Source organism: Trifolium pratense, linkage group LG1, assembly GCF_020283565.1.
Source record: "Trifolium pratense cultivar HEN17-A07 linkage group LG1, ARS_RC_1.1, whole genome shotgun sequence".
Classification (NCBI taxonomy): domain Eukaryota; kingdom Viridiplantae; phylum Streptophyta; class Magnoliopsida; order Fabales; family Fabaceae; genus Trifolium; species Trifolium pratense.
Window position 1 is genome coordinate 42,715,567 of NC_060059.1, and position 60,948 is coordinate 42,776,514.

General features: G+C 31.9%; 6 protein-coding genes across 11 annotated transcripts; 4 read left to right on the forward strand and 2 right to left on the reverse strand.

Annotated features, from left to right (window-relative positions):
* The first annotated feature begins 24,871 nt into the window (after positions 1 to 24,871).
* On the forward strand, positions 24,872 to 30,721 carry LOC123918455 (filament-like plant protein 4). Of its 2 annotated transcripts, none has more exons than XM_045970523.1 (6): positions 24,872 to 25,171; positions 26,234 to 26,357; positions 26,787 to 27,006; positions 27,096 to 29,532; positions 29,796 to 29,838; positions 29,967 to 30,721. In XM_045970523.1, the coding sequence occupies exons 2-6, from the start codon at positions 26,250 to 26,252 to the stop codon at positions 30,405 to 30,407; spliced, it is 3,249 nt and encodes a 1,082-aa protein (XP_045826479.1). In that variant the 5' UTR covers positions 24,872 to 25,171; positions 26,234 to 26,249; the 3' UTR covers positions 30,408 to 30,721. The 2 variants fall into 2 exon arrangements, with proteins under 2 accessions (XP_045826479.1, XP_045826474.1); XM_045970518.1 differs by lacking the exon at positions 24,872 to 25,171 and adding an exon at positions 25,765 to 26,068.
* Positions 30,722 to 35,385: 4,664 nt separating this feature from the next.
* On the forward strand, positions 35,386 to 43,551 carry LOC123918431 (5'-3' exoribonuclease 3). Of its 4 annotated transcripts, none has more exons than XM_045970502.1 (23): positions 35,386 to 35,819; positions 35,933 to 36,035; positions 36,140 to 36,216; positions 36,533 to 36,724; positions 36,820 to 36,939; positions 37,067 to 37,129; positions 37,348 to 37,491; positions 37,582 to 37,746; positions 37,942 to 38,019; positions 38,127 to 38,213; positions 38,811 to 39,089; positions 39,207 to 39,302; positions 39,401 to 39,496; positions 39,582 to 39,652; positions 40,303 to 40,431; positions 40,520 to 40,596; positions 40,701 to 40,741; positions 40,831 to 40,905; positions 41,056 to 41,213; positions 41,864 to 41,980; positions 42,101 to 42,176; positions 42,367 to 42,542; positions 42,667 to 43,551. In XM_045970502.1, the coding sequence occupies exons 1-23, from the start codon at positions 35,616 to 35,618 to the stop codon at positions 43,346 to 43,348; spliced, it is 3,306 nt and encodes a 1,101-aa protein (XP_045826458.1). In that variant the 5' UTR covers positions 35,386 to 35,615; the 3' UTR covers positions 43,349 to 43,551. The 4 variants fall into 4 exon arrangements, with proteins under 4 accessions (XP_045826458.1, XP_045826466.1, XP_045826443.1 ...); XM_045970510.1 differs by having other exon boundaries at positions 41,876 to 41,980; XM_045970487.1 differs by having other exon boundaries at positions 35,389 to 35,819; positions 39,189 to 39,302.
* Positions 43,552 to 46,010: 2,459 nt separating this feature from the next.
* On the forward strand, positions 46,011 to 48,803 carry LOC123902425 (cytokinin riboside 5'-monophosphate phosphoribohydrolase LOG1-like). Of its 2 annotated transcripts, XM_045952167.1 has the most exons (7): positions 46,011 to 46,201; positions 47,142 to 47,242; positions 47,328 to 47,364; positions 47,550 to 47,649; positions 47,755 to 47,825; positions 47,941 to 48,084; positions 48,672 to 48,803. In XM_045952167.1, exons 1-7 carry the CDS (start codon positions 46,061 to 46,063, stop codon positions 48,744 to 48,746), a joined length of 669 nt encoding a protein of 222 aa, XP_045808123.1. In that variant the 5' UTR covers positions 46,011 to 46,060; the 3' UTR covers positions 48,747 to 48,803. The 2 variants fall into 2 exon arrangements, with proteins under 2 accessions (XP_045808123.1, XP_045808117.1); XM_045952161.1 differs by having other exon boundaries at positions 47,550 to 47,825.
* Positions 48,406 to 52,875, reverse strand: LOC123902418 (transcription factor bHLH140). The gene is made up of 6 exons (XM_045952149.1): positions 52,713 to 52,875; positions 52,497 to 52,606; positions 51,193 to 52,157; positions 50,074 to 50,734; positions 49,817 to 49,987; positions 48,406 to 49,154 (listed from the first exon to the last, which is right to left on the reverse strand). Exons 1-6 carry the CDS (start codon positions 52,729 to 52,731, stop codon positions 48,834 to 48,836), a joined length of 2,247 nt encoding a protein of 748 aa, XP_045808105.1. The 5' UTR covers positions 52,732 to 52,875; the 3' UTR covers positions 48,406 to 48,833.
* A 1,126-nt stretch (positions 52,876 to 54,001) lies between these two features.
* Positions 54,002 to 56,858, forward strand: LOC123902439 (L10-interacting MYB domain-containing protein-like). Its single transcript, XM_045952176.1, has 3 exons — positions 54,002 to 54,120; positions 55,589 to 55,918; positions 56,084 to 56,858. Exons 2-3 carry the CDS (start codon positions 55,589 to 55,591, stop codon positions 56,660 to 56,662), a joined length of 909 nt encoding a protein of 302 aa, XP_045808132.1. The 5' UTR covers positions 54,002 to 54,120; the 3' UTR covers positions 56,663 to 56,858.
* Positions 56,859 to 57,895: 1,037 nt separating this feature from the next.
* LOC123902451 (protein SPA, chloroplastic) lies at positions 57,896 to 60,300 on the reverse strand. Its single transcript, XM_045952182.1, has 5 exons — positions 60,023 to 60,300; positions 59,810 to 59,893; positions 59,617 to 59,668; positions 58,468 to 58,624; positions 57,896 to 58,227 (listed from the first exon to the last, which is right to left on the reverse strand). Exons 1-5 carry the CDS (start codon positions 60,182 to 60,184, stop codon positions 58,206 to 58,208), a joined length of 477 nt encoding a protein of 158 aa, XP_045808138.1. The 5' UTR covers positions 60,185 to 60,300; the 3' UTR covers positions 57,896 to 58,205.
* Positions 60,301 to 60,948: the final 648 nt, after the last annotated feature.

Below are 60,948 nucleotides of genomic sequence, written 5' to 3' on the forward strand. Positions count from 1 at the left end.
GATTCCGATGATTCTACCTCGCTTTTCCATTATATCAAAGCACGTTTCCTAACAATTCATCACTCAACATACCCCCAATTTATGTGTATTTCTTGCATAATGTCTATGAGCACTACTCGACTAGTTTGATCACACAATCCCTGTGGATCGATATTTTTATTACTACGTGGTAATTCGTTCACTTGCGAAAATTATCCATCAAGAGGCAAAGAGAACACATAGATGGCAAACTACACCCTCTTGTCTTGAGCAAATCATCGGTTGGAATTTTCTCCAACATCAGTCTCCAAACAAGTAAGGACCTTGATGGTGGCACATCCTTACACCAAATTATCTTAGCCCAATTCTTGAATTGAAATTTGTGCCTTTTAAAATCTTCCCATAGCTGGATACTTTTACCATTACCAATTTGCCAGCTTGAATTTTCCATAATGACCATGTACTCTAATTTTATGCTACTCCATAAAGAAGAGGATATATGATGTGTTATAGTCTTTCCATTCCTCAAAACTCTATCACATAAGATTTTAGCCCAGCTAGCTTCACTGTGAATTAACTCCCAGCATAATCTCAAGTTTGATGCCTCATTAAGACTAATTAAAGATCTTAATCCTAAACCACCTTCTGCATAAGGAGAGCAGCATTTTTTCCAAGAAACAATCACCAGCTTCTTTTTGCTAATATCACCACTCCAAATGAAATTTCTTGACCAAGTTTCTATGAGCTTAAGGATAGAATTTGGCCAAGAATAAACAGATATGTTGTACACTAACATGCTTTGAATAACTGATTTTACCAATTGAGTTCTACCAGCTATTGAGAGGAGAGAAGCTTTCCATGCTGAGAGTTTGTCTTTGGCCTTCCTTTAAAAATTGGTACCCCCAGGTAATTAAAAGGGAGAGTGTAATATCCCAATATTTTAATATGTCTTATTTTAATATGTCTTATTTATTTATTTTGTAATTGGTACCCCCAGGTAATTAAAAGGGAGAGTGTAATATCCCAATAATAACGCATGGCATTCTTGATTATTTTATTTTTGTAAAACTCAATTTTCACCTATAGGAAGCACAAGTGTTCCTCAGATTAGACGTGTCCCAGTGTCGGACACACGTAGATATCAGACACTGACATTCATAATTACATTGAATTTTGTCATTATCTAAAACAAATTATCAATGTCGACATATAGTGTCCATATCATGTCTGTGCTTCATAATTTTTCAGTCAAATACATACACTATAGTATACACACATCATTTCAACAAATTAAAGCACTCACCGATACAATAAACAATAAGGATAGAATTCTAATAAAATTCATGAAACCCCAAATTTATTCTAACATCAAATAAAGCCTAAATTCGTCAACATTTCAAAATCATGAAACCCCCAACATTTGATGTGTTGATTAGGGTTATTGGGAAATCTAACAACAACAAACCAACACCGTGGAGTGTAGTTTCAAAAATTGAAGGAGATTAGAAACACAACTTACGGTGGCAAGACAAGAGGGTGAGGTAGTGTGTCATGTGTTGCCAAGAGGAGAAGAAGAGAGAGTCACACACAAAAGAGAAATATTCAACATAAATAAGGTTGTTACGGTACTTTTCAGCATACAAGAAATATTCAACATTTCTATAATTACGTTGAACATTTAGTAATTTTTAATAAAAAAATTGAATGTGTTAACAAAAATAAATAAAAAATGGGAAGGAGAGTTAGAGTATGCAGTAGCATGTGACCACCTTGAAAATGTGCACACTAACAGTGTCATAATGTCCATATATATGATTTTGTAGCTGCATAGTGCAGACCCTGACTCTGTGGGTGTGAATTCAATCCTCTCAATGTACCTATATTATATGTAGTCAAAAACACTCACAAGCTAACAATTAACATTGATGATGATGAGAAACACACTTTCTATGCCACATAATTTTTTATATTATTTCAAACTTCTCAATTCTTTAAACAACTCATTTACATTTTCTAAATATCCATACAACCTACCAAAAATCTAAAATGATTCCAACAAACTCATAATATACCTCACATTTATACTTGACTTTAATAATTTAATATATGAATATGTGTAGTAATTGAAACTAACAGAAGGGTGTGTCTTTGTAGAAGCATGTTTATGCAATAGAAAACGATTTATAAAGTGAAATATTGGTTAACATCTGATACAATATTCTTGGTATATTTGAAGAAACGCTTGCTCACAACCGATGTGTATGTTTTAAGGTTAAAAAAACCACCCTGACACATGGACTAGTACCATCGGTGTCATGTGAGACGAATCTTTTTATCATGCACAAATTTATTTCTGTGATTGGATTAATAAGTCTCGCTATTAAATTATTATGTCACATTACATCTCATTTGATTTAATGGTGAAACTTATTGAATCAATGGTTAAAACAAGTTTGTTTATGGTGAGGACTTGCGTCTCACTTGTGTACCATATAGACATAGACTTGACCACAATATCACCCAAACTCGCAGGCACCAGCCCGCCCGTCCCGATTTTGACTGGGAAAAATCAAATTGACTGAGTTTGGGTTCGAATTTGAATTTTCCCCGATTTTAAAAGACGGGGGTGGGACGGGTAATGTGGACATTGATACTCACCTCGAACCCATCCCTGAACCCGCTCCGCTTATGTCTAATTACATTTTATCTCTTTCAAATTATAATCCCTTAAACAAATTCTTATATTATATTCATATGTTTGTGTTTATTTTTAAGTTGAGTATTAAATAACATTGTTTTTTCTATTTATATTCTATTATAAAAAAATCTTATTGTCGAAACGAAATAGTTTTCAACTTTTACCTCTTTTTTAATAAAAAATTACCAAAACTCAACGAAATTCATATGGAAGCGAGACGGAATGAGGATACTCGAACCCCGTTGAATATGAGTTTGAGGTTATACTTTTCACACCCGTTGAAAATTGGGACGGGTTTGAGGAAACCCGAACATTATGAATTATAAAACAAAATGAATATTTTTTCTCTAATAATTTTGTTGCAAAGTGTCAAAAATGCCACAATTGGATCAAGACCACGTTTGTTTTTTACCTCTCTTATTTTTATTGTTAATTTCAACTTTTTTTAGTTGCTGATATATATAGTTAAAACAGTTGGGATAATGAAAAGATATATACATGTGTATTGATGAATTAGTGTAAGGCAAAACAGAGTAACAGACACTGTGTCCCTATGCATGCACATTACATTGGTCTTGCTGAGTTTAGGAATTGGGTTGTTGAGGTAACTGTTGGTGTCATAAATGATGAAGCCAAAACTATCAACTATATGTATGAGTCATGTGTCCCCACTATTAACCATGCTATGCCAAAACTAAAATGTGGTGGTTTTGCTATATGGGTATAACTGATGAAGATTGAAGAATCATTAATCTGCTTCATGCATCAAGTTTGGAAATATGAGTTCAGTATGCTAATCACACCCACCCTTTTCAAAATGGAAAATGTTAATGTGGATATTTAAATGACACATGTTAAGGAATTAAAAGTAAATTTTTTTTTCTCGAGTAATTTAGTGGATAGAATTTCATTTTTTTAAGGTGAATAACTAAAGTGTTTAGAATTTGTCGGATCTTTTATGTGTGTCTATTGAATAAGTAGAAACTTTATCTTGTAAAGTATATATTCAATTTTTCAAAAGTCTAAATATTTATCATTTTTTAAATCATTAACATGACCCTTTAAAAATTAACAATGTAAGATTTTACAATAAATATATTGTTAAGAGTTATCTTCCAAGTATTGTATAGATTAATCTTTCGAGTTAATTGAGATCCATTTAATAAATTTATCTTTTTCAATGAATAATTTTTCACATATGACATCAAATAGTTAAAGAACTCAAAGGGTGTATGTCTTATGAAGATTCACACATAAAAAATTCACACTAACTTATTATTTACTATTTACCTGTCTTAATATTTAGAATAAATCTCGAGACTTGAAAATCTTGACAACAAAAAATGACACTCGAGGCAAAATATATTGCATGAGGATGGCACAATATATACTACCATACCACACTCATTTTATTACTACATTCAACACTGCATTATCAAAAAATATTTCGTACAAAAAAGGCAAAGGTTGAAATTTCACACACCAAAAGATGAAAAGTGTATGGCTATACAATTATTAAAATAAAGACTTTTTAGTTGGTAATTATTGTACCCCTCCCACCAAATTCATGAACTATACATTTGAGTTCACACATAGATTGGCAGAATCACATTCTTTATAAGGTTTTATTTTAAATTTTTATAAAAATATAATAGTGGCACAAAATTTTATCAAATGTATCATCAATTCAAAGATGTAACCATCCAGATTCTACAAAATTATACAACTTAGAAGACAAGACAAGAAGAGATGAATTTTGATTCAACCCTATGTTAAATGAATCGATCAATCATATAGCCATAATGTTTACTAGTACAAAAATGTTCAACCTTAATGTTAAATGAATCAATCAACGTAGTTGGAAATTGTTCACTGATACATAGTACTTCTTTTAGTCTTAATCCACAGTTCATCGGCTCCTTAAAGAACGAGTCTTGATAATTTGAAGTTTTGCTGAAAGTTGAATAAAATTTCACCAAAGGTTATTTTATGGCCAGGATTCAAATCCTGACTTCCCAAACAATCCATGCTTAAACGAATCTCATTATCACCTATTACACATTTGTTTAACATCGCCCATTTTATGAAATAGGAGTTGGGATGCAATAAACCTCAAATGGTAGTTATTAGAGATATTATTGGAGTAATCGAAGTTTGAATTCCGGATTCCATATTTCGTCACATTTAAATGTGTGAGAGTTTAGGCTACTTGAACCAAAAAAAAAAAACACCAATCATAATATGTTGTTGTATGTGGAACAAAAATTTCCGTGCTCTCTTTCAAAAGTCAAAACCAAATAAAAGACGTTTTTGTCGGTGAAAATAAAAGACATATATATTGACTTAATAGTCTTTACTACATCAAAATAAGCATAAAAATTTAAGCCAAAAAACATTTAGAGAGATTAAAATCATAAGGGTCATGCTAACTAGTGCCCCGGGGGCACTAGTTAAGGATACAAAAAAAGCAATTTTTGCATTGGAAATGACACTTTTTATACTTTACAAACATTGACTACACAAGTTTCAATGTAATTTTACTATAATTAGTATCCTTAAGTAGTGCCCCGGAGGCACTAGTTAGCATTTTCCAAATCATAATAGTATAAATATATTATAGGGATTAAAAATATATATATTTAACTTTTATTAAATTTCAATATATAGACAAATTTCATTAATTGTTGTGACTATAACAAACTCTTATTACTAATATTGGACCATCACTATCTGTTTATCATCCGAGTCACAGATATAATGATTGTCAATACTTACTAATACGCATTTGTGTGGTTTACATGAATATATACAAATACTACATGACGTTGATGTCTTTGCAATTTATCTCGTTCCTTTGTCATGTATTGTTAATTTGCATGATTAATTACACTGTGTGAGTTATTGGTGATTTTTTCCACTTTGTATAAATATAAAAAAAAAATCTATACTAATCTATAAAAAGAATATACATGAGTTTGGGATGAATTTTTCATTATACATATTGTTATTTTCGGGATTTAAAAACAGTTAAAAATAATTTTACAGCCACCGAAGAGATTACTGGGTTGAGTCGCGGACTAGGTCGCTCTCTTTAAGACGTTTCGTGGCACTGCCCAAAATTGTGCAAGCAGACTATCAACCACGCCGTCCCCAGGATAAAACAGCCCAGTTACAACTGTATACCGATTTTCTACTGCACGGTAGAAATCGGTCAAAGAATACACCTTCATGAATGGTACTACAATACCACTCGAATTGATGCTACGGCATCAATCTATTACTCATCGGTGATTCAGTGGTACTACAATACCACTCAGATTGATGCAACAACATCAATCTATGAATCAACGGTACTACGATACCACATGTGGTACTACAACACCACATGTATTGATGATACTACAATATCAATCAATATAATGACACTGAAGTCATTCCAATATGGTACTAAGACCATTCTCAAATCAAAGGGATAATGGTACTAAGACCATTCTTAATTTGAAGGAACTAGTGATACTTTTATCACTCATAATATAAACCAAATTAACGGTATAAGATTTTTTCTTTTATTCAAAACTTCAACTTATGAAATACTCTAATATGCATAAAGTAATTTTGTTAGAATAAAAGTCTAACAACACAATAGAACAAGTTCAATATAGACATATCAAACTTAAAATCTCCAAAGGAAATTCATGTTTATAATCAAAGCATAATTTAGAATCAAATGACTTTTTTAATCATCTTTACCGAAAAATAACTTTCTAAATCATCTTTTGAAAAATAACTTTCTAATCACCTTAAATAATCCTTCTAAGAAAAAGATTCTAACATGTTTAGTATAAAAATTCTAAATCATGGTGAAATTCAAATGAACAGTTTTTATCTATAATAGTTTCATGAGATAGCATCTCAGCATAACAAGAAGATATTAACTAACCTCAAAATGATCCTCCGATGAATTGCAGTATGGCAGGTATATGAAAACTAAGGTGCTAGAGAATTCCAACTATACATGTAAGCCAAACCAAAGCTAATTGTAAAAAATCAATTCAAGTACCTTTGAGCATACCAACAATATATACGAAATGAATTTTTTCATACAAAGAGGAGGAAAGACAAAACTTCCAATACATAGTGCAAAATCTCAATTTTGTGATGATATTCTCAATAACTTGGAATGCTAACTGCATAATGAACAATGAAAATTTTTTTAACATTGAAATATGATATGCATCATATTATTTGAGATGCTTGCCGTCACTATGTTGAAGGTAGCTATGTATATGCATATATTTTCTTAGTGTAGCCATCAATTGGAGTTATTCTCCCATAAATTAGCAGTTACAAAATTAGGGAAAATAAGTCACAATTAAATAAATAAATGTGAGACTTAATTTTATTTATTTCCTCAAAATACACACTAGTATGCTACAACACACTAGTTGGTTCTAGTACCCGATATGGGACTCAATTTTATTTTCAATTCACACACCAATGTGAACTTTGTTCCAACACATATTTTATCCTTGAATTAGTTTCACAACTTCCATTAACTAATTGGTTTTTTTTTAAAAAAAAATTCAAATCATAAAAATGTGAATAAGTGGCAAATGGGTTGCCTATACTTGAAGGGTTACCAACTTAATCCTACATCTATAATACCAACAATACCCTTATTTCTTTTAGCAATAAAAATCTTTAATTAATAAATTCACCATAACATAAGACATGTATTTTTTTTTACATAAGTTAGACACAGGTAGGCGCGAAACGCGTCTGTCTGGCCTGCTAGTGATAATAATTAGAATTGATAGCAATTCTAAAGTAACATGAATAGAAATAGTAAAAATATTGACCAAAAATATGGAATTTGTCTCATTGTGACTATAGATGGGAGTTTGGGACCGATTCATATATTGTGTGGGTCACTGATCTGATTTAAAAATTGGAGACAAATGTACGATGATAAGATTGATATATTGCTCTTTAATGCACAAACAAAAGTCTCCTTGTGTGTTAGTTTGTGATCAAATAATAATATCCTTTTGTTTTGAATATGACAAGGTCACTTTGATTAGGATTTTATGTTTGGTTAATTAGTGGAATAATAAATTAATAATGCACTTCTAATCCGGTTGTTAGCTTGTTTGCTTCACCCAATCACTTATTTATATATGTGTGGTCATACAATTTCTAGCTTCATATTATTTATACTTTTTATTTATTCACTAATGAACATAATAATAGGACACGTACAAGGAAAAATCAATCATTATTTTTGAGAAAAAAAAATTATATGTTTCTTTGTTGAATAAATAAATTTTGGATTTGGAGAACAAATATATAGTAGTCCCACCAACCTCAATTGTTCTATGCATTTTAAACAAAAAGATGCAAATGTCTTAATAATAACTGAACCTTATAAGTTGATTAAGGTGGGTTTTTTCAGATTGGTGTCTTTGGCTGTTAATATATCAAAGAATAATTCTTAGACGAACACAAAAAATTGAACACATCTTATAGATAGACATAGACACACACAAAAAAAAAAAATTAAATCAAATTAAATGATTTATTTATTTTTTGAGTGTGACCAAATTTTTGTGTTCACACAAAAATTGCTGGTGCTTCTGCAATGCATCTAAGTTTTTGGATTGTTCACCGAAAAGAGATTTCGGCATTCATGTAGATAATGAATCGTTTAATTAATGTCGGGCGTGGTTCCAAAATGCTGATTTTAATTTTCAAACAATCACCAATGTTCTAACTGATTAAATACGGAATTCTAATTGCACAAGAGCGTGATCCGCGAATCTAATGAACGTAATGAGGAAGTGTGTTCTAGTTGGTATGTTTTATTGATGAGACTTGACATGGAGTACAATGAGTATGGACGTTTTTCAACTTGTGTTGTTTTTTTCCCTTGTGATTGTGTTTTGATGTTTCTTACTTCTTTCTGTGTTTTGTATCTTTGTATTGTGATAGTTGATCTTTTGGCACTTCTTGTATAGTACCAACAATCTTTTTCAATAAAATGTTTAATTATTTATTGAAAGAAATGCAAATTTGAAAAATGGTACTCATTCCATCTCAAAATAAGTGATTCTGTTTAATCATATATGTGTAGTATTCACATGATATACTTTAACTATATTTTGTTTACTAATATATAAATGTAATGTCATATAAGATGTTATTTGTTTTATTTCAATGAATATTTTCAAAATATTAGTTTTTATAATTTTTAATAATAAATAATGAAGATTTAGTCAAAAATAAATAAATAAATAAATACATAATGAAAAAAAAAATTAAAATTGTACATTAACAAGCGTAAAATAGTCAACTAAATCATTTATTTTAAAATAGAGTGTACTAAAAGAAATCATCATGAAATATGATTTTTTGTGTTAGGACTTAGGATGACGAATTTATCCAAAATCCAACTTCGAAACTTATTTTTAAAGAAAATACATTGATATATAAACGTGTAATAGATTCCCTTCTATAGCTACGACAAGTTCAGCAACGGAATTTCTTATTTCAATTGTTCGATATTAATAAATGGTTGTAATTGTTTTAATACATACATAATATGCACCATTTAATCTTAAATCAACGATCGAAATTAATTACTATGCGTAAGATTGTCATATTGCGGCAAATTTAAATCCATATAAACGAGTTAAAAAACAAAGTCAGTGTTGGAAGGTATCCAAGAAGCATGAATGTGAAGTTTGTCAAATGCTAGATTCTAGGATGCATTAGCATAATAATAAAATAAAGTAAAAAAGAATAATTATGAAGAAAAAATTATTGTTAATTTATAGTTGGTGGGGGTGTAGTGTCAGGTGACATTAGTTTTTTGCATGAGAGTCAGTAACAATGTGACACCTACATTACATACATAGACAAGAGAGGTGACAATTTTTTCATGGTTACATAGAAACAGAGAGATGACATAAACTGTCACTTCTGTTTTCATTTTGTTTATTTACTCTTTTTTTAGTTATACCAACTTTTGTTTTATTCTATTTTTCAATTGTCTCTCTGCCGACGGAGTGAAAGATAATTATGGAGGTTTCTTTCTAGAATTCAGGCCTAATTTATGGCTTTCAGGATTGTTTTTTAAAAATCAAAAGTATTACACGAGCGCAATTACAAAAGCTAATCTTTTAAAATACTAATTGAGATTTATTTAAGGGTTAATTTTTTCGAACAAATGATTCTCCATACACATCCGATCAGAGATTTTGTTTTTAACCCACCAGTTTTTAGGAGAATATTTTTGATAATACATAGTTCAATTTCAATCGTAACTCTATAGGATAAATAAATCTAATAAAAACTATTTATTTCAAACATTAATATAATTCAATTGTAAAATAAGTAACATTTGATAAAAATTGCTCATCTCAAACATTAAACACGAGTTCACTTGAACAATTTATTTTAAGAGAAGTTTATAAGTTACTTTAAGCAAAATCACTTAAACTTTTGTTCATGCTAATATTGTTTTAATAAGATTTCTTTTTTTTTTTTGAAGACGTTTTAATAAGATTTCATACTAACATTGAGTGCATTTTTCCCAAAAGATTAACGAAATTCCTGCAATACTCCGTCTACTTACTCCAAATGTGAAATCAAACATGGGTTAAATTTATATTTGGTTCTAATTTGAAAGAGTTAATTTTGACTTTTTTTTTTATCAAGTAGTTTAGTGGCTAGAATTCCATCTTTTAAAAGTGAATAAGTAGGAGTATTAGAGTTCGAACCTCGAACCTACAATAATTTACAATGTTCCTACTAATTGAGCTATGGTCAACGGGACTGACATATTTAGTTACTCTTGAGTAAATTATTTATGCCTTTTTTTAAGATAAATAAGTGGATTGTTAGTCCAGAGTTCAAATCATGACTCATATATATATATATAATATGATGTCTCTACCAACTGAATTAAACGCACGAAAACATATTACGAGAAATCTAATATATATGAAATACTATTTTCAATAGCGAAAAGTTATGACAACTCAATGTCAAATTGAGGGAAAATAAGAAAGGCACAATATGTACAACAACAAAAAAAAAAGGAAAAAAAAGAAAGACACAATTAAAAAGGTGGTAGATTAAAGTGCTAACTAGTAAAATGAAATTTTGGTCCAAAACTCCAAATCATAAAATTACAAAACTTGGAGGGCAAAAAATATAATTAAATCTTTGTGCAAAAGTACAATATATAGAAAGTGGATAAAAGTAAACTATTTAGAGTAGTAATACAACCATATTTTTCCACTAAATACATCCAAAAATATGGTTAATTAAATTGAGTAAATAATTAATTTAATTTACAGTTAAAATTATAATTAATTCAACTACATAATTAACCATAGTTTCACACTTTTGAAGTGGTTGACAAAATTAACCGTATCTATTTAATTGAGTTTTTTTTTTAACAATCTATATTTAATTGAGTTAAAATATCACATGTAATTAACGAGATGTCCAACAAGTGTGCAGATGCCTTGGCCAATCTAGGGTGTTCGCTTGATTATGGCATAGTCTTTTATGATGTTTGTCCTGTATCAATTAGTGAGATACTCGCTTATGATAATATGGGGATCTCTACCCCTAGGTTAATTACTTTGTAATTTCTTCTTTTGGGCTTTTTGCCCTCTTTGATACAAAAAAAAAATTAACGAGATGTCACAATGTTGGTTCAAAACGTGAGTTGTTAATTCAAATTGTTTATATAGAAACAAAATGTTAGATATATAAAAAAGTGACTCAGATCTACTTAATATCTCAAAATTTTGAATAAAAATATACTATTTCTTTTTCATTTGATCCATTGTTACTACGACATTCTCCAAAATTCTTCAATAATATAGAAGAATATTTCCTCCGATTCTAAAAATTAGTTTTTCACTTATATTTAAGATCGAATGAAGTAATTAGGTGTCCTTAAAATAAAATTGATCTAATTATTGGTTGTACGCGGAACCTTTCTTTACTTTTCAGTGTTTTCGGTTACCAACATACGGTATCTTTATTCTTTAGGGCACATAAATGTGGAATCCAAAGAAAAAGGCATGCCTTTCAATGTGGATTGTTTGGCTACCCTCGGAAATTCTCGTCACATCACATATTATATGGGTTTAATACTATATGGACAGGGATACCCTTGCACTGGAATCCAACACCAGCTAGCAAGTTTAGAAGATGTTTCTTAAAGTTTTATTTTTAAAAAAGAAAAAAAAAATCATTTTTTTCATAAAATTAGTCACTCTTATTAAATTAAGCGGTAGTACGTAACTATTATGGTGTTATCCTCAATGTTGACGAAAGTTACCTCGGATTATCTATTAAAACAGACTTTTGAGGAGTTATAAGAAATGACTCGCGCTACTATTTGTCAGGTTTCTCAGGTTTCATTCAGGGATTCTCAAACATATTACTCTTAGAGTTATTTGTTATCTACAGGGTCTCACTTTGGCAAAAAATATGGCTATTGATGAGTTGGTCTGCTACTTTGATTCTCTTCATTGCGCTAACCTTATATTCATAAAAAGTTCAAGTATCAAATATCATGTTTATGTTGTGTTAACTCAAGATATCAAAGAGTTGATGTCTCGAAGTAACATTACTCTTTGCCAAATAGAGAAACAATTGTGCGGATTTCTTTGCCAAATTTGGAGCTTCTTCAGATTTCGATCTCACAATTCACGCATCTTGCCCGGAAGGTTTCTTTGATATTCTATGGAGTGACGCGGCTGAAACTTTCTTCCTTAGAGAATAGTTTCCGTTTTTTTTTTTTTGTCTTTTATTTATTTATTTTGATTAGCCTTGTAACGAAAAATTAGTCACTCTTAAAAATATTATATCTGTTTGTTAAAAATTTAAAAAATAAAAAAATTTAAAATAAGCAGAAAACAACTTCAAATAAATTGTGGCAAGTGTGAGGTGATTAAGTCTCACATTGTTTAAAAAAATGGAGGTTGACATTTTATAAGCAAAATGATCCATAAACTTAGTACCTTAAGATTTTGGATTGAGAAATGATGTCCAATTTACTTGTATAGTTCTTCTGAGTTAAATGTGGATGATCATATTAGCCGCCCCTCGCGACCCAACAAAAAGGTAGAAACTATTTTGTAATTAAGAAAAAAATCAGTTTCACATGTACTATCGAAACAAACTAAAAATTATTTTGTTAAATAAATTAATTTTAAAACTAATCTCTAAATGTTTGGTAAAAAAAAACTAATCACTAAATTATGGAATATCAAAATTCTTTTTTTTTTTTTATTTCGAAACAAATGGGAAGTTAATAAAATTTCCCAAAAGCAATACTGTATCTTCAAAATCGCTTTCTCATTCATTCATGCAGCTTACTATTGCTCCAGTGGCGATTTATAATCTGTTATATATGCTTTTGCGTATGGGACCATCCAATAAAATTTTGTTTCCTCTATAGTCTTTGTCAAATAATTTTTTGGAGAAATTGTCAAATATTTTTTTTTTGGAGAAAGCGATATTGGCATTGTCGTAAAAAGAAACTTGAAACATACGTTACATATAATATGATATAAAACAAAAATAAAATATAATTTTTTTATATAAAATATAATATAATATGAAACAAAAATGAATATATAATTTTCTTCGTGAATGATACAGTGGGAAAATGAATTTTATATGTACAACCCTCAGTATCCTGTTTTCCTATATATTTGTTTGACCTATGTCCCGTTTGAATTAACTTATTTTTGAGCTTATGCAAACAGCTTATGCAATATAAATTAGGTTTTGTGTTATTTTTATAAGCTATTTTATCATAAAGTACCTTGACAAACTTAAAATAATACATAAAAATTGCATATGTTGTTTGCATAAGCTAAAAAATAAGCTAATCCAAACGGGGCCTAATATAATGTTTGTCGTTTTGGAAAATTAGAAGAATTTTTTTTTTTAACTTAGATTAAATGAATAAAAGTATGCCAACAATGCTTAGCTAGAAAAACAGAAACTACTATCAATCAACATACTCTATGTGAAAACCATAATTTAAGAAAAATTCAGTTATTATTTATCGATCTCAAGTCAAACGGTTAATGAATTTTGTTAAATGACAAATTATTCGGATTAATTTGAATTTAATTTTTGAGTGAAATAATTTTTTATCTGACATTACTACTTACTTCTTTAGCCGAATTTAATTTTTTAAGTGATACTATTTTTTATTCATCTTACTACTTACTTCTTCAACCGAACTTCAAATTATGAGAGATTTTGCTTCCTCGGAGAATAAGAGTGTTAAAAATATAATTAAAAATAAAAATGAATGATACATGACATCTAACCTAAGATGATGGCCATTTGGATGACCCTCCAATTGTATTATTTAGTCGGTAGTATCTTGCATAACCACTTATATATAAAATTATTATAGTAGAGAAAACTTTTGTGATTTGATAAAGTCTCGTTTTCATGGATTATTTGAAAAATATAATTTTTTTGGAGGAGAAGATGCATAATACATTTTTCATAGTTAGATATATATAAATGTTGTATTGACTCTTACTTAACACTAAGTTCCCTAGAAATTTTTGTTATGTAGTTTAGTGGATATAAATTTCATCTTTAAGGGAATAAATAGGATGACCGAGGTTCGAACCTCGACTTCTTACATATATAATGTATTGTTCCTATTAATTAGGTTAAGCTCACGGGACACTTATTTAATCGATATATATTGCGTATTTATTAAAGCTTGGTTTTGTAACTCAATTTTCTTTCACATGCACACTTAGTTAATCAATTATTTGAACTTGATTTTCTCAAGTATGACCTCGATCATTACATATCTATTCTTCAAAATTAGCAAGCATCTTAAAAAGTTAGTAATTGTTTTCCCTTCAATTTTGTTGTTTTTCATAATACATTTGGGATGTTTCCAATGAACTTTTTTAATGAAGTTTTTTTTTCTCTGTGTTTGCTGGGTGATCTTGGTTTATCGTAAAACTGGGCCAAGTCAAGTAGGTACAAACCTTTTCTTAATTTTTAATTTTAATTTTAAATTATATGTTGTGTTTTGTTGATTAGTTTGTCTTACCAAACAATGTTGAAGGCGCATCCTGCATTGGATTGGTATATTAAAATTTATTAAATATTGGCTTAAGATTTAGACTTTAGCTGTACATATTTTGACTATCTAAAAATGCTTAGATAGCTGAGACGAATTTTTTTTAGTGTTAATTAAGGTCTCAAGTTTAATTTTAAGTTTGAACATCCAATAATGTTAACATTTTTACGAATAGTTTGTGATTCATTTAGAAATTTTATCGCATGTTATTTATTAAAGATGTAAAAAGTCATCATCCTATTATTAATTTTTTATTTTTTTTAATATGTTTAACTAGTGTCCCGCGGGCACTGTTTAACATATCTAATATTATTTAATTGATAAACACCATATGTATAAAAGCAAATGGAACGAATTTAGATCATCTCTATTACTATCTCTAGCTATATCTCAATCGTATTTTCATTTAGTCATCTTTTATTTTTTATTTTGTTAAGTAGTTTAGTGGTTAGAAATTTCACCCATAATGTTGATAAGTGGGATGACCGGGATTCGAACTCCAATTCCTACATATATAATGCAATGTTTTACCAACTGAGTTAAGTTCAAGGGACCATATTTTTTTTTTTACTCCTTCGAGACTAGAATGTTGGTCATTTGCTACCTTGAACCTAATGTGTATATTATTTATTATGATAATCTTAAAATGATTAAGGGAAGTATATATTGTAAGATAAATTCAATTGATCCTATGTTCCTGACAACAAAAGAACAACAAGATCAATAAACCAAATGCGGAAAATAGGAACTTAAACAATTACCTCCAGCCATTGTTATAGTGTTGTGAATGCACAATCTTTGAGTCTTCTAAGCTCTTACTCTCAACTATATAGATGGTGTATATATTTCTGAATAATGGAATGAGAGCAAGCTTAGGGACCAAAGACTATTATATATGCTTGATTCTACCATCAAGAATAAACAAGCCATTACCACCCAATTAATTGTCATTAATCTTATGACTAATTAGTAATCAAAACTTTCATAACCTATGGACCATTAAAAGTGAGGTTTTATTAACAATAATTTGTAAAGTAAAACCGATAAATTATTACATTCTCCCACTTGGTCCATAGGATCTAATAATTGGCCTAAATAAGTTAACAGGCACCTTCCTTAAGAAACAAACATGTGAATCATAGTGATAGTTCCTCTAAAAGCGAGTATTATCATTTATGTATTACGACATATTTAATTACTCAAGTGTATACTTAATGTGGTAACAATAAAACTTAATGAATAAACAATATGTTTATTCTTGGTCCAAAATGAAATATATTTTCTCAAAACTAAAGTGCGCATGAATATGAGAAAATAACATAATATATAAGAGTTTTATTAATAAACTGAATGTATACAATCATAAAGTGGAACCAAACTCAAATATAACTTAATGAATAAACTTATAACATTTATGTTTATTCAAGTTCCAAACTTAAAAGATATTTCTCAAAATCAAATCTGTACGTACACTTAGAACTTAAAACATGAGAAAATATCATGCATAGAGTTTCATAAAACAAAATTGTTCTTACAACAAAAACCAAATATAGGAACCGAGTCCTATTTTTTTACACGGTCCTTAAATTTTGACGGTGGCATGCCTTTAGTCAAAGGATCGGCAATCATCAATTCAGTACTAATATGATCAATAATAATTATTTGATCCTTAATGCGCTCTCTTACGGCTAAATACTTAATGTCAATATACTTAATTCGACTTCTAATTTTGTTATTCCTAGCCATAAAATCGTGGTTGAATTGTCACAATGTATCTTTAGTGGTCTAAAATTGAGTTTACAATTTTAAACCCAAAATGAAACTCTTCATTCATACACCATGTGATGTAGTCTCAAACAAATATACAAACTAACAAAATACGAACTTAGCTTCCATTGTGGAAGTTACGGTCAAGGTCTGCTTTGCGCTTTTTCAAGAAACAACTTCACTGGCTAACATGAAAATGTAACCGGATGCTCATTTTCTTAAGTCAACGCAATCCACAACCTCTAAATTAGAGTAACCTTTGACCTCTAAAATTTCAGTTCGCATATACATAGACATGTAGTCTTTGGTTCCTTGAAGGTACCTAGTTACTTTATATGCAGCTTTCCAGTGTTCCATATCTGGATTACTCTAATATCTGTTTCACATTCCGATTGTAAATGCAATGTCAGGCCGTGTGCGAACCTGAGCATACATTAGGCTTCCACCAGCGGAAGCATATGGAATATTAAGCATTTGTTCCCTCTCAAAATTATTCTTAGGGAATTGGCTCAAATTAAACTTATCGCCCTTCACAATGGGAGCCATACTCGGTGAACAATCTTTCATCCAAAATCTTTCTAAAATTTTGTTGATATATAGGTTTCTTGTGATAGACCTATAACTCATCGAGATCTATCTCTATGGATCTTGATGTCAATGACATAAGATGCCTCACCCATATCCTTCATATCAAAATTTTTTTAAAGAGAAATTATTTCACCTCATGTAGAAAACTTTTATCATTGGTAGCAAGTAAAATGTCATCCACATATAAAATAAGAAAACAAATTTTACTCCCACTAACCTTCTGGTATATACATTGATCCATGGGGTTTTCAACAAATCCAAATGAAGAAACTATCCCATGAAATTTAAGATACCATTGACGGGATGCTTGTTTCAAACCATATATGAATTTCTTAAGCTTGCAAACCAAGTGCTCACCATCATTAGAGAAGAAACCTTCAGGTTGTTTTATATAAACCTCCTCCTCTAAATCACCACTAAGAAATGTTGTTTTCACATCCATTTGGTGCAACTCAAGGTCAAAATATGCAACCAATGCCAAGATGCACGAAGAGAATCCTTCTTAGATACAGGAGAAAAAGTCTCTATGTAATCTATTCTCTCCTTTTGAGTAAATCCCTTAGCAACGAGTCTAGCCTTGTATCTCTCAATGTTACCTAATGAATCCCTTTTGGTTTTAAATACTAATTTCCAACCAATTGCCTTCATCCCATTAGGTAACTCTACAAGATCCCAAACACCGTTGTTTTTCATGGAATTAATCTCATCTTTCATGGCATCATACCACAAATTTGACTCTTTGCAACTCATGGCTTGTGAAAGTTTTCAGGATCATTCTCAACTCCAATGTTATAGTCAGATTCTTGTAGATACACAATGTAATCACTAGAAATAGCTGATTTTCTTGTCCTAGTAGACCTTCTTAATGTTTGATCAACATTTTCTTGTGGAATATGTTGTTCAACTAATTGCTCATCATTTTCATGAATCTGATGATCAATTTGATCTGCTGGAATATCAACATTTTGGGGAATCTCAATGATTGGTGGTTGATCAACATCCATTTGAACTTCAGGGATATTGTGAACAACAACCAATCTATCACTCGAAACTGAAGGTTGGGACTCTATATGATCATGGACAGAAACTTTGTTTCTGATTTAATCACTCCCACTAATCAAGTGATCTTCAAGAAACTTTGCATTTCTGGACTCCACAATCCTAGTTGTGTGAGATGGACAATAAAATCTATAACCTTTAGACCTTTCGGCACATCCAATGAAATACCCACTAATGGTCCTCAGGTCTAGTTTCTTCTCTCGTGGTTTATAAATCCTAACCTCAGACGGACATCCCTAAACGCGCATATGTCGCAAACTCGGTTTCCAACCTTTAAGTAATTCAAAAGATGTCCTTGGGACAGCCTTGGATGGAACCCGATTGAGAATATACACACCCGTCTTTAGTGCTTCATTCCACAAGATTTAGGAAGATTAGAGTTGTTAACCATACTCCGCACTATGTCCAATAAAGTTCGGTTTCTTCTTTCTTCAACACCATTTTGGTTCGGAGAACCGGGCACGGTATATTGGGCAACAATCCCATGTTCTTGAAGAAACTTAGCATATGGACAAGGAGCTTGTCCATTTTCAGTGTATCTACCATAGTATTCAACACCCCGATCAGATCTCACAATTTTTATTTGCTTTCCACATTGGTTCTCAACTTCTACCTTAAAGGCTTTGAAGGCATCCAATGCTTCATTTTATTATAAAGCAAATAAATATTCATATATCGTGAGTAATCATCTATGAAGGTGATAAAATATTTCTTACCATGTGCATACATATCTAGACAACATATGTTTGTATGAATTATTTCTAATATGCTTGAACTTCTAATGGCACCCTTTTTGGAAACGTTGGTCTGCTTTCCCTTAATGCAGTCAACACAAGTTTCAAAGTCAGCAAAATCTAGAGTGTTAAGTACCCCATATTTTACTAGCCTTTTAATTCTCTCTATGGAGATATGTTATAATCTCCGATGCCATAACATAGAAGAATTCTAGTTAATATTACACCGCTTAATGCCAATTTGAACATGCATTGAACTATAAATGGATTCATTTTGTAAATCAATACCATAAAGACCATCAGACAATATACCATTCCCCACACGTTCCGAATTATAAAACAATTCAAATGACGTGTCTTTAAAATGAAAGGAATATCCAAAAGGTACAAGTCTAGAAACTAAAATCAAGTTTCATGAGAAACTTGGTACATAAAAGGTCCTTTCTAATTTCAAAACAAAACCATTATTCAGAATTAAAATGCAAGTTCCAATAGTCTCCACATGTAAGCCCATCCTGCTTCCTGATAGGACAGTTTGCTCACTTCCTACTGGCTTTCTTAAATCTTGCATACCTTGCAAGGAGTTTGTTATATGGATTGTTGATCCATAATCAATCCACCAGGTGTTTATATTAACGTCAGCCATATTAGATTCATAACTAACAAGAGAGAATGAATTACCTTTGAGCTCAAAACTTTATGTTTGATATTAGAATAAACAATAGATTTATAAGCTGAAAAATTCCAAAGATTCGTGTCAAAATTTTTGAGACATATATATTATCTGTAATGTATGTATTACCAATGTAAACATACCCCAAAATAAATCTTGTAACATAAAATTACCTGCGGGCTAAATTTTAATGTGATAAGATTTATTTAAACTTTACGATAGAATTTTCAAATTACATACACAACAACATACTTTACGTGCATAAAATAATTTGTTTTTCTATCCAAAATTATACTTTATGATAAAACTATCAAATTATATACCAATTCATAATTCCTGCGGGTAAGTTATGAAAATAATTTGACATTCTATCCTAATTAACCATACAAATATAATGAAAATTCCTGTAGGATAAAATTCACTATATCACGTATAATTAATCACAAAATTATGTCTAATTCTTTATGTGACCATAAGAAAACTTTAGAAAATAATTTTAATTAATTAAGGGTGCTGTGGCTAATCCAAAACCAATTAAAATTATAAAAGTCACTAGACATAATAACTGAATTATATGAGAGAATAAATTTATGTATATCATGATGATAAAATCCTCATATACAATTGCAAAACTAAAATATAATTGAACCATCATATACAATTGTACAGCTAAAACATAATAAAATCCTCATATGCAGTTGTATTACTAAAACATAATACTATCTATCTGATTTATTTATGCATAAACTCATATCAAAATAGTAAAGCATAATTATTTAATTAATCAGAAAACATAATATTCAATGTATAAAAGCGCAATACAACAATAACATATCAGAATTTGTTACCTGTTCCAGTGGTGCCGAAGCTAATCTTTTGATTGAATGGACCTGTGTTCGAGTCCCTGAATATCTATTTTGCTGTATCATTTTTTTTTTGTTTTTAGCGTATATATATTATTAACGCAGCAAAATATACAGAAGTAAAGACATGGCCTGATGGTAACTACAGTTGATAGTCATAAGGGGCATGCGGGTTCAATTCCTGTATCCTACAATCCCCTTTTATTTATTTTCTTTATTTTACTGTTCATCTTCAACCTTAAACGGGTTAGTTACGACCCAAACTAAAACCCGGTTCGTTCTATGAGTTTTAGACACAGTTTTCATCATTTTAAATCACAGAAAACACATAAAATAATAGATTACGAAATTTTAATGATGTTTTGAAATATAATGTTCTAAAACTCAAAACACAAAAACAAACCATAAAAATACCGAATATGGAAGAACTAATATGAAACAAGGCAGAGGCAGTCGAAAGGCTCTGATACCAAATGTAAGATAAATTCAATTGATCCTATGTTCCTGACAACAAAAGAACAACAAGATCAATAAACCAAATGCGGAAAATAGGAACTTAAACAATTACCTCCAGCCATTGTTATAGTGTTGTGAATGCACAATCTTTGAGTCTTCTAAGCTCTTACTCTCAACTATATAGATGGTGTATATATTTCTGAATAATGGAATGAGAGCAAGCTTAGGGACCAAAGACTATTATATATGCTTGATTCTACCATCAAGAATAAACAAGCCATTACCACCCAATTAATTGTCATTAATCTTATGACTAATTAGTAATCAAAACTTTCATAACCTATGGACCATTAAAAGTGAGGTTTTATTAACAATAATTTGTAAAGTAAAACCGATAAATTATTACATATATATATATATATATATATATATATATATATATATATATATATATATATATATATATATATATATATACCTAAAAATATTGTCTATTATTTTCCTTGACTATTAATACACACATGTACATTGCAACAAAAAAAATACACACATGTACATATCTATGATAACTGTCTCTCTGCAAGAGTTGAAAGTGAATGCTCGTGGTCCTGTTTTCCTTGTTGGACCCCCCTGCATGCCTACTGACTCAAGTGAAAGATATAAAACAAAATATCACTATCTACAGTATCTTTAGGGTATTGATAGTAAATAAATTAACAAAGAATAGGTTATAAGGGGAGAATCCATCATGTATGTTTCAGAAAAAATGTAACAAAGATTAATGATTGTTAATAATAATGAAAACTTAATGCAAATATCATAGTAAAAAAATAAAAACATTTTTCAATGAGAATCTTGAATTAGTTTTCTCATTTGAAAGGAAAATATTTAATATTTATTTAGAGTAAATAATATTTTCTCATATTTATTTACTGTGCAAAAAAACAGAAATGTTTATTTACATTGCAAAATTTATCTTTTTTATATTTTTCACTAGTGTTTTCAGAGATATTAGTTAGTATGACTCCAGAAAAATTTAAGTTTATATGCTTACCTATAATGAGAGTGTATGTAGCAAAACATGCATGTGTTTATTTAAGCAGCCGATCTCCTGAGAGATCATTAAATCTTTAACCTCAAGGTACTTGGTTCGAGACCAAAAGTACTACTTAAGCATGACCCTTAAGAATTTAATGACATAAACTCACATATTATTAACTATAGAAAAATTAAGAAATTGACACACATTTACATTTAGTATCCAATTAAGTTATATTTAGAGACAATAATACATTTCCAGTTATCCTTATATTCTAACCATTGGTGGATTTTTATGATCTTTGGGGTCCCTTTCCCTTCTAAACACAAGGTCAGGGTAAATACTTGTTTATAGTACACCCTTTCTGAAAATAGATAAACTTTTAACATGACCATTACAATTATATTATTACTTTAATTTATACACATCAAGTGATAATTAAGCACCTAAAAAAGTTATTGGTTCTGATATACGTAACACTATATTTTAATCTTGGAAGTATTACAAAAAAGGGTATGTACAAGTAGAGTAACTTAATGGATTTAATTAATTTTGTAATTTGATGTTGATATAATGTCTAGTAGTGGTAATACTTATTAGTTTGGAAAGCCGCCAACTCATAGATGTAGTTCATTTTCTATGCAAGCTAGACACCAAATACTTATGAGCTGTATTAATTTATGGATTATAAACTATAGTACAAAATATATAAATAAATTGCCAGTGGCATTGAGTAGTGACGGTGGTCCAATACAAAGTGTTTGTAATCATGCTTGTCTCAATTTGAAAACATAATTTAATCCTAAAAATTTTCTATTTTACTTGAACCTATATGTATGCAAAGTGAAAGGAAAATTATGACTTTCCTTTCTCATTATCGGATACAGCTCATACATAAATTCAGCCACAAGCTTTTACCAACTGGAGTGGACTGGACTCTCTCTTGTTCTTTCATTCCAACCTATTTCTTCCATGCATTTATACTATTTACAAGGTTCCGTAATCAACAATATTGTTTTGTTTTTATATACTTTTGACCATGACATTAATTAAGTACGTCTAATAAATAACTTAGCACAAAATTAAGAAATGGCCAGATTCCAAAATTAGATTTCTAGCTAAAATACCACGTTGAAATTTTAAGTGAGAAATATTTATATTTAGTGTTTGATACACATGAATCAGTCTCTATGAACTTAACTCAGTTAATAAGAGACATTACATATTATATGCAGAGGCTAAAATTCGAACCCTGAACATCCCAATTATCCAAAAATACACATGAAACAAAATTACGCCACCCTCATCCAATGTTACTTACCATACATCAATGATCGTGTGGCTATTGTATTGCAGCAGGTATGGCTGCAGTGATACTAGCAGCCGAGGATCCTATTTCAAATTACACCCATTAAAGCCTTAAAGGAATTTGTGAGAGTAAAAAAATGACTTAACTAACACAAAAGAAATAATAAATTTTAACTTATTTCAGTAATTGTTTGTTGCATTTACATTTAGAAGGTTCCTCACGGTCAACAAGTTGTTATGTTATGTTTTGTTTTTTTGTTTTTGTTTTTACCATGTAGTTGATCAAGTCTAATAACTTTCTTAAAAAAAAGCTTAATAAATAACTTAGCATACAAGATATATTTTCTTTTAGTAAAAAAAAAACAAAAGAAACATTGTCTTTATCCCATTTTATAAGCACATAATGTATACTAGTATTTCACATATATTAAAAATATTAGCTGTACTAAAAAAAATTTGATAGTGCCATTAATTTCCTTTTTCAGTATGTATATTTTGTTTAGAATTAGTGTATATATATATATATATATATATATATATATATATATATATATATATATATATATATATATATATATATATATATATATATATATATATATGTATTTCACTATATATAAATTAATGATGATATAGTAAAAAGCGTGATTTGCTATGGATGATTCATGGATGCTATAGTATTATTTAGGTTTTTTTGAAGGAGCTATAGTAGTATTTAGTGTATATTTGGTTCTTTGTTAAAAAATATTTTCAATAAATTAATTGTGTAAAATTTATCTTATTGAGTTTAAGTGAAAGATAAAGTGATCTATGTTTGAATGCTCGATCCATCTTTAAATAAAACTATTGTCATGTGGTTAATGAGAGCAACCAAATAAGCCAAGGCATTTACATCAAGTGATTACTGAGTTTCCCCTATAATCAATCGTTCGGAAGAATCTGAATTCGATTGGAGTCCTCATCTCCTAAAAACTATAATTTTACACACAAAAAACAAAAACAAATATGAAAATAATTTTTTTTGTGTGGGCAAAGGGGCAAAGCCCGTAAAACAAATTAGAAACCACGAGGAAAACTAATACAAGCAGAGTCGGTCCAAATGGGCAAATAAATCAAACTAGGAACAATATATATATATATATATATATATTAATTTAGCATTAAGAGATAATTCATGCTTCGCTAATCGGTCTGCACTTGATTTGCCTCTAAGGACATGGATTCAATCAACTAATCTCTCACTCATTGATGAATCTGATCCACATTTTTCATAAGGGTACGATGTGAATGAGTAAGCGGACATGCGTCTATAGCTTAATACTAGCAACCAAGAAACTCGAGTACATTTTAATCTTGTGGAAACCTCTCTCTCAAACTAGTTTGAGCCTATAATATATCTTCTACGGACGCAAAAAATTGATTATAAAAATATAAAAATCAATTTTATAGTTTCATAATCAATTTTTGCTAGTGTGAAACTAAACATAAACTTAATTCAATAATAATATTGACACGTCAAAAACATTATTATTTTTATTGAATATATAATATAATATAATATAGTGGTGTTAATAATAAAGAAAAGAAAAAAAAGTAAAGTGGGAAAAGGTGATGATATTTGGAGTTTAATAGAAGGTGTTGCTTTTTAAAGAAGCACCTAATTCCAACACACAACTATCTCACCACCACCACCACCTCACCACCACCACTGCTACCAAACTCACTCATTCTTCATCCCAAACACCGCAAAATCACTCTCCAAGATCTATAACCATAATCCACAAACTCATTCATTCTTCCACCACCAACCTCTTCCATTTTTTCATTTTTTATTTTTTATTTATTTATTTTCTCCGGTAAGTAAGTCCAATTTCACTCTCCGTTCAATGCTCTTCTCAACTTCCTCCTTCTAGATTCTTCTTCCAATCTTTTTCCACTTCTTTTCCATTTTCTTCTCACCAATTTCTTAATAATCTTCTTCAATTCAATTTCACTCCATTCAATTTTTCATTATACTACTATTATTTTCAATTTTTTCATTATTTCATCAAATTTTTCCAATTTGGATCTAAATTATAGTTTCTAACCACAAACACGCTTTATTAATCAATATTAATTACTTTTTTGAAACTTTAGTAATTATTAGTTGACACCGTTAGTTTTTTTTTCTCTCCTTCAACTGGATTTGAATTTTGAACTCTGGTCATTTAATTATATATTATAATTTTTGTTGGTTGATAGACGAAATGACAAAGTCATTGAAAACTCACATACACAAAGTGGAGTGATCGGGGTTCGAACCCCGGTCCTGACGTCAGACACTAGCAATTTCGGCATTTCTGCCAATTGAGCTAGGATTTGTGGACATTATATAATTTAATTACCAATTATTATGATTTTTTAAAGAGAAAATACTAGTATACATTTTTTTGTTTTTTGTTTGGATGATATGATATGATATGATATGATATGATATAAACAGGTTGAGGTGAAGTGGTTAGATCTTGAAGATGATATCATAATCATAATTAGTTTGAGAGTATAATTGGTTTAATGTTTACTACTGTGGAACACACTTTGAATGCATTGGTACAAATATAGTAATTAAAGGGACCCAATAATAATATATGCTCACCAAATTATATAATATGAAATTCTATAATCTGGGTCTCACTTCTTACATTTCACTGTTGTGTGTGCTTTTTCCTATTACCACCGACACTCAACATTGGAGTGGAATATTGTTAGTGCATGTAATAATCATTGCTGTTGAAAATGGCTGAATTATTTTCTGTTGTGTAATAAATATATAGCATGTGTGGGAATTTGGGTGTGTTAAGTGGTGGATAAAAGGTTCTTTTTGGTTTGACTTTTTTGAGTTTTGATTTATGTGTGTTTGGTTTGTTTTGTTTTACAAGGTGTTTGTGATTTGAGATGGATAGAAGATGGCCTTGGAAGAAAAAATCATCTGATAAGACTGTGCTTGACAAAGTTGTTGCTGAATTGGATTCTGCTGGTGGTGCCTCTAATCAGAGCAATCAGGTATATGTTCGTTTGCATTTTGTTTTTCGTCCATAGACAAAGTGGTAGACGTCATTTGAAACTCACACACACAACTGCGAGATAAAGTTTAAAGTATTTTTCATTCGTCTTAATTTTTTATATGCATGTGAAAGTTTTCAAGTTTTGAATAAATTCTGGTATTTCTGTTAACATTTTCATCTGCAAATTTCTTATTTTTCTGCTATGGCCGTTTTCTAATTGCTTGTTTTTTATTAGCACACTAGATATGGTTCTCTCATTTTCCTCCTCATTTTTACATGTCTGTGTGTAATTTGAACTTGGATAATTGGATTGAATACTTTGACTGACTAATACTCCATTAGTCTTGGTTTTATTAATTCAGCGATATGATTAAGTTTATTTGTATTTGTTTTCTGATTCTCTGCGCTGTTGATCTTGTGAAAGCAGGAGGTTTATAAGAAGCCGAACTATGTCCAAATCTCTGTAGAGTCATATTCACATCTGACGGGTTTGGAGGATCAAGTGAAGACATATGAAGAAAAGGTTCAGACACTTGAGGATGAGATCACTGAATTAAATGAAAAACTGTCGGCGGCAAACTCAGAGATAACTACCAAGGAAGCCTTGGTAAAACAACATGCTAAAGTAGCTGAAGAGGCTGTCTCTGGTATGCTGCTTTAATGTGAAATGAAGTTCCTTGATATATTAAGTGCTCCTTATTTTTTTCTGAGTTAAAGTTCTATTCAAATTCTGCAGGCTGGGAAAAGGCAGAAGCAGAAGCTTTGGCGTTGAAGAACCATCTAGAATCTGTCACTCTTTTGAAACTTAGTGCTGAGGATCAGGCATCACAGTTAGATGGTGCTCTTAAAGAGTGTATGCGACAGATAAGAAACCTGAAGGAAGAACATGAACTGAAAATACAGGATGTTGCCCTCGCAAAAACCAGGCAATTGGACAAGATTAAGGGTGATCTTGAGGCTCGGATACACAACTTTGAACAGGAACTGCTCAGGTCGGCTGCTGATAATGCAGCTCTGTCCAGGTCTTTGCAGGAGCGCTCTAACATGCTAGTCAAAATAAGTGAAGAAAAAGCTCATGCCGAGGCTGAAATTGAGCATCATAAGAGTAACATAGAATCATGTGAAAGAGAAATAAATTCACTTAAATATGAGCTTCATGTTATTTCCAAAGAGCTTGAAATTCGCAATGAAGAAAAGAACATGAGTATGAGGTCTGCAGAAGCTGCTAACAAGCAGCATATGGAGGGTGTTAAAAAAATTACTAAATTAGAGGCAGAGTGCCAAAGGTTACGTGGTCTAGTACGGAAAAAGTTACCTGGTCCTGCTGCGCTCGCACAAATGAAGCTGGAAGTTGAAAGTCTTGGCCGAGATTATGGAGAAACTCGATTAAGGAAGTCTCCTGTCAAACCTGCTAGTTCTCATTTCTCTCCATTGCCTGATTTCTCCCTGGAGAATATACAGAAATTCCAGAAAGATAATGAATTTCTTACAGAGCGCTTATTGACAATGGAAGAAGAAACAAAGATGCTGAAAGAAGCTTTGGCAAAACGTAACAGTGAATTGCAGGCTTCAAGGAGTATGTGTGCTAAAACACTTAGCAAACTTCAAATTTTGGAAGCACAAGGCCAGACAAGTAATCAGCAGAAGGGATCTCCAAAATCCCCCATCCATATGAACCATGAAAGCATTTACAGCCAAAATACAGGCTATGCACCAAGCATGATCTCCATATCTGAAGATGGTAATGACGATGCAGGAAGTTGTGCCGAGTCTTGGTCTACAGCAATAATCTCTGAGCTATCCCAAATCCCAAAAGAAAAGAATACCGATGAATCGGGCAAATCTGAAGTGACTAAGAAGTTGGAACTGATGGATGACTTTCTAGAGGTGGAGAAATTTGCTGGATTATCAAACGACTCTAATGAAGATGCCTCTGTGACAGTTACTTCAAACAATAAGACGGATGAAATCATGACCAATGATGTATCAGAAGTCAGTACCAGCAAAGATGTTCCCTCCGAGTCTGAAAATAAGAGTGATTCAAATGCATTGCCAAGTCAAGTGTCTCCTACTGCAGTATCACCCAGTCTCAGTGGGATTGATAGCTTATCAACGGAAGAGCTTCAATCAAGAATACTATCAGTTTTTGAGTCTACGACTAAGGATGCTGATATATGTAAGATCCTGAACGATATTAAACATGTTCTTGAAGAAGCACACGACACATCCATCCAAGACTCTGTAGCTGTCATTGCCCTTGATGTCACACCTACTGATAGTCCGTGTGATAAAAAGGATAATCCTGAAGATGCCGGTTCAATTTCAGAAAAAGAACTCATTTCATCCCAAGAACCTACTGAATATATGCAGATAACTTCTGATATAGAAGCTGCAATATCTCAAATTCACGACTTCGTATTGTTCCTAGGTAGAGAAGCAATGACAGTTCATGATATATCTTCTGATGGAGATGGGATCAGCCAAAAGATGGAGGAGTTCTCTGTTACTTATAATAAAGTTAAATGCCATGAAGCAAGTTTGCGACAATTTGTTCTTGATCTGTCTCATGTCTTGACTAAAACAAGTGAATTCAGATTTAATATCCTTGGTTATAAGGGTATGGAAACTGAAACTAGCAGTCCTGATTGCATAGATAAAATTGCTCTGCCTGAAAATAAGTTAGTTCAAGACAACTCGTCCGGAGAGAGATATCAAAATGGTCATTCCCATATTATTAATCCTTGTTCTAATCCCGAGGTTCCTGATGATGGAAATTTGACCTCAAGCTATGAATCAAATGTCACATCACAAAAGTTCTCCATCGAGGACTTTGAGGAATTGAAATTAGAGAAAGAGAAGGCAATTGTGGATCTGTCGAAATGTTCTGAAAATCTTGAAATGACAAAGTCTCAATTGCAAGAGACCGAGCAACTTCTAGCTGAAGTTAAATCACAATTGGCTTCTTCTCAAAGGTCAAACAGCTTGGGCGAGACTCAACTAAAATGCATGGCAGAGTCATACAGATCACTTGAAACACGTGCACAGGAGTTTGAAACTGAGCTCAACCATCTGCGGAAGAAGACAGAATCTCTTGAGAATGAACTTAAAGATGAAAAGAGATCTCATGAAGCAGCTTTGGCGAAGTGCAAGGAGTTAGAAGAACAATTGCAAAGGTTAGACTTCCATCCAATATCATATAGTTTGTAAGTACTGAAATTATGCATATTCTGCATGATACATTCCTACTTGCAGGCCTGTTCACAACAGTAGTATTCGTGTTGATTTGAGTAGGATAATGTAGCATTAATAGTATTATTGCGTGTATTTAAATTTCCTGCTAAGAGTAACTTACCATGTTGATATTTGTCAAATTTTTTTTTCGTGAAACCGATTATGCCAGTTCTATTTCTAATTCCTTTGTTACATTGTCTATTAGGAATGAGAGCTCAGCTGCTGATAATGAGCTTAAGACTAAAAAGGTAAAGCTCTAATTCCATTCAAATAGATAATCCATGCTGGATTTAATACTATTTATGATCTGTATCACACTCGAGGAATATTTTTTATAGGTAGAAAATCTAAGATTGAATTGTTTTCTATATCATAGGAGAGAGACTTGGCTTCTGCTGCTGAAAAACTAGCTGAGTGTCAGGAAACCATATATCTTCTTGGTAAGCAGCTAAAATCTATGCATCCTCAAACAGAACCGATGGGATCTTTGCATAGTGAAAGGCTTTCAAAGGTTGAAGGCTTCACAGAGCGTGAATTTCAGAGTCCAAATTTGCATGATCTGGATCAGGTGGAGATGGACGGTGCTAGTTTTGCTTTTATGCAAAGACAGGGTGCAGAGTCCCCTTTGCATTTTACCAACAGTTTATATAGTCCATCAGATAATGACTCAAACTTTCAAGCCATATCTCCTGTACAGCATCCAAGTCACAAGCCAACAAAGTCAACCTCTTCATCAGCTTCTTCAACTCCTACACCAGAGAAACATGCTCGAGGTTTTAGTAGATTCTTTTCATCAAAAGGAAAAGCCGGTCATTGAGCTTTTGAAGCATACAGGACCCGCAATAATTCATGATTTGAGGCCACATAGTAGTGACATTTGGACAGCATCAGGTTGCAAACCCCTTCATGATTTAACGAAATTGAGCTTGTGGGAGGGAGGTTTGTGTAGTTAAAGGAGCAGATATGCCATGAATGTCAGGTAATGATATTCTTGTATCTAATGGTTGTACATGGTAACTATATGTTTTATTCTTTTACTTTTCATTGTTTCCCCTGTTTTGTAAACATTGACATAGTCTCTGAAATATTACATGATATGTTGAATATATTGCTCTTCAGAATTTATGCTTACCTTCTCAACAATTGACTATTGATTTTTAAAAATGATAACCACTGTCATAAATGCCAGATTTCATCAAATAAAAATATATTACTATTAAAGGGGGTGTGGATATTATTTTTTCTTTGTTACTCCAAAATGGTCTAGCTACTAGATTAAAGGGGGTGTGAATAATATTTTTTCTTTGTTACTCCAAAATTATTTTGGGGTAAGAAATAGCATTGATAACTCTCTTCTTACTATAAATTCATAACCTCCTGCATGCTACGTGTTGATTCAGTGGCTGACTGGATGAGCGTTCAAATCAAATTATTGTTGAATCAAACAAATCGTTAGTCTAATCATAATTCATAACAACTAAATTATTTATGATTAATCATTAGTTTTGTACCAAATTAAAGTAAAATTAATCATTAGTCATTGTCATACACGTATAATGGTTTGGGAGTGTTCCTTAACACACTTTATTTGAGTACAAAATTAGAGAAAAATAATACTAATGTTATATTGAATAAATAATATGACACTTAATATAATTTTATTTGAAGTGAAAACCAACATAAACTTATATTCAGGCCCCTAAGTGTATGTTAATTTGTTTCAAGCTAGAGGTCAATTAGAATTTTTCTAATAAAAGATCACCAAACAAAAATAGATATTTTTTTCACTGATGTAAATAAAATTCCACGTATACCTATCTTCATTACACTGTGGTGGAAATTCGTAGAAATGGAACTGATGGAAAGTACTCCAGCATTGAAGAAGAGTTCAAGAAATCAATGTTTGAGAGGCAACACCATTCACTGGAGAAAATGTGAAGGACATATTGGAGATGATATAATTGGGGCACATAAATTTTTCCCCAAATACAAATAAGTAATGTAATACTTCGTGGTGTTTGCTTGTTGTAATTGTATTTTTTTAAAATTAAAACGAGTTATAATTGATTGTCACCATAAAAATACTAAATCAATGGATTAATGGTTAGACAACATTTTTTTGGTGCCTGAAGAAAACAAAAAGAGAAAGAGAGAAAAAAAAAACACAAAGCTAAGATCTAATAAACGACACTTTAGTGCTATCAGCAAGTAAAACCGGAAGCATCTCAGCAGGAGGAGCGGAGAGAACCTTCAACTTATCATGGCTGGAGAGTAAACCATCTTAGCCAGAAAAGAAAACCAACACTTTGATTACCCTCTCTTAAGGTATGTCTAAGTTGCACACTCGACAAGCTTTTAACTTTCTGCATAAAGGTGCATAAGAGTAATTGGAGCAGTGACCAATTTAATGGCATTCAAAGATTCAGAATAATAGCAAATGATATTAGAAAGGCCCTTGTCCTAAGGAAATTTTTTTTTCTACCCCAACAATTGTCAATCTACCCCAATATTAATTTTGAATGGACGAATTTACCCTCATATATAAACTAAAATCCTGAAGAAAAAAATTTGGTTACCGGAACACTTTGGAAGAAAGTGTTCTGATATGTAAATTTTTTTTTTGTTACCGGAACACTTTGGAAAAAAGTGTTCAGGTATATAAAATTTTTCTATTTTTTTTTGTTACCTGAACTCTTTGAAAAAAAGTGTGTAGGTATGTAAAATTTTTCCAAATTTATTTTGTTATCTACACACTTTGAAAAAATGTGTTCAGGGATGTAAAAATTTTCTAATTTTTTTTTGTGACCTGAACACTTTGAAAAAAAGTGTGTATGTATGTGAAAATTTTCCAAATTTATTTTATTACCTACATATTTTGGAAAAAAGTTTTGGAAAAAAGTGTTCATGTAAAATTTTTCTATATAAATAAATAATCATTTATATAAGTAAACATAAAGGTTAAATTTCTTGAGTACTTCTAGTTTATTTGTACCTTCAATCATGATATATAATTAAACATTGCAGACAACGAGGCCTAGAGCTGCAATTAAAATGTCTAAGAAAAGGGTTGGAAAAGTAAAACAATACAGGATGAGCACATGTACAGGTTCTATCAACAGAATTACAAAATGATAACAGGGCTGATATTAACAGACTGTAGCTGCTGCAATACGTCCAGACTAGAAAAAATAGAAGATAAATTAATCACTACTATTCCTTCAATAACAATAGTGTGGTAGTCATGAAAATTCAAATAACTTAATTTGTAACTAGAAAGGATCTCACCTTGTTTTACTCTTATGATAGACCTCTCTAGCCATCATTTCACAAAGAAGTTTCTCTGTTATATCAAATAGCAGCCATCATTTCACAGAGTGAGCACATATGTCAGTATGACATTTTCTAGATTATGACGACATAATAAGTAAATCATGAAACCATAATAAACTAATAGTCAATTGTATTAGGTAAAAAGTCCTTCCAAGAGACACATTAAGACCAAGAGTAGATTCAAAAAATCGTTAAATTCACACATCAAATCAAACACTATGATGACAGAAACCATAATTGTATATATCAAAGCTCACAACAATGCTAGGATTTACTAAGAATTTAGCTACTAGTAGAAAATCAAACTAGAATGATAGAAAGGTGCTGAAGTAGTGAAGTCAGAACACGACCATAGAATTTACTAAGTATTTAGCTCAGAAAATAAATTATTTAATAACCATTGTAGAACAGAATTACCAGATATCTTAGAAATCATACCTGAACACTTTTTTCCAAAGTGTGTAGGTAATCTGGTAATTCTGTTCCAAAGTGTTTCAGGTAAAAAAAAATTTTACATACCTGAACACTTTTTTCCAAAGTGTGTAGGTAACAAAATAAATTTGAAAAAATTTTACATACCTACACACTTTTTTTCAAAGTGTTCAGGTAAAAAAAATTTAAAATATTTTATATACCTGAACACTTTTTTCCAAAGTGTTACGGTAACAAAAAAAAAATTACATATCAGAACACTTTTTTCCAAAGTGTTCCGGTAACCAAATTTTTTTCTTCAGGATTTTAGTTTATATATGAAGACAAATTCGTTCATTCAAAATTATTGTTTGGGTAGATTGAGAATTGATGGGGTAGAAAAAAAATATATCTGTCCTAAGCTAGTTGTAAACCAAAGAGCAAGGTCAACAATTCAGCATGCAAGATATTAGAAACACCAATATGACCTTGATACTGATACTCGAGTATCCACCCGCCATCATCATTCCGAATAAGACCACCGAAACTAGCAATACCCGGGGATTACCAATGTTGTTGCCGTCAACATTAATAATGAAAGCTTCCTCCCTCAAAGGGTGCCAAGAAACCAATTGCACAACATATTTGGACCAAAGACTAATAACATGAGATTATGGACTCAAGTTCAGATGGTGCGTGTGGAAAAATATTTGTTGGGAAAAATTAATCCATATAGAAAAATATATTGGTATAAACACACCCCATTCACATGTCAATGACGATCTATTTTTTGTTTTGTTCATTGACAAAATGATACTTCCTCCGTCCCAAAATAAATGACATGTTTGACCACAGTTACGTTTGCCGATGCACATCTTTGATCGTTAATATATTTAGTTATGTATTATTAAAAATTATAAAAATTATATATTTTGAAAATATTAATCAAGACAAATCAAATAATATCTCATATGATAATATTTGCATGTATATATATTAGTAGGAAAATAAGGTCAACGAAGATCATATGAATAGTACACCAAGTCAAAATTAAGTCATTTATTTTGGGACGGAGGAAATAATTACTATAAGAAACTCAGATACACAACTACAAAATTCTAGTTTCAATTCAGGTGAAAACATTCGATTAGCAATATCAGAATTGGTCAATTAAGTTAAACTTTACTGTTTTAGGTTTTTTTTTTAAAAAAAAGAAAGTTAAACTTTACTGTATCAATAATTTTGATCGCTCATAGTCAATACTGCAACCACTTAACATACTACTAATAAATATCCAAACAAAACTCTTATACAGTTAAGCAACACAAACTTTTATGTGAAAAATTCCAAAAATCAAAAAAATAATTATTGACAACAGTTTTTTTTTTTTTTTTTATAAACAATTATTGACAACAATAGAACATCTCGTAAAAAATTTTACAACATACTAACATACTTTTTTTTATCAAACATTCCGAACTCAAGTACATCTACATACTCCAAAACAAATATCTCACCACTTTTTTTTTTTTTTACAAATCTCAAGTATATCTACACACTCAAAACCAAATCACTAATAATATTTTGACATCAATTTTTTGACAACATATGGATGAAAGGGTAATGTTGTAATAAAAAAATAAAAAAGTTACTGCAAGACGAAAGTGTAATCCATCCATTTTGTGCCATATCATGTTGTCAAAATTGTTGTTAGAATATCATTACTCAAAATAAATATCTCACTACATTGTTTTTATTGACAAATCTCATTGCAAAACAAATCTTATTGACAAATCTCAAGTACATATCTACGCACTTAAAAACAAATATCTCACTACATCTTCTTTTCTTTTTTTTTGGAGAAACAAACCTTGATAATTTTATGTTCAAACTCGAAATATAGTTGTTTAAATCAAAATTCAAATTCTTATCCGAGATTTATTAACAGTTTAAACTCAATCACTTGATTTAATTGGACCTATTGTAGTAAGACATCTCTATTAAGCCCAAAGAATATTCCTAATATATACCTATATATATCAACTAAATCTTTTTTGTGAAACATAAAATATATCTTTTTTTATTTTTTTTATTTTTTTATTTTGATAAGCTAACATAAAATTAAAATATATCTACTCTGCTGCGCCGCAAACTACAAACTACAAATCGGTAACCTTAACCTAAAACTACAAACTATTAATATTATCTTCGGCGGCAACGTTCTCTTCCCACAATTCTTCGTTTTTCCGATCGAATTTCGTCGATCTGAGTTTGAGAGTGAACGATGGGAGTTCCGGCTTTCTACCGATGGCTCGCGGAAAAATATCCGATGGTGATTGTCGACGCAGTTGAAGAAGAACCTGTTGTTATCGAAGGTGTTGAAATCCCAATTGATTTGAGTAAACCAAACCCTAATAATCTCGAATACGATAACCTTTATCTTGATATGAATGGTATCATTCATCCTTGTTTTCATCCTGAGGATAGGGTAATAATAATAATCTTTCTCTTTCTCATTATGAATGAATCACGATTAATTATTATTATTATTGTTGTTGTTGTGAATGTTTTTGATATTAATTTTGATTTATGTGATTGCAGCCATCACCGACATCTTTCGAGGAGGTGTTTGAGTGTATGTTTGATTACATTGATAGGTTGTTTAACATGGTGCGACCTAGGAAGCTGCTGTTTATGGCTATTGGTTTGTGTTCTCTCTTTGTTTTGATTTGAATGTTAGTTTTTAATGGTTTTTGTTGTTGGTGATGGCAAAGCTTAATTTTGAATTTTTGGTTTTAAATTGTATAGATGGTGTTGCACCGAGGGCTAAAATGAACCAGCAACGGTCTAGGCGGTTTAGGGCAGCTAAAGACGCAGCTGATGCGGTAGGTTGCGCAGCTTAATTTTGAATTTTGGGTTTTAAATTGTATAGATGTTGTTTGATTACATTGATAGGTTGTTTCAACAATCTGCTATTGTTAGGCAATACTCAATTTAGTAGGAAGTGTTGTTAAATAGTAGCTATAGTAGTGCTACAGCATTGTAGTGCAGAGGAATTAGAACAAATCACTATTTTATGATATCCATGATTGACAACACTGCGAGTAGTTCATTCTTGCATATCCTCTGATTTCTGTATGTTACTGATATGCGTTTGACTTTAATCTCTCCCTTTTTGACTTTTTTTCTCTGGTATGATAGGCTGCTGAAGAGTCAAGGTTACGGGAGGAATTTGAAAGTGAGGGCAGAAAGCTTCCTCCTAAGGAAGAGTCACAAACTTTTGATTCAAATGTAATCACGCCTGGAACTGAATTCATGGCTGTTTTATCAATTGCACTTCAGTACTATGTTCATCTTAGGCTGAACAATGACCCTGGTTGGAAAAATATCAAGGTAAGTTGTACTGTTATATAAATTGTATGGCTGCAATATGTGTTTCTCATTTGAGTGTTGATTCTTAATACGGTGATTCATGTGTATATCTGCAGGTTATTCTTTCTGATGCAAATGTTCCTGGTGAAGGGGAGCATAAGATTATGTCCTATATTCGCCTTCAAAGAAATCTTGAAGGATATGATCCGAATACACGACATTGCCTGTATGGTTTGGTATATATCTTCCAATATTTTGTTATTCTTGGAAAGCAACTTCTTTTTTACTTTTATTCGACGTCTTCTGCACAGGAGTTATCATGGACTTAATCAATTTGTTCATATTATTTTTGTTTTCTTACAGGATGCTGATTTGATTATGTTGGGTCTGGCTACCCATGAAATCCATTTTTCAATTCTTAGAGAGGTTTGTGTACTATCAGCATAGTAACATAATTACATATAAAATTTTCTCAAGTCTCTGAATTATTGCATATCAGCATAGTAAAATAATTACATGATGTTAATTATTGTAAAATAATGATTGTTATTGAAGTATGTATATGCATTATGCAATATTATTGGCTTGTCTCTGTCAGACTTTCCTGGGGATTTACTCATTGGTAAAATAATGGGTTATTGCAGGTTGTATTTACTCCTGGTCCAGACAAATGCTTTGTGTGTGGTCAAGTGGGTCATATGGCTGCAGAATGTGAAGGAAAGGCCAAAAGGAAGTCAGGGGAATTTGATGAAAAGGGCGATGCTATTGTTGTTAAAAAGCCTTTCCAGGTCAGCGTTTGAGATAAATTATTAATTTCACAATGAAATAGTGACGGGGCTTCGGGATTTAATTCTTACTTGTGCATATTTCTTTTGTAGTTTCTGAACATTTGGACTCTGAGGGAATATCTGGAGTTTGAGATGAGAATACCTAATGCTCCTTTTGAGATTGATTTTGAATGCATATTGGATGATTTTATCTTCATATGCTTTTTTGTTGGAAATGATTTCCTACCACATATGCCTACGCTGGAGATTCGTGAGGTAAGGGTTATATTTTATAAGCATTAATTTGCAGATTTTGTCCGTACTGAAAGTACTTGGTCTTTTAGGATACAGGAGTGATGGTTTATGATACCTATGGAATTATGATACCAGTTTTATTATCTAAAGTTCAAATTTTTGTGCTGATTTGTTTATATAACTATACAGTTTTCTGAAATTTCATTATTTTTATAGGGTGCAATTAACTTGCTGATGGCAGTATACAAGAAGGAATTTAAGGAATTGGGTGGTTATTTGACAAATGGTAGTAAGGTACTTGATAGTAGCAAGGGTGATGATTGACATATATGTAGCATCTATGTTGTTTCGATCTAAATCAAACTTGTGCATAACATCTCTTTTCCCCCTTCTTTTCTCAGCCAAATTTGAGCAGGGTGGAGCATTTTATTCAGGCTGTTGGATCATACGAAGACAGCATATTCCAGAAAAGAGCTCGACAGCAACAGGTCTGTTTATCTTGGATAACTATATCGTTATATTAGCCTGCAGTTAGCTTTGGTTGATGATCAAGAACTGTAAATATCATTTATTATGTATTTATTATATGTTGTGGCTGATCTTGAAATAATTATAGGAAACAATGCCGAGTATTCGGCATGCTCATATTCAATTGCTACGTTGTCTGAATTTATGATTTTGGAAGATTAATTTGTTCAGATATTTTTCATGCATTTTGTATTGTAATACTAACATGGTTCACAATGAGTTTGTTATTTCATTATTTACTTTTACCATTGATCTAGTTGCATATTTTCCCCAGTGAAAACAAGGCAGAGAGATATCATTAGTCTATGCCCAATATCTGTACCGTATTTATGCCATGCCTTTGTGCAGGAAAATGGTTGCTAATTCTTTAGTTTTTCTCGCAATTTCTATCCATGTATTTTTGTATATGAATCGAAGGGAACCATTTTGAAACAGATAGGTCAACAAGTTCATATCTCGCCGTGTAGTTTTTCATGTTCATAATAACAGATGTTTGACTGCTTGGTTTGAATTGATTCTTCCTTTGTGTTTTACTGTTTCTTTTAATCTCTTTTTAGCGAACCGTGGAAAGAATTAAGCGTCAAAAGTCACAAGCAAGAAGAGGAGATGATGTTGGGCCTCAAGTTCAACCTGAGTCTCTAGTTCCAGTTACACAATTCCGCGGTTCTCGTCTCGCTTCAGCTCCAATGGTTTCACCATTTCAACAAGCTGGGCCCACCTCAGTCAGAAAAGGTAATAAAGAAGTCCATGAGAGGCCCAGTAAAGTTTCTAGGTCATATTCAGGAGCAACTGTTGCTGCTGCAATCGTTGCAGCGGAGAATAGCCTTTTAGAAGATGTAAGTTTAAAAAGAATATTAATAGCTTGTTAAATAATGGTTTTTCTAAGTGTGTTATATTGAGATGTTGATTTCTCTGTACTTTTTCGTGGAGTTTAGTATTCTTCTGCTTTTCAGGCTCAAGATAACAAAGACGACTTGAAAATAAAGCTGAAGGGGATACTTCGTGACAAATCTGATGTGTTCAACTCAAAAGGTGGTCATGAGGACAAGGTAAAGCATAGAAAACAGATAATGCCTGTTTTTAGTATATGATTTCCTTTTTCTTAATTATTTCATTGCATTGTTGTTAATATTTTTTGTTTTAATAGATTAAGTTGGGAGAACCAGGCTGGAAAGAGAGGTATTATGAAGAAAAGTTTTCTGCTCAAACTCCTGAAGAACTTGATGCTATACGGAAAGATGTTGTAAGTTGGGAAATTGAAGTTTTCTTGGTTTTGAATTTGAGTCGTATGAAGATCTGGGTTTTTCTTATTGCGATTTATTGTTTAGGTCTTGAAATATACTGAGGGTCTATGCTGGGTGATGCATTATTATTATGAAGGTGTTTGTTCTTGGCAATGGTGAGTTCTTTTTCTAATTTTCTCTGGAATGCTGTATGACTCTTAAGTTGTGTTTGCTCTCCTTTGCCTTTTATATGGGACTTGTTGTATTATCAACCTTCCTCACCTCGATGAGAAACTTGTGATAATCAAATTTTGTCTTTTGTTGGATTGAAATTTATCGTGAGATAAGTGGTGCGTGCTCAGCACATGTTCCTGATCTCTCTTTCCACTGTTCTGCTGATGTTTCTGTATAGATCTTATGTGGTATTCTAAGTGAATGTTGGATGTGTCATAGATCACCGCCACCTGACCAATTCTTGATGAATAACTTTCTCGGTTTTGGTGTAAAACACCTTATTTAAGACCAGATTTGGTGCGAAGATTATTCTCTCAATCATATTTTGAATAACAAACCTGTTGAGAGATTGTGAATCTTTGTACCATTGATTCTCTTTTTCTTGGTTGTTTCATGTTTTCTTCTTTGTTTAGGATTACATGTTATCCTTCATTCCCTTTGCTTGCTATCATCCCACCGAATTAATTCTTTTTTCCTTTTTACTTTCCTTGACTTTGATATTCAATATTTTATTGAACCATAGTGCATACCCATTACCCAAGAGTTGCTTGTTTTGTGTTTATTCGTTTTCTTATTTTCTTTTACAAAACAGGTTTTATCCGTATCATTATGCTCCCTTTGCGTCTGATCTCAAGGACCTTGGTGAGCTCAATATTAACTTTGAGCTGGGTACTCCATTCAAACCATTTGATCAGCTTCTTGGAGTTTTTCCTGCTGCAAGGTTTACTTGCTATCCCATTTTTTCCTTAAAATTGTAACTTGAACAAAACTGAAGTTTCTGTAACGTGGAAAATTTGATGTATATGCAGCTCTCATGCTCTGCCCGAGCCGTATAGGAAACTTATGACTGATCCCAACTCGCCAATTATTGACTTCTATCCAATAGGTATGTCTGTAATAATACAGCGCACACTCAAAATGTTTTAGAAGTTTCACTGAATTATTATCTGTATTGCTCTCCCCTATGTAATATTTGATGTCATGTATCAGATTTTGATGTGGACATGAATGGCAAACGCTATGCTTGGCAGGTTTGCCTCCTCGTTATGTTTGCTTTTCTTTTTCTTTTTTTTCTAGCTTGACAGCAACATGGTTTGTAATAAAATCCTTCTTTCTTTAGGGTATTGCAAAGTTACCTTTTATTGATGAAGCCCGTCTCCTTCAGGAAGTGCGGAAAATAGAAGACTTGTTAACGGTATAGCTCTTTCCTTCATTAAGTTTTATCAATGCACATTTGTTCCATTCATTGCTCTCACTTCCTTCCCCTCTTGTTCTCACACCCCCTTATCATATACTGATTTTAGTTATATTTTGTTGGTATCCTATGTCTGTTAAAAAATAATAGCCAGAGGAAAAGCGACGAAATGCAATAATGTTCGAGATGCTTTTTGTAAATTCATGTCATCCTCTCTCTGCGTGCATTAGTACACTCGACAACAAATGTAGAAACATGTCCAACTCTGAACGCGCTGATGTCAAAGAAAAAATTGATCCCAATGAAAGGTTGGTATAAAAAGTGTTGCAATTTTTTAACTTTTGAACTTGCTTTTTGGGTGAGAAACAATTAAATTAATTTTCTTTTAATCATAATGGTAAAGATGTTGTATCTGATGGAGCATTAATTAATGTAATGCATTGTGCCAACTGCAATTATTCTCATGATTATGATGTGTCTAGCTATTAGCTCTATTATGCTTTTATGGAATTTTTAAATTGATTTTTTCTTTTAGAAGTTATTGAAAAATGACTCGATATATAAAAAACATGTCAAATACTAGTATAACATAGCATGCTAAAATGTGGATCCAAGCATATTGAAATTTAGATTGCTGTTAACCTATTAAAGTCCATGGACTGGGGTTAACTACTTGCACTCATGGCTAATTTTGAAATAGCCATGGGGAACTGTAGCTAACCCTTTTAAGCAATCTGTGTCATTGTGTCTCAGTTCTTGACTGGAATTGGTACTTTGCCGTCATCTTTAAATATGCTACTTCATTGGATTAGCATATTGAAACCTTTGATTGTGTATTTTTCTTTTTTCAAAATGACAGGTGGTTTGTATGCATCAAATTATTTTTGTTTGCATCGTATATTTTATTTTATAATGGCAAATTTAAGATCTTGCTGGACTATTTTCTGATGTTATTTAGGGATACATGCAGTGGTGGAATGAATGGTTACATATCCTTATGTGGTGGAGAACCTTGCCCTCCCATCTTCAGGTCCCCTATTGCAGGCATGGAAGACATTATGGATAATCATGTCATGTAAGTTTACTAATGATGAGTATAATAATTTAATAAAAGCATTATTTATTATCACACCCTTTATATTTTTTTAAATAACTCAAGTGATTTATGTTTCTTATTTGCTCCACTGGTGCTCAGATGTGCAATATATAGACTTCCAGATGTACATGAACATATAACCCGACCTCCACATGGAGTTAAATTTCCAAAGAAGGTATTAAATTTTCTACCTTTTGCTTATTAATAGTGCTCTAACTCCTGGTTTCTCTTCTCGGGTTCACTGCTCAATTTCAGTGGTTTACTTTGTAAGACCATACTGTGTTCAACCTAGCATGCTTCTAGTGTTTCATCTGCTCATACTTTCAATATTGCTGAAAATATAACATTGTTTGCCTTTTCTTCAGATTGTGACTCTTGGGGATCTAAAACCTGAACCCGTGTTATGGCATGAGGATAATGGTAGGAGATTTAATGAGGGTAATGGTAGGAGATTTAATGAGGATAATGGTAGGAGATTTAATGAGGATAATGGTAGAAGATTTAATGAGGATAATGGTAGAAGATTTAATGAAAGTGGAAGGTAAGGTTTTTGTTTAATTATATTGCGCAAAAAGAGTTGAAATTAAATTTGTTATTTGCCATCGAATAGTTTGCAATATCATGTGATCAAAACTGTTAATGGGGCTCTGATTTATCTATTTCAGGAGAAACCCTCCAGGAGCTATATCCGGTCGGGAGCTAGGAGATGCAGCACACAGAATGGTTGCAAATTCATTACAGATCAGGACGGACTCAAATAGATACCAGCATGCTAATGGATCTACAATGCCTTATAATGGACCAAGGGGACAGAGACCATCACACCATGGCCATAACTATGGATCACACCCTGGCCAAGATTATAGATCACGCCCTGGCTATGCCGTAATGCCGCCTTTATCAGTTCCTCCGCAGTATATACCATACGCTGCTGTCCCTCCAGTGGAGTATGGTTATAATCAACCATACTCTCCACCAGTGCTGCCTAGTCCTCATCAACACCAATCAAATTCTTTTCCAAGAGGGGACCACCAAAACCCTAGATCACAACATTATGAAAGAAATAGCCATCATGTTAATGGTGGAAATGCAAGGCATTCCTCAGGAAACAATCAGAATCCTCATTTTACAAATACACAAGGTTCATTTGCCCATCAAAGTCACCACGGCGCTGGTCGCCACAGCCGAAACTTCCGACCATTTAGAGGTTCTACTACCCATTGGACTTCTTCGGCTAACCCTAGTGGGTCTAGGGAATACGGTCAACATTCGGCCAATCATTATTCTTTATTAGATAGAGGAGCAAGCCGGAAGCCGAGGCCTCCAACCAATCATAATCACAAATAAATTATCCCTTATAGGGAGTATCTTACCCGACGCTAATTTTAGAATTGTTGTACTATGTATTTCTTTCGCCCATTTAGATTTGTGTGAGCTGTGCACTACTATTTTCACTGTCCAAACATGAACAGAGGAACAATTGTGTAATCCTAGGACTCAAATTTGGTTACATTGTCATTCAATTTGAAAGGCCTTTCAATTGTTATTTATCTCGAGTCTCCCTTTTATATGCGTTTATTTTTCAGTTCACGAAGTGCCGATTTACTCTTGTTCCTTTATGGGTTTAATATATTGTGTCATGTCAACATGTGTTAATGGTACATGTTAAAAGATCTTAAAAATAGTACTCCATTTATTATAAAATTTAGGGTAAATTACAATTACCTCCCCTAAGGTCAATGTATATACATTCAACACCCCTAATATTTTCCCAAAACTCATTCACCTCCCCCTGCTGTTAGAACCTACTAACTTCTGTTACACCTCCTAACCTTAAAATAAGGATGTAAACAGGGAAACAGAGGAAGAGTCAATTCATCAAAAGCAACTTTTTTCTCAGTATATGAAGTTGATTCTTAACAATTTTCCTCGTATTTATCATCCTCTCAATCTAATCACCTCAAATTACCAAAAAAATAAAAATTTAATAGTACATTTTACAGCATATTTGTTGTTGATACCACACAAAAAAAAGAACAAAACTAAAGTGACCGGAGGAAGCATGCATTGGTTAATTTTTTATAGACAAAATTAAACTCAATACACAACTTGAGTTATTCTTTATTTCAAAGGTGGTCAACTGTGGACAAGTGATCTATCGAATATGAATTTTATAAAATTCACTATTGGATTGAAAGTTTATATTGTATAGATCATCCATAAATTTTTAAATTTTTTTGAAAATCATTTAATGTGTTATTGAAACCCATCAAGATTTACTTTATTTAATAAACCGTTAATCTTAATATGTCTCAATAACATCAAATGATTTTCAATTTTTCTAAATTTTTTTTATGGATGATCTATATGATCTAAACTTTCAATTCAGCGGTGAATTTTTTAAAATTCGTATTCGTTATAATGTTATTTGTGACTGATCCACCATGGACCACTTGATGAAATGGTCCATATTAGAATTTACCTTCAAAATAATTGTCATACAATTTAAATTTTACAAATGTATTTAATTATTTATTAAAAAAATAATTGTCATAAAAGAGATGTACTTCTACATTTTTACAATTTTTTTATACGTGATTTCACAAAAAGATGTACTTTTTAGAAGATTTTTCATAAAAGAGACACGTAATATACAATCACTTTTTTACAGACAGATGTGATTCAATGTCATTTGAGAGGCCTATGAGATGGGATGAGCCAGATGAGAGGAATAAAAAGAAATTTTGAAGAACGGAGGAGACAAAAGTCTTTTATACCTTATCTCTCTGAGAAGTACTTCTTCCGTCTCATAATATAAGCAAAAAAAATATTTTTATATTTATTAAGAAAAGTAAAATATGATAATTTTAAGATGACTTTTTGATGAAATAAGTTTTATGGGAAGATGTGAAAAGAGTTTTTATTGGTTATTGATTATAGGGAAAAGAAAAGAGAGAATAAATTAAGTAAAAGTCTATCTTGAAAATAATAAAAGTTAGTTTTTTTACTTATAATTTGGGGCATGAAAAAGTGATTTTTTTGTTTATAATATGAGATGGAGGGAGTAGGTATAAGAGTTCTAATTATTTTCACTTTATTTCAAATTTATTGTGGTGGCTATACATTACACACATAATTTTGCAGCACTTAACCCTAGTGGAGGGTAAAACAAACGCTTCAAGGAGAGGTTTTGGTATTGACTGAGAGATAGTGTTTCCATAATCGGGGGATAGAGCTAATTACATGATACTTAAATAAGAGATATAAATAAAGTTGGTTAATAGTTTAAATGGAGGAGGTTAAGAAACTTAGATTTAGAGTTAATTAAGTGATGATAAAAAGAATGATAGGTAAATGCTAGAGTTTTCAACAACATAAAGACTTAACTAACAATAGAGATTAAGGTTCATACTACTAACGAGAGTTGGATTTAGCAGAAAGATTAGAGAAACTCATAAAATATTCGAAATACTTGTTCTGTCTTAAAATATAAATAAAAATTTGTCAATAAAAATAAATATATTTAGTTCAAATTTTGAATCAAACATATCAAATTCTTTTAACTCATTTTTGTTTATATTTTCAGACGAGACGAAAGAGTGCTAATTAGAAGATGTTTCTATATTTAGTATTGAATAATGTCTCAAAAAATATGAATACCTCCCACAAAAAGAATGAATGAGGAACCACTCCCTAAATTGAGACATGATTCGTGAATTGTAGACATGAATATTATAATAATATATGATACCACTAGTAGCATTATTGTGTGCATTATATGTGGGACATAGATGATGGATGAAATATGACAGAACTGCAAGCACCAATTTCACCTTGATTCTTGTCCATTTGCTATCCAACAAGAAAAAGAAAGATAAAAAGAGTCCTTTTGCTACTTTCTACTTTTTCTTTTGGTCAGTAAAATAAACACGTTTCCATATTCTATTCTCTGTCTCATTCTCACCCATCCATTTTATTTATACCACTATATTTCATTCATCATAACATATTAACAACCAATTCAAGCTACAAATATCATTAAAATAATTTTTCACTATAATGGAAATTCATCAACAAAAACAACAATCCATGAAGTTGAGTAGTAGTAGTAAGTTCAAACGTATTTGTGTCTTTTGTGGCACCAGCCTTGGCAAAAATCCAAGCTACCAACATGCTGCCATTCAATTTGCCAAACAACTGGTATATATATATATTTTTTTTTTCTACACTTTCCATTAATTTTTCTCAATTATTATTCTCGAGGACCATATAAAAATACAGTTAGTTAAGTGTTGATTTGATTGAATGAGAGAATGGAATTAATAAACAAATTAAAATCATATAATATATGGCTTTTGGTGTCATTTTTGTTGTTCTTCGGGTTAAACTAGGTTTTTGTGTTTTTTTTCCTTTCTATTACAAAGGTTTTTGTGTTTCTAATTATTATTATTATTTAATTGACATATGTTGTGAGTGTAAAATAGTTTTGCATGACAAAAACATGTCATACTATACTGCATAAGTTTATTTTTAATTATTATAAAATAACAACAAAATACTATGTTCTCATTGGATAATGGATATTAGTGTAAGGTGTATAATTTTTTTGTCTCTTATATTTACCAACATCATCAAATATGTAAAAGTCAAAAACCAAAATACGGTTACTTATTTTGGTTCAATTTAGGAAAAAATACTAATAGAGAATGATCTAACCAATAAGTTATAAGGGAAAATTTGTCAAACAAAATTGATGTATCTAGTACAAATTTTTAACTAAATATATCAACTTTCTTTGATCAATTTTTCCTTATATTTTGGGATGGAGGAAGTATGTTGGTCATATATATAAACTTATATAAGTTATCCACTAACTCAAAAATTTGCTACGCCAAACAAGTCAGGTTTAGATTCTTTAAAATTAATAAAGTAAAAAATTAATTCATGGTTAAGATTACCTCAGTTTAGAGTAGTCAGATTCAAGTATATTTGTCACTATTTAAATTTTGATCTCACACCGTTTGCTTCAAACTACATAGGTACCAAAATTAGAGTGTACTTTGGAGCTCATTAAAATTTATATATTTGGTTCGGGCGTATGAAAATTGAATTTTAAAATGAATCGAATGAATTAATACAGGTGGAGAGGAACATTGATTTGGTATATGGAGGAGGAAGCAATATTGGTTTGATGGGTTTAATATCTCAAGTTATGTTTGATGGAGGACGCCATGTCATAAGGTAACTCACTCATCTTTTTGTTTCTTTCTTTCTTTCTTTCTTTCTTGTGATGCATTGTAATTGATCAACTATCCTATTGTTGCAGGGTCATCCCTAAGACTAAGACTCTCATGCCAAGAGAGGTATTGTCTTCAACTTTATTTTGTTTTCCAAGAATTGTCGCTATGTCTAAATACTCTGAGATTTACAACTCACACACACTGTATACCAACCACTTATATTAAGCTAGGTGCAAATTATCACTGTTATTCCCGTAACAAGTTTAATAAATGACTGAAATTTCATGACTATATATTACGAGGATCAGATAACAGGAGAGAGTATCGGAGAAGTTTGGACTGTATCGGACATGCACCAACGCAAGGCCGAAATGGCTCGACAAGCTGATGCTTTTATCGCCTTGCCAGGTTACTTACTTTTCACTCCAATAAAGAAAGATAATCAATCTTTGGTCACAAATAATATATTAGTTTGGCATTTAACACTAAATTCTTTTAAGATATATTATACAGGTGGGTATGGCACTCTGGAAGTACTATTGGAAGTGATTACCTGGGCTCAACTAGGAATCCATGATAAACCCGTAAGTATTAATAAAAGTGCAGTGCAATTTATGAGTTTTGTCACTCATGTAAAATGGTACAAATGCAATAGTTTTGAATGATTACTAATGGGAAAATGGATTGGTTGCATTATAGGTGGGACTGTTGAACGTGGATGGGTACTATAACTCGTTGCTGTCATTCATAGACAATGCTGTAAATGAAGGTTTCATAACACCTGATGCCCGTCATATTATTGTGTCTGCCCATACTGCCCAAGACCTCATGTGCAAGCTTGAGGTACGTACCTACACGGACCCGGATTCTATGCAGTAAAATTTTCCCACAATTTCTCACAGTAACGAATCTCAACCATTTATTTAAGATCGAACGGTTAAGATTACATACACAGTTTCACACAATAAAACAATAACGCCGATTTCAAATCGGACGGTCTAGCGTGAAACCCGTTTCCGTACACACACAATATTATACTGCACTTGCTCTAGCATAAGTTTTTTGCTATCCCTTTTTCAAAAAAAGTTTTTGATTACCATTTCATTCAAGTAGTGTAGTACTAGCATTTCTTTCAAGTAGTACTAGTAAATAACACAATGTAACTCACATATTAACCAAGTGATTAGACACAAGTAATTAATATACATCAGTTAAAGTCAAATCGTTCCAGATAGCGTCAAAGTTTGATATCTAACTAAAACAAAAATTAGTCAAGCAAGCTTTTCCAACTCTCACCAGTTGAGCTACAAATTTTCAGAACCTTTTTTTCTTCATGAGAATCCAAGAGTTCATAGAAAGAAAAGAAGAATATAAGACAAATATACTACAAAATAGCTATTCATTTGTTAACTCCTTGCTAATTATACCAGGAATACGTCCCCAAGCACTGTGGTGTGGCCCCAAAGCAACGTTGGGAGAATGACCAGGAGTTCATAAACAATTAACCCTGCAATTCTAGATTTTCTCTATTTGACCAAGACGAATATATATATATATATATATATATATATTCCTTTTGTATATAGAAGCGTTTACCTGGTGCATGCACTGACCAAACACCCGTTTTCGAGTAAGTAAGCAGGAAAGGGTGCTTGGCAGCTACTAATATGTGATTTTAGGCGCGGTATGTTTGGATGTGCACTTTTACATCTTTGGCACCTCAACTCCATAGACAGTAGCTTGTCATCATCTTTCAATGTTGCTTTTCCATGATTAGATACCTCCTCAATTATATCTACTGAGTCACGAAAGAAAGCAGTGTTAAACGAGTTCCAATGCTTCTTATTTTTCAAATGCTTTGATTCGAAGTCCTGGCTAATAACATGTAAATGTAGTTGTCGCATTGACGGAGCCTGCAGAATGTAGACATGTCCAGAAAGATCAGCATGTATGTATGTATGTATGTATGTATGTATGTATGTATGTATAATGTGTGTATCTGTATAATGTCCAAAAATGGGTGAAAATAAAAGAGTTTTAACAGCCCATGAATATCTTAGTTTGCAACTAAAACCTAAAAAGCATGCCCGTAAAATAAATAAAAAAGCTTAGCCATTTGAAGTTACTTGCAGATGCTCCTCCTTCTCAACCAAACTATAACATGATTGGTTTTTCTTGTGCATATATATGGGTAATTGATGAAGAAAAAACTAGTAATTAAATATCTTTATCGTGTGCAAAGTACCTTCCACACACTAGAAACTCCTTTAATAATAGCTTATTTGTTTTACAAATTTCAAATATATTCTTTAACTGTTTCACTGGTGAATTATCACTTGAATAGTCGAGTTAATGGCAAAATATGCCTAGCCATAAACGAAGTCAATTTTCAACATCCATTGAATTTGAATTCAATTTAGCCGCTAACTAACTTTTAATATGTTTTATGATCGAAAGCATACTTGTCCAAAGTCACTCATTAACCAAAAAGCACATGGATCTTCATTTTCTTTTCTGTTTCTGGGCAGCGGAAGTGAAAAAAAGAAAATATATCTTGAATATAAACACTACATACCGAGTGATATCCAAGGCGAAATACTAGTGAAGCATTTTCGCTCAAGAATTTCTCAGCCCATTTTAAACCCACTGCATGCATCCTTTTCAATACCGAAAGGTGCTCCTCTTGGACATCTGACAGGCAATCAAGACCTCTACTACGTGACAACACCAGAACATGCTTCTGTGCCTGCCAAGCACAAGGAAATTCAGTATGATACATTTACAGAGTCAAGCATGTCAGAAAAAATGAAGAATAAAAGGGACAAATTTCACCTTAGGATACATATCATTCAATACAACAATGTCTTCTGAAATTTCAAGCAAGTGATCCTTATGCTTTTCAGGATGCATAGCTATTTGGTGAAGAGCTTGAGCCCATGACCCCCAAGCCTTCCTCGTGCTGCCATCAGTTCTTCTATGCTCTGAATCTACCTTTTCATCCTTAGAACCCGTAAAGGTCAATTCAAAACCATCGTGAGTTCCCTTGTATTTCTTGCTTTTTTCCGGTCCATGATCAGCATCTCTCTTACTCTTTTGATCAGAATTAGTGGAATGATTTATTGAACACTTTTCAGACTGATCCTGCAACTCCAAAGTCTTTTTCCCAAGGTTTTCATTATGCTGCATCTGGTTCCTAACGATTGATGCAAAACCTTCAAATAGTGATGCATAAGCATCTTGGAGAACTTTGCAGCCTTTTTCATAATCATTGTTAAGACAATTTGGTCTTTGTGGATTCATGTTAGGTCCAAGGACATGTATTACATGGGTCACACCTTCTCTTGTGAACAATGGAGAAGAAGAAGGTAGAGGGACAACAACAGCATTCCCAGGTGAAAGAGTCTTCGCTTTTTCTTTGGTTGCAGACTCCAGTTCAGGACCTGCGGCATCAAAAATTGATGCATTAACTCCTCCGCCACCAGGTTTTAGCCGCCTGCAAAGGTTTTTTCATTCAACCAAGAGAACATGTGAAAAATGACAGGTTTTAATTGACTGAAAACATATTTTATCCGTGGGAAATAAGTCGAAACTAATGAGATTTACATCAATAAGAAATGCTTTGGTATTAACTGAAATAATTAGAAAGGGATGACCAAAACAAAGGTAGTTTAGTTAATGCATTGGTGGCAGAAGAAAAATCAAATAAAAAAAGGTGAAAAGCTTTAATCTAGAACTTGATCATAAAATTACAGTTAACAAGAAATTTCCAAATGCGGTATCAGACAACTAGAGACTGAGGAAATCCTAACACTAAGAATAGGGCCTAACATATAAAACTCATATTATCACACATATGAATCTCTAAGAGGTCTACTTTCTTGTGTGTTTATTAAGTTTATATTTGAGCTCGGAATTACATTATTTTTATACACCGAATTCATATAATCTTACCAATTGGCAGCATTAGCTATGACATTACACCGCAAACCTCCTGTGGAATGAAGGCGAGTGATGTCTCCAACATGGGTAAAGAACTTTTGGGTATCAATGTTCTTTTCTGCCACTTTGGATTTAACTAAGGACAAAATCTTTGACTTGTGTGTCAAGTCGACTAGAACAAGCCTGGCATTCCCCATCTTTTTTGAGTACTCCGCGACCTTCTCAACAATGATATCAGCTGCCTTGTCATGGTTAAATTGGAAATCAGCTGTTGAAATAGATGGAAATGCCAGTGTTGGGGGATCATCCAAAGAAATTTGATTGTGATAGGAACCGGCAGATTTATCAGCCTGGCCTTTTGTTTCCTTTGACCCTAACTTGGAATTATCATGCGGTGATGTAATTTTTTCCTTATCTTTGCAGAGGGAATCATTTTTCCCAGGAGTCTGGGAAGTAGAGTCTCCGATGACATTTTCTTTAGATGCAGTATCAACTGGAACCTCTGCCTTTTTCAGGAATTTCATTATACTAGATTGGATTTTGGAATCTGGATTTTTCTGACCAAAGCAACCATGTGAAAGGTTCTCTAGTGGCCCAAGTTTTTGGTATGTATCAATAGCATCTTTGACATTGCTCTCACTCTGACAAAATGTTATTCGGTTAAAGCCTTCACTTAATTTGGGCAGCTCTTTACTTTGAAGCATTCTATTCACAACTGCAGCAGCTTTTCCACCTTGCAAATTTCCTTCATGCCCAGATCGTTTAACAGATCGAGAAATACAAAGCTTAGCAGGAAGATCAAGTACAACTGCATGCATATCTATTTGGGTTTCACCCCGAAGCTTTAAAAAATCTGATCTCTGTTCTCTGTTAAGATTGCACCTGTCAATGAATACACTCTTCCCATCCTTCAATGCTCTAGCTGCACTACTTAAGCATTGAGCTTTAGTTCCTGCTTTACCATTTCCAATAGTGTCCTAAAGCAAAAGAAAGAAAGAAAGTACAACAATTGTTAGTCAAGATTCAAAACCATCAATCAAGTGTTACCAAGAGATTATTATTGCTGCCTAACATCACAAAAACTTATTTCATTCTCTTCATGATACTAACTTCCAAACAGGGGATTAAGATTTCCCTAAGACCCTAACCCTCCATCCAAACACACCTAAAGCCCTCAAGAAGACTAGAACTAGAACTAGAACTATTGGTTATTAGTTACCACTACTTACCATGAAATAAAAAAAAGCAAAAAACTAGAGTGATGAAAATGAAACCCAGTGAGGCATTTAATCAAACAGGTAAAAGGGAAAAAAAACCTGACAAACGCGAAGCCAAGGACGAGAAGAGGAACGCATAACCTCATCACAGAAGGTTGATTTCCCGCTTCCAGGCGCACCCACTAAGATTACCAAAATGGGTTTTGCATCTGCGTGTCATTAACGAACAAAAAGAGGGTTTAATTAATTTGCATTATTCATTTTCGTAAATGTATAAAGATAGAGAGAGAGTGAAGAAAGGTTGTAGAAGGAAACCTTTGTTGTCGAGGTCCATGTCCTTGAACAAGATTCTATGATCGGAGTTGTGTCAGTTTTTGGGTTGAAGACAACATATATAGTGTAGGGTATAGTAGTACTTTGCTTATACTAGTTTATTTTTTTTTAAAAAGAAAAAATTGACAAAAACTATTATAAACTCACGTTTCAATTATTATATAAGAGTGACGAAATCAAGAAACCAAACTCTTGTGACTAGATAAGAGTTTCTCGTGGAGGAGTCAATATTCGAACCTGGTCATAAATAAATTATTGTATTAATTTAGTTGCTAAAATATCATTGACATTCACTATTCAATTTATTATAGAGATGAAAGTCTTGAGTGGTCACAAAAATTTGATTATTTTGTCGCACATTTGATTAAAAGTGAAAAGAAAAAATAATTAAATAATATATAGATTTTAAAGAGAATGGTTTACAAGCAAATCCGTGTCTCCAAAATCCATGAATATTATTTTTAAGATAATTAATAATTTTGTCATTCAAAAAAATGAACAACATAACTTATTATTCGTTTACTTTTCTTTTATAATTATTTAATGAATTACTTTATATTAAAAAAAAATTAGAGAGTTAACACAAAAGTATATATTACAAGTTTATTACTTCATTTTCTACCATATTAACAAATAACATCTAGATTAAGAAATAACTAAGTTGCATAAAAAATATATATATAATTGAATATGTTGGTCCAATGAACATAGTTCAGTCAAAAGAAACATCATATTATATATATATATATATATATGCATAAGTCGGTATTTAATTTAGGATTATGTACTATTCGGTTTAAAAAGTGGATTTTTAACTTTTAGAATATTTGACAAATAGTGCACTAAAGACAATGGTTAAGGAAGCTTAAAATGTCAAACTTGGATTCTCTCGACCAATCTCTCCTTTAATAAAATTCATTAACTACCTAATAATTTAGTTTTTATTTTGACCATTTTGTTGGCCTATTCTTTCTTATTGACTAAAAAAACAAGTCAATTTTTTTTTTGACAAGTAACCTAATGACTAGAAAATAAATAAGTGAAATGTTAAAAGTTCGAACTCCGACTCTTACATATGATATCTAAATTTTGTCAATTGAATTAAGCTCACGTAGACAAAACAAGCCAATATCTTATTGAAGAATAAAAAAGAATATTTTTCCAGTTGGAGGAGTGTAAAAGCTTAAATAATAAATAAATAATTAAATTATTATAAAGAATTCTTTTTTTTGACACAATAAATAAATAAATAAATTTAAAACTGAATATTCACGTTCTCTGCAAAATTAAATTCGGTTACTTGTTTCTTCCTCACACTGCTGAAAAGTACACAAATTATCGAATTCAACATTTCTTCAACACCCACCCAGCAGTCAGTTAAGAGAAGAAGGTATCCAATTTCAAAACCTTCATTCTTAGGGTTTTACCTTTCTATTCTTTAATTCAATCTCGATTATATTATTTCCCTTTTCATTTTACTTTCGTTATTTTTTTCGTAAACATTATTACCTTTTTGCACACACAGCAATTACAATGTTTTGTTTAGAGGAAAATGTTGATAGTTAGTTGCTAGTAACGTTAGGGTAGGGTAGGGATTCAATTCAAATATCTGTAGCACCGGCAATTCTGATCGAAGGCGTATCCGGTGTTTGACACGATACATATGCAATTACATTTAATTAATTTATTTTCTCAAATTATAATTATTGTTGTTGTGTCAGTGTCGTGTTCGGTGTTTGTGTCAGTGATTCTTAGATAGATTCAAACTCACATTACCTTTACTCTGCAACCCTTATGTTTCTCACATCACTCATTTATTCTTTTTCTTAGAAACTATATACATTGAGTATAGTAGCTAATTACTGTAGCAATTTTTTTTGAGAGCAGAGAATCTGATTGATGCAGTTAAAAATGAAGTAGTAAATTTGATTGAGAAATTGGATGACTTACATTTTGAGTTTGTGTTTCGACTTCGATTTGTTAAAGTTTGATATAAGAAATCCGTTATTCAATCAACTACTTCGATTTACTAACTGTGTCAATCAATCATTGGTTTTTTTATCCAATGTATTAAGGGAGTATGTTTACTAGTCGGTCGTTGAGCTGGATGCCGAGTTTTCAAAAAAAAAAAAAGAAAGAAAAAGGAGTATGTTTACTCGTAGATTTGTATTTATTTAACTGAATTTGAGCCTTGAAATGCAGAACAAAGGGAGTTCCTTGTTCTAAAGGAAGATGCTCGGCATGAGTTTAGTTGATAGATATGTAGTATTGGAATGGGGTTTATTTTCACTACGTCCCTTGGTTTGATGTTTTCTGGTTTGTCCATGTTGGTCTTTTGAAATCTTTGTTATGTTTATTTCTATTTACTAATCAAATGTTGGAGGTCTTTTGATATAGTATTAGTATAGCAATTCCGTGATACGAAGAAAAAAAAAGTGAAATTTGAGGCTGTATTCTCTTTATTTGTATTTCTTTTTCTTCCTGCATAGTTAACTTGAGTGTCACTGTTGTTGAACTGATTATTTAGGATGTTAGTTGGTGGGGGTTAAGTCCTCCCTCATATCTGCACATAATTGGAATCTTGAATCCTTCCTGGTTGGATATATTAGTCTTTACTATTTCCCTTTTAAAAAATTTAGGTTGTCATTTTTCCTTTTCCAATGATATTTGGTGGCAACTTTTGTTTTAGTTACTTTTGCTGCCTCGTGTAAAAATGAAACTGTTGATCATGACTTGGGTAGATATAAGCTTTTTAGTGAAGATTTCATCTTAACTGTTAGTGTAATAAATGCAAAATGTTTTTTGAAGAGAATCTTATTGAGCAAATTACTGACGTTTGAGCACTCATTCAAGTGCAGATGGAACTTGAACCCAGTAATCAATCCAAGCAAGAGCGTTCAAGGACAAGATGGACGGCACCCCTTGACAAGGTATTTGCAGACTTGGTTGTCAAGCAGATTCAGCTGGGGAATAGACAAAATGATGTTTTTGACAAGAAAACGTGGAATCACATTCGTGATGAGTTTAACAGGCAAACAGATCTTAATTTCAATAATAATCAATTGAGGAAACATCTAGATGTTCTTCGGACACGCTTCTATAATTTGAAAACTACAAATGATCAAAATAATGGCTTTGTAATTGATGATCCCCTTTACATTGGCCTTGAACAGTGGGAAGACATAGGGGTAAGTTAAGTTCCTTTATCATAATATTTTCCTTATGCATGTAATGTCAACCGTTTATTTTCTCATCAACAGTTGAGATTACTTATATTATTCTCTAAATTGAATTTTTTACTTTAGAAGAATCAAATCTAGTTTTAATATGAATTTGTTACGTTTTCTGTACAGGCACAGCCTAGGAATGAAACAGTTAAAGGGAAAGAATGTCCGATATATAAGCAACTCTGCACAATATTCACAGACTCTCCCGCCGATGGGAAATATGCTCAATCTAGTCACTATGAAGAGTTAGATAAATCAGTCGATGCTGCTGGCTTGATTTCATATCCAGAAATTGGGGTCTCACATTATGAAAATCCATCAACCTCAAAATCCATTCTAGGGAATATCTCAACTGTTGAGAAAGTGATCAAGAATTCTCTTGATAGAAAAAGGAAACGGCTTAATGAAACACAAACTACTAGTCTGGATCAAGACACATGCAATGCTATGGCAGACACCTTGTTAGAGATGCTTGATGTGTCGAGGGTAAGGGCGGTTGTTTTGAATGTAAGTGATGATAAATATTCCATAACAAACTGCATTAGGGCTCTGGATGAAATACAAGGCATTGATCAACAGCTCTATTTTTCTGCACTGGACCTCTTTGAGAATCCTAGTTTCAGAGAGACATTCATTTCTTTAAAAAGTATCAAGATTCGGCTTACATGGTTACAAGGAAAGTGCAGTAAAAGTTGGTTTCGTTAGTACAGGTTTAAGTCATTTTGAAGTTGACTTATTTTTTACTTAGGCTATAGGCTAAGTATATACTCTTCTTTTTTTTTGCTTTGCTGTAAGTAATTTTTTATTACCTCTTGCAACCTTTCGCAACTGTTTACAAGTGCCATTTCATCTGAACATGATTCCTGTAGTTATTTCTTCCAATACGATATGATTTTGATGATCCATTTTATCTACACATATCTTTGGTACCTGTTAATTAAATGTAAACTGATGGCGTATTTTGCAAAAAAAATTGTTATGTTTATGATTTATGATTTATGACTTGAACCATTTTATTTCGAATTTGTAAATCATTAACTTAATATATATTCTTTTAAAGCGTTCCAAACATAAGGCGAACGAATTTTCTTTCAGAAATGTTTTATCTGTAATGACAAAAATGATGACAGAACAGAGAAAACTTCTGTTGTACTTCATTCTACTGATAAAAAGGACCCAAATTTCATGTACCTTCATTCAGAAATAGTATTAACAAATTACAAGCCAAGGGTATGTAAACAAAAGGCGTAGCTGTGCTAATCTGAACTAAAACGGTTTAGATTACTCACTAATAAAACCATTTTAAAGCAATCTCAACCATAATTTGAGATGGGACAGTTGAGATCGAAAATTGTGCGATGTAGTTACTACACCAAATCCAAATTATGGGATACACCATGATTCTTATGGGTCTAGTTACTTGCATATTAACTATTAAGCCATCTTTCATTTGCTAATAAAAACACAGTTTTCAGTATAGTTGCTGCATCAGTGCATCTTTATAACTTTTCATGGTGGGTGACTGCATAAGGAAACCCATTCTAATCTTCTCTTCAATAATCCCAAGTAAAAAGCGAAAAACCATATCAACTCCACAGAAGAAAAACCTATCACAGACTAGGAGAACTTGATTTCACATTTCAAATTTAGAGCTCCATAAAGCATAATGCCATAATCAATCAAAACTCAAAGCTATCCTTAACGCTGCTAACTTAGGAACTCATCATCACTTTTGCAGTAATAAAAAGCAAAACTGGCATGGCTTCTACCAATTTCAGGCCATAACACATAAATTTCCTCTCACTTTAGAGGCTAATTATGCTTCTAGTATCGTTGTTACAGTGGCGATACAAAATTTGAACCAATAACCTTGAACAATTTAGAGACACATCTCTCACCCTACCCTTACCACTACTGTAGCTTATTATCCTTCTAATATTGATAAGAAAGTAGTAATAATATTTGGCATTTAAGATTGTCAACTCAAACAAAATAAGAACTAACAGTGATACTAATTTCGGCATAGTTACTTTCTCCTGGGACCATATACACGACAAAATTCAATCTTTACATAGATAGGTTATGAAAGAGAATAGCTTAATATCACTGGTTAAAATTGTAAACCAAATGAAAGCATCAACATGATTATCATAGTTGTATTCAGTGTGTACTGAGACCAAAGAAATTGAACGAGTACATTAACATCACGATTAAATCTGAAATCAGCGGCTTTCAATCTTAGCTTGTCTCAGTCATCATCTTTGAATTCTCTGATCAAATATTAAAGACAAAACGTGTTAACAATAGAAGAGCAAAGAATCCTAAACTAACTTTTCAAATTACCAAGATTTAGTTCCCGGTAGTGATTAGTGATTTGACTAGAAGATATGCTATCCCAGGCAAAGCATGTGCCGAATGAAGAATTATCATGTTATGCATAATGACTAAACTTATTCATTAGTAGACTATAAATTATGGAGGTAAAAAAATCAGACTGTACAAACCCGTACCTACGATCAAGGTATCGAGGTTGAATACCAGACCCTTGACATGTTGTGCATGTCAGCGAACCAGCACCTTCACAATTTATGCAGCGAGAGACCTCCGTCTCAGCCCCACCAAGTTCAACTGTCACATTACCAGTTCCCAAACAAAATCTGCATTTCTCTGGCGAAAATGTAACATTTTCAAACATAAGCTTGGTAAAAAAATTATCAAACAATTGCATTTCCATTTCCACTCTTATAAAAGGCCACAAAATTAAGTTGCTAAACATATACTCTAGCATATCCCCCGCCTGCTGTAGCGCTGAAACAATAAATTTTCGTACTCATATCTGTGATTTCTTTTCTTATTAATTCAGAACAGTTGAATTGTTTCCCTTTTCAATTCTCAAGTTGTAGCGCAATTAATTGTAAATTTCATAGACAGGTTCATACATGAAATCTTTAGTAACTTGTGGAATAATGACTTCAAGATTTACCTTCAAACCATAGCACTAAAACAGAGGAATATCTTAAGCAATTAGAATGCAACTGAATAACAATATTAACAACGAATCCTTTCGCTATATGGAACCGAACTGATTACATTCACAACCTAATGTTATGCAACTAGCACAATTCAAATACTATATAAACTTGTTAAATAATAACTTCTCGTGCAAGTTGAAATTCAATTCTCCATTTAATTTTTTTCTCCAGAATTTCTATCATTTAGCTTATCGATAAACACTACTGATAAGGAATTTATCGTGTAAGTCAAGAATCATAGACATATTAAGAGTCTATTTGGATTGACTTATTTGAGTTTATCTATTAGCATAAGCACTTATAAAAATCAGCTTAGTTCCATAAGCTCTCCAAGATACCTTATGAGAAGCTTACAGCTTATACGAAAACAGTTTAACTTTATTTCATCTTTAGTTATGGAAATTGCATAGAGCAAGTGTTTATGCTATAAGTTGCAATTTAAACTGGATATCCAAACATAGCCTAAGTTCCAATCAAATAAGAAGCTAATACAAAATTCTGGCCTTACACTACAACAAACAATATTAGATAAGTAACTTAACCAAAAAAAAATAATTACATAAGTAACTAATTACTATTGATTAGTATAATTGTGATGATGAAATTGAAGAGAATGATAATACTTACGAGCTCCGGATCCATTGCATGGGAAGCATGGCTGCCTGTTATCTCTCTTATTCTGCAACAACAAACAAGGTATATATAAGCATATAAATAAATTTTAATCCAATACATTATTATATAATACATATAGTTGATACTAATAAGAATATGATATAGTACTAATAACAAACAAAAAAAAAAGGTAAAAACACTTAACCGCATTATCAATTTGTGTTTCATAGAACACTGGAATGCCAATTCCAACAGCCACACTCAAAACACCAACAGTTATAGCCACTACCTGAAAACAAACAAACAGAAAACACATTCATAATTTAAAACAAACATGTTTAACAACAACATAAAAAAGAAAGAACAATATCTTGTTTTTTTTTTTGACATAGATAAGAAATAGGAGGAAAATAAAAACCGTGTTTTGATCAAGTTCAATAGCTCTAATACGTGGATAAAATGTGGGTTTTGGTTGAAATTTATTTGTAGCTAATGGGGTGATAGGTAAAGATTTAAGAGGTGAAGAAGAAAGAAAGGATGAATGAAATTGAGGAAGAGAAAGTGAACATGATATTGTCATAATTTTTCACATTCACTTCAACTTCAACTAAGTGTTGAATCAGAATATGAGTGAATGAATGTGATGATTGTGAGGCAATGAAATGAAACTCCAAACAAACAAACATCATCCATTCACTGATACTGGAGGAGCTGTCACAACCACATTGTCATACTTCCATCTGCCACGTGGCTTCATTTTTCACATTTCTCAATTTTTCTTAGTTTTTTTTTTGTTGGGTCATAAGCAATTGGATTATCATGGGACTTATAAGACCAACCCAAAGCCCACCTCTTTGGAAAGACTGAAACTTTAGATGGAATTTCTTTTGGAGTTACTTGTCCCGTCTTTCTCATTACTCAAACATTGTCCACCACTTAAGTAGTGAACAGCTTGTTTCCCAAAATTACTGATTTTTATACATCCACTACTTAAATAACCAATGTGTAAAAATAGGACACGCGAGGCGCGAGTAAACAATAGGGTATAGAACATGCATACAAGCCTTGGTGACACCACAGAGATACTAACATACTAGTATAACACCACGTATCCCATAACATGAAGATGAGGTGGCTATACTTATGAATTTGTCATTCTCTATTGTTGATACTGTTTGGTCATGTTGAAACACTGTTGAATAGGCATGGCACACTGATACAATTGCTGGGAATGGTGTGACATTCATCATTGTAGCGGTGATACGAAGACAACACGTTAGTTCAATATATTATTTAAAATATTTCATTCATAAAGTCTTGTGATAATGCTTGCTAGCTAACTTG

Excerpts from the sequence above, each read along its gene's own strand:
- LOC123902439 (XM_045952176.1), top strand. The coding sequence starts at position 55,589 with ATGGAACTTGAACCCAGTAATCAATCCAAGCAAGAGCGTTCAAGGACA. Across the intron at positions 55,919-56,083 it reads AACAGTGGGAAGACATAGGG|GCACAGCCTAGGAATGAAAC; the intron begins GTAAGTTAAGTT and ends TTTTCTGTACAG.
- LOC123902425 (XM_045952161.1), top strand. The coding sequence starts at position 46,061 with ATGGAAATTCATCAACAAAAACAACAATCCATGAAGTTGAGTAGTAGT. Across the intron at positions 47,365-47,549 it reads AGACTCTCATGCCAAGAGAG|ATAACAGGAGAGAGTATCGG; the intron begins GTATTGTCTTCA and ends TACGAGGATCAG. Across the intron at positions 48,085-48,671 it reads ACCTCATGTGCAAGCTTGAG|GAATACGTCCCCAAGCACTG; the intron begins GTACGTACCTAC and ends TAATTATACCAG.
- LOC123918431 (XM_045970487.1), top strand. The coding sequence starts at position 35,616 with ATGGGAGTTCCGGCTTTCTACCGATGGCTCGCGGAAAAATATCCGATG. Across the intron at positions 37,492-37,581 it reads TTGTTAAAAAGCCTTTCCAG|TTTCTGAACATTTGGACTCT; the intron begins GTCAGCGTTTGA and ends TTTCTTTTGTAG. Across the intron at positions 40,597-40,700 it reads TATTGACTTCTATCCAATAG|ATTTTGATGTGGACATGAAT; the intron begins GTATGTCTGTAA and ends GTCATGTATCAG.
- LOC123902451 (XM_045952182.1), bottom strand. The coding sequence starts at position 60,184 with ATGACAATATCATGTTCACTTTCTCTTCCTCAATTTCATTCATCCTTT. Across the intron at positions 59,894-60,022 it reads TTGAACTTGATCAAAACACG|GTAGTGGCTATAACTGTTGG; the intron begins GTTTTTATTTTC and ends GTTTGTTTTCAG. Across the intron at positions 59,669-59,809 it reads AAACACAAATTGATAATGCG|AATAAGAGAGATAACAGGCA; the intron begins GTTAAGTGTTTT and ends TTGTTGTTGCAG.
- LOC123902418 (XM_045952149.1), bottom strand. Across the intron at positions 50,735-51,192 it reads ATAGCTAATGCTGCCAATTG|GCGGCTAAAACCTGGTGGCG; the intron begins GTAAGATTATAT and ends AAACCTTTGCAG. Across the intron at positions 49,988-50,073 it reads TGAATGATATGTATCCTAAG|GCACAGAAGCATGTTCTGGT; the intron begins GTGAAATTTGTC and ends TGTGCTTGGCAG.
- LOC123918455 (XM_045970523.1), top strand. The coding sequence starts at position 26,250 with ATGGATAGAAGATGGCCTTGGAAGAAAAAATCATCTGATAAGACTGTG. Across the intron at positions 29,533-29,795 it reads TTAGAAGAACAATTGCAAAG|GAATGAGAGCTCAGCTGCTG; the intron begins GTTAGACTTCCA and ends ATTGTCTATTAG. Across the intron at positions 29,839-29,966 it reads ATGAGCTTAAGACTAAAAAG|GAGAGAGACTTGGCTTCTGC; the intron begins GTAAAGCTCTAA and ends TCTATATCATAG.